Consider the following 72,089-nt stretch of genomic DNA (forward strand, 5'->3'; position numbering starts at 1 on the left):
CTCATCTGATGACCTTGAGGAAGTGTGGCTAAAACTTTCAATCTTTTTAATCTCAAAAGTTTGGCTAAAATGGGCTTAAAAAGTGAAGATATCTTTTATAGATTTTTTTTTTCTCATTTAAAACTAGCATTATGCAGTATATGCCTTTGAAATGGCTGTGAGATGAGCCTCTAGTGTGATGAGACCCCTAACCTCTAAATCATGTGACCACTAGCTTTATTACCTTTATTAACATGTCTGTTTCTCTTAGCCTGTTGTCTCTGTAGATCACTACAGAATTGTTTTTGTGATATATTATATATATTAAAATCAGCCTTAAAATAATAGTTTGACCTTAAAAAAGTAGTCAAATGCAGTCAATATGACAAGACTGAATAATTGATGTCTGGCGTTTGGTTAAAGTGCTATAAAATAATGTTGCTAATATGGAAAAAAATGGTGTATGTGCATAGTATAGTATAAGTGTGGAAACTTCTTGTTTCACTCACGTTGCTTCAGTCTCAAATGATGGTTTTCTGTGCTCGTATGCCATACTGTATTAGTGAAGCCCGACAAGTCAAGAAGCTTTAATTGTCATTTCAACCATATTTAGCTGAGGCAGTTCACAGTGAATTGAGACAACGTTCCTCCAGAACGCTGGTGCTACATTAAACGACAAATGAAATTTAACCAGAAATGATTGTAAAAGACTGTATAAAGAACATTACTCATAATCATACACTACAGTGCTCATGTTAGTTCTCACTCTCCAGTGTTCTGTATTGTTGAAAGATTTATGATCACACTCTTGATGTCACCCAAATGACAATGGGTTCCCCTTTTGAGTCTGGTTCCTCTCAAGGTTTCTTCCTCATAACATCTAAGGGAGTTTTTCCTTGCCACAGTCACCATGGCTGCTCATCAGGGATAAATACACACCATTCACCTTAACTGTTCAATTCTGTAAAGCTGCTTTGAGGCAATGTCTGTTGTGAAAAGCGCTATAGAAATAAACTTGACTTGACAACATAGAGCTACATTACACTACATAGAGCTACATAACAGAACACAGAGCTAAGGACTAAAGTAAGTGTCCTCTCCACATAAAGTGCATCATGTGCAACCTCGTGCAAACAGTGCAGACAAAAGACCATGCAAACAGACAACACAAGACAGTGTGGGACAGATACACAAAAACACACAATAGCGCCGCCAGTAAACCTACTGTATAATGTGTTATACAGTACAATGTGCAGAAGAGAACTGTAAACAGTGTAAGTGTAAATATAAACACAACATGTAAACACAAAAAGCTGTGCAAAACAACAGCAGCAGCGACCAAGTCGATGTACAAAACATCATGTAAACAGTTATATAGGTATAATAAAATAATAATATACAATGGGTGGTGCTGAAGACACGGATGTGTGTGTATTGTGTGTGTGTTAAAAATTATTAAGTGTGTATTAAAGATTCACATCACATATCCTTCCTTGGCACACAAAATTTAAAGTTATGAAGGTTTTGGACATTAAGAATATTCTTGTTCTTACAAGCCTTAAACCTTTATAAATTACTTGTTTGAAATCGAGAATTTAATTCATAGATTTATATATTTCAGTAACATATGTGTGATATAAGTGATTAAAAACAAAAAGTATTCTATTGGCACTTTAATGCAAAATCCAAACATACAAATGTAAATCCAGATGTAAATCCAGATAAAAATCAATAAGCAGGTACATGGGAGATTGCAGTGCAAACAGGGCAGAGGACAATCCAAAGAGCAAACCAAGAAAATGAACAAAAGGTCATTGTCAGGAGAATAACAAGCCTGAAAACATACAGTGCGCAACTATAATGTTTGGCAAGACTTCACAATGAATGGAGATTTTTGCAGGTTTATATATTAATTTGACAGGAAGTTAACTATATTACAGGAAGTAAACTATGTTACATTTAGAATAGATTTTAAAGTATTGTTACTAGTTTATAAATCACTTCATGGCTTAGGACCGAAATACATGACAGATATGCTAATTGAATATAAACCTAACAGATTACTCAGATCATTAGATCAGGTCAGTTAGAAATACCAAGGGTTCATTCAAAACAAGGTGTGTCAGCATTTAGCTATTATGCCACCTGTAGCTGGAATCAGTTTCCAGAAGAGATCAGATGTGCTTCAACAGTAGACACTTTAAAATCTAGATTAAAAACACATCTGTTTAACTCTGCATTTACTGAATGAGCACTGTGCTGACTGCTCTTTTAAATTAAAATCACTTTTACTCCTGTTTTATTCTTTTTAACATATTTTAAACTGTTTTTATTAAAATCACATTTATTTTATTTTAAATTCTCATTTATCTTTGTTTTTATTGTGATTTTATTTCTCGTATTTTTACACAAACACACACACACACACACACACACACACACACACACACACACACACACACATGTATATATATATTGTTTTCTCATTTCTATGTAAAGCACTTTGAATGACCTCTGTGTATGAAATGTGCTATACAAATAAACTTGCCTTGCCTTGCCTTGCCTTGCCTAAACTGGAAGTGAATTAAAAGAATTAGCATTGCAGAGTTTGTGATCAATGCTGAGGAGATGAAGTGTCCTGGGTTGGTGTTTCACAAATTCTGTTTGACAATTAGTCAAATGGCTAGAACAATAAAGATTTTCTTGACATACTCATACAAATTGGTAGCTCTTGTAGGGACTCTTGCTGTAATATTGTTTCATACAGTAGGTTGGTGATGGATAGAACTGGGCATGCAGCTAGAAGTGTATTACAGTAATCTGATCTAGAGGTTATAAACTAACATCTCTGCATCATGTATGGACAGCATGTTCCTTATCTTGGCAATATTCCGAAAGTTGAATAAAGGATGTTTGAACATAGAAACATGGGCAAATTAATTTGGTGTTACAACAAAACAACATATTCTATACAATATGATACTAAAAGTTCCATCATCTGCTTCCAATACTCTAAAGGGGTTTTTACATATGCACTTAAATTTGGTCTCAGATTTAGCTGATTAGTTTTATTTTATTTAGCCAGTAAACAACAAAGAGAACTGGTTTTCTTGAAAATGATGATCTGTGGGCCACTTCTACTAAACTATGGTGCAGATTGCATCTGGTGTGTAAGTTATCAGCACTCTGTAAATTTCTTCCTGCTTTAAAACATTCTTAGTGGGAAAGAGTTGTTATGCTCAGTAGAGTAGATGGAAGTCCTTATTGATATATAAATCATCACTTTCATATGACAAGAGCACCGTAATGCCATGATGATTACAATATGAACAAAAGGAGGTCCATGAAGATATATTTGCCAAGGTTGGAATGGTAGAGCTTAATTGGCTTGCATAGAGTTCTGATCTTAACCCCATTACGATCAGAAGTACAGCTTTGGGATGAGCTGGAGCACCAAACACAGCCCCAGACCTCCTCGACCAACATCAGTGCCTGACCTCACTAATACTCCGAAGTCTAGTAGAAAGCCTTCCCAGTAGAGTAAAAGTTATTACAGCAAAGTGTAAACTAATTTTGGACTGGGATATTCAACACACATAGGTGTGATCTTGTATTGGTCAGCATAACTAAACACTTTTCATATTAGAGAACAGCTCCTTTTTTCTCCACAATGCCATTTCATGAACCTACTGCCTACCATTTTACAAACCATGCACATATGAAATAATGTCATGCAACACTTATTCACACATATTACATATTTTATATCATGATTATGTAATCGGCCCACAATTTCTGAAGAAATTCTAAAAGGAACGTAAGAGCAAACAAGCAGAGAATCAATCTTATGTGTGGTCATGTATTTGGACTAAGTCTGAAACCATTCCAGTATTTTTCTGATCTTAATTATGTTTTTTAGGAGTTTAATTATAGCCATTTAAACAGGTACTTAAGATTATTTTGTTTGCATAGTTATGATTTCATCATTCAAAGTTCTGTTTAAAATAAGTAAGAAGAGCATGGTTTTAAGTTGAATAAATAGAACCAACCAGTAAAACTCCAGCGGACCTGCAGGTGCTTTCCTAACAGCCACCCTCTGATACTTAATATAGGCTTTGTGAAGGTAAGGTTCCCCTGAAAGAAGATAGGTGAGCAAACACACATCAATATTAAGAGAGGGAGATCAGGGAGATCCCATTCTTGCCAGTCAGCTTGATGGGGACTTTTAGAGGAAACTTTACCTTGTGGCTTCTCATGTGGTTGGTATGAGATGTTTTAATTGGTGTTGGCCAAAACAGCAGGGTTCAGGTTAAAACCCTGTGGACCTGAGCAGTCACATGGTCACCAAAGTGGTGGTAAAAAAAAACTAAAAAAACCTACCTGGTGGTTTTATCTACCTGATATAAGGTAGCACATGCTTTGCGCATGGTCCCATGTAGTAGTCATTAAATTGCCAGGAACAAATTTCATAGAAATGGGGTCAGTGGTGCTTTTTAAATGTTTCTTTATTGTTACATAAAGCTAAAGGATTTTTACTGTGACCTTGAACACTGCTGGATATAAATTATATATTTTCCTGATGTGTGGCTCTATTAGCTGGTTAGAAAAATATTGAAAAATATAAAAGGTATTTTCTTTACCTTTATCCTATTATATTTAAACAAAATAATAAAAGATGAACTCAAATAAAATGCAATTATAATGTATAAGCCTGTATGAGCAAGCATGCATAATTTTAGAGCCATGTTATTTATAGCTATTAAATTTCAGCATATAAAATATATCAATTATAACTATAACTATAAAATGTTTAATCTTTTCAATGATTTTAATTAACTGTAGAGCTATGATGATTATTATGAATACATAATGTCTTTTATCTTTGTCCTTAATGTCCTAAGAAAGTTCACACACACACCAAACATGTCATGGCACTTTGATGATTTGTTGTAATATTTTACCTGGAACTCTCTCTGTCTCAATCTCTCTCTCTGTTTCCCTCTCTTTTTTTTCTCTCTTACACACACACACACACACACACACACACACACACACACACACACACACACACACACACACACACAGGCTCAATGAGGTCACGAGAATTACTCAGAGCATTAGGTATCACCTGTGTCCTTTCCACACAGGCCAGACCAGCTCTAGTTGCTGATCCAGTGTTTACCTTTCTGACAGACCTGACACTGACCTCAACACTCCGGTTACATTTTGGCCATAAACACTGATTCAGGGTCAGTGATACACACCATTTGTGGGGTGAAGCTTTAGAAGCTAAAACAGTCTGACAAGCCTCCATTCTGCTGCTATAAGTACGCCTATTATGTGATGAAAACTTAGATCACTTTTGTGTGAGCAAAATCAACAAAACATGTTGGATAAGACATTTGTGTAGCTTATTGTCACTAGTGTAACCCTTTTTTAATCAATTCTTCTTCTTCTATTGTTTTTCCATTTTATTCTATCTTTGCTCCACTTCTCCACTATTTACCTTTCTCATTTATCCTCCTGCCCATTTCCCTCTTACTCAAATTCACTCCCTCTGGTATGTCTAGTGTCTGTTTCACCTCTGTCCCTGCATTTCCTTCTCTATTTTTTCTTCTTCTTGCTGTTTGGGGGGCATGGTTCTGGTCAGTGGATGGGTAATGCCCTCTAAATTCACCTGTTAATGCTCAGGAAACAATGCAAGCCTTTGTTTCATTGGCGTGATCATTAAAATTTATGGCAGACTGACTTCCCCCAGCTTGCAGGGTTCAGGTGGCATAAGTCATAATTACATGATGACAGTCAAGGGAGAGCGGTTGTAGTCATCCCAACCCTCTCAGCCTGGCCACTCTAATGACATAATTACTCAGGAAGAGGGGAGTGTGCCCCAACAACACAACTTATTACCTGTTTGGATGAATCTTACATGTATGCCCTCAAGATTAGTGTCAATATTTTAAAAAAAGAAAAAAAGAAAAACACTATAATACTTACTTTTAAAATCAAACAGGAATCGCTTTTAAAAGAAAATGAAATGCTGCGTGTGTGTGTGTGTGTGTGTGTGTGTGTGTGTGGTGTCTCAGCTGTACTCTGCTCAGGCTCTGCTTGCTGGTGGCACTCAATTTGTCGCTGGTTAAGCTGTAATGGAGTTGGGGGTGAAGTGGGCTTGACATACACACACTCCATTCTCCCTGCCTGTGTTTCACCTCCCGGCCCTTTCATGACATGCCATTGTGTGCACGTGTATGTGTGTGTGTTCACCAGTGAAGTCACAGAGCATGACTGCCAGTGATTTGCACTGAGGACATCCCCTGCTCACTGCCACCCCTCATTCAGGAAGTAAATAAGTCAGAGAGGAGGTAAAGAGGGAAAAGGAGGTGATTGAAAGACAAGATGAAGTGACCATGTGAAGTGAACTGGGGTAGAGGGGAGAGAAAGGCTAGCAAGTGGAGGGGAGAGCTGAAGAGGAGGAGGATTTGCTATAAGAGAGAACAGAAGGAAAACTCAAGAGGATTACAATTTATAGAAAAATGTAAACTAACAAAAAAAATGCAGGCATTTTGTAATCTTTGTGTCTTTTTTCTTTCTTTCTTTCGTTTTTATATTTAGAATAAAAAAATTGAAATGAAAGTGAAATTTTTTTTCCCAAAATGTATCACTTAAATACAGCACAAAAATAAATTACATGTCTAATATTGTATATGTGACATGTCTATTTTTTTAATATTTCACCATATTGACAGTTTTATTCAGAATCACAAGCTTGGATGCTAAAAGGCATCTTATATTCAACATTTTAAAAGGTATATGGAGAAATACAGGTTAAACCACATAATCACACTACTAAGTAGATGGCAGTACTATATATATATATAGTGGAATGATATTTTGCATAGTAAATATATAGTATATATTATTATATATATAGGAAATATATATATTGCTTAAACCTACATAATAATACAGGCCCTATGTATACAGTACTACAAATGCAATCCTGCAAGAGTGTAGACGAAGCACAAGTCCAGTACACTGTATGTAAGTAGTAAACATTAGTTACGCAGAACACCTAAAATAAACCGAATTATAGACCAACGGTGTAAATTGCATGTCACATAGAATATCACAAAAAATACAGATTAAATGGTAGTCTTAATGTGTTTTTACCATTCACATTTTTTCAATGCCCCATTGTAGACATGAGTATTTAAATTCCTCAAATGCACAAGACAAGGGCAAGCAGCAAAAATGCAGTGATGGAGGAAACCTTGGGACAAACCAAGATTCAGCAGGGGGAGCCCATCCTCTTCTGCCTGGCACAGTGTTTCATATATCTGATAGGATTTCTAACAAATTAGGGGAATTTCTTTTGTTTAAACTAAACATAATATATTTTTTTGAAATATTTTACTGATAAATAAACTCCATGTGTGAGCAGTTCATTAAGGAGACAGGTGGATTATAGACAGTCAACTAAAAAAGATGGAGCATGAGAATGTAATGTAGGCCTCACAAATACCAGAGCAAGTAGATTTTAATTAAAAAAAATAAAATAAAAAATGTTTTACTTTTTTGTCCTTGTTTTTAAGTTACATTACGCACTGCTTTTATATTCGTGTTATTAATGCAGATTGGAGCCACTTTTTTAGAGGACATTAAAATGATTTATGTGGGTTGTGTATGGGCTTCGTAGATAAACTATATGGCCAAAAGTTTGTGAACACCCACCAATCACACCCATATGAACCTACAAGAGTTCTATTCTTCTGGAGGCTCTCCACTTCTGGAACATGGCTGTTGGGAGGATTGTTCATTCAGCCACAAGAGCATTAGTGAGGTCTTGCAGTGGTGTTGGGTGAAGAGGTCTGGGGTGGATGCAGTGGTCCGGTTCATCCCAAGGGTGTCCAGTGGGGTTGAGGTCAGGGTTCTGTGCAGGCCACATGAGTCCTTTCACTCCAACCTTGGAAAACCATGGAGCTCGCTTTGTGCACCAGAGCATTTTCATGCTGGAGCAGATTTAGTTGGAATGAAAGAAAGTTGTAATGCTACAGCATTCAAAGACATTATAGACAAGAGTGTGCATCAAGTGTGGCATTAGTATAGAGAAGGCTCTGATATGAATGTGATGAATAGGTGTCCACAAACTTTTGACAATATGTACAAATAAAGTGTTGCCTCATAATAGACTTGAACTCCAATGTTTTAATTGGTAAAAGCACATTCATGTACTATATATTTTAAATTATTATGAAGCAGAATTTAAATAATTCATAGTCAGTATGCTACATAAATGGATGATTGTAATAGTCTGAAACTAAATTAGTAACCAAAGCCGTATTAATACTTTTATAATGTGTTGTGAATATGCTTTTAGTAAACCAAATGAATGACAAGGTAAGGATAAAAAAAATGCAGTACCAACTCATTATAGAACTCAAAACCTCTGTTTATTCCCAAGCAAAGACAAAGCAACATAATTCATAAAAAAAAACTTCATGGGGTTTGACATAAGCTTTATGTCAGTCTTTCAGTAATGAATAATTATATATTTATATACCTCTTTAATGGTGTAATTTCCAGTGTAGATACCCTTTAAACAAAGTGTTCATTCTGATCTTTTTTTTTACAACAATGTATTATGCATATTTATTTGAATTCATCATACTTATGACATTTTAATAACTGATATTTAGTCGACTGGCTCCCCAGATGTTTGTTAAATGTATATATAAACAGCTGGTACAAAGAGCTGAAATTGTTCAAGAGCAATCACTTTCTTTAGCATACATTAGCCAATTTGTCTTTTTTATTAAAAGCAATGACTTGTATTTCATTCAGCAGTACTGTGAGAGCAAATACTGCATGTAGAGTGCATGCATCCAGCCGATGTCAGGCCCTTAGCACTGTGGCAGAGGGCTGCTTGGCCAGGGTGCTGTGTTGTTTGATTTGTTGTGAGGGTTAGAGCAGCAGGATGGAGACGCTTCCAGGCTTTTCCCAGCATGCCCACGGAGAGTGATACTTCCTCTGTCATCTCAGACTTGTGGTGAAGCTGTGCCAGCAAAAGCAGACAACACCCCACCGTTTACCGTGACCAACTCTGCCCACCATGCAGCTCTACAGGAACACACACTACTTGCATCTGCCTCTTTGTGTATGTGTGTCTCTGTGGGTTCTGAGCATGCTCAGTAACGTCTGTGTGGAGGATGTATGGTAACTGGACTGATTCCATGATAATAATAATAATTATCTTAATTTATATGTATACACAGAGAGTTAATCAGTGTTAATACATGACTTTATTTTACAGCCCACATGCAAAGTCAGACAATTATGGACATGTGCATTAACAGTTGCTTGTATAAAATCAATAATGTATAGATTTGTGAGACAGTATTTTGAGCGACATACAGTATATAAGGATGCTGTATAGATTACATATATTTGATTTGTTTTAGTTGTTTTAGTATTTTTTTTTTATTGTAACTTGTAACAGTTGAGGGTTAAAAGCCTGGCCCAGTACAACTTGTTCAATTGCCCACCAGAAGCACCAGCAGCAGCAGCAGCTTGGGGTGCTGGGATTAATAGTCAACTGGGATTAGTACTAGTCATAACCGCTGAATTGCAACTACTGTACTATTATTTAAATACGTTTTTCAGTCATCACATCATAATAAAATGGCACATAAATAGTGCAGTTGTTATACAAAACACTTTTAAAAACAGTTTTGCTAATGCTTCCTTTTTGATTGTACCTTTTTTTTAATTAATAATTTATAATCCATTTTATAATTGGGTTATTTTTCCCGATATTTTTCCTTCTATTCTTCTCAGATTTCCACTTTGAGACTTTTTTATTCTGGCCATAAATGTGTAAAATAATATTATATATATGTAAAAAAAAAAAGGATTATTTCTATTTTTGTTAGATATCTCTAACAATTATAAAAAAAGGTATTATTTCTTTTTTTGTTAGATTCATATTTAAATATAATAAATATTGTACGGTTCACTCATTAGGGTTCATGTGATTTTAAGAGTATTAATAGTATATAAAATATTATTACCTTAATTGTAAAAAGTACTACAAAAGTTAAAAGTTGCCTAATTGCTTTAAATCTGAATATGAGGTGAATACAGGCATTTATAATAAAACAGATTTGGGAACAAAATATTTTAAAATAGCTTTTATCTACAAAAGGTAAAGTGACCTTCAACCAATAGAAGCAGGAAATAAAATGTCTACAAAAAAGCTCTTTACTTGTAAAATACTTCTCATGTCAGTTAATCTATTTTATTATACATATAATTACATTGTATGTATAATATAATAATTATACATAAACTGTATAGACATTTTGTTCTCTAAATCCTTTGGTTGAAGGTCTCTTTACCTCTTGTAGATAAAATCATACCTGAAACATTGGATCTAACTGTCCAGCACTAAAGGCCAGTGATTGGAAAATGACATTTTTTTAGGCACTTTGTCCATCTCTTATAGACGGCCATCTGTAAGAGCTGAAGAGTATTGACAGAGACTGTGGTGTAATATTAAGGACACAGGAACAGCGCAATGATTGTCTTCAATCACTTGAGAGGTTTTGTGGTCATCACACACTGGGAAAACTTCCAGGCAAGAAGATTAGTGCAGATCGTCTCTACTCTCTATGAGGTAAATTTGTAGTTTTGTAAAATGTATACATGCTATAGAAACATAGCTTTATTACATTTCATATTTACATATTTTTTATTACCAAAGTTGGTTCATTTTGGTCTCCTGAGATAGCAGTGCACTCCAGCAGGTCTGTGTCTAAAAATACCTGTTGCTAGTTGGAGTGATGATAATGACTGTGATCTCCTGTAGGCTACTCTCATGAAGGACTGGAGAGCCACAGATTGTGTGTGTGCGTGTGTGTGTGATTGCGATTAGGAGGGTCGAAACAGAGAGACAAGGGCTTCAGCTCCTTAAGCACTGATGACTGATGTCAATTAAGCCTTGATTGGCCTTTTAGATTCTCTCTCCTTCTATCTCTCTCTCTCTGTATTTGATGGTGAGATGGAGCAAAATAGTTAAAAAGGACTTGTTGGGTATGTGTCAGTGGTCATTCTGTAAATATTTTTTTTAACATCTTGTATATGTTGGTGTATTTGTCTCATATGTGTGATGTGTTTATACGTGTGAAAAATGGTTTCCACAGCTGAGTGACTGAAGGTATAATCACAGCTGTGATCATAGACAGGGTACTCCACTCCCAACCTCCCCCCACCACCTCCTCTTTTTCCACATCTTTCCCTTTAGCGCTCTGCCTTTCTCTGCCTTTCTCTGCCTCCCACCCTCTCTCCCACCCATGGCCCTGTGCCCGCTCTTCCGCTAACCCCTATGTTCGCAAATCACTTCTTCTCATGTCAGCAGGTAAATTGTTTTGTCCTCCCATTCCCTGCTTTCATTACTTTGTGTAAATTAAGCGATATGTCGTCCACCGGTGCGAGCCACGGGTCTTGGTGCCGCCACGCCAAAACCATGAGATTTGGCATAATAAATGAAGACAAACTGGCACCAGCACTGCTCCTTCTCTTCGCCGACTCGCTTTCATTATTCGCTTAACTTGCCGGAGAAAATGACTTAACCCTGACCCACACATTACGTCCCACATTCACTCCAGATAAAAGCCTTTTTACAGCAGGCCCCCCACAATTTATATTCCACCAAGGAGGCTGCTTCTCTCTGTCACTTTTCCAATCTCGGGCACCCTCAACACACGTCATTAAACTTGTCGTGCCTTCCTGTATTTGTCCATCAGTCCTTCCTTTTACATAAAAGCTGGCAGCATTATTCTTAGCTTTGATGGCGCCAACTCATTTTTCCCTTACGGAATGTTTGATTGGAAGAAATATAGCCACACTGCAGGCCCTATCTCCTCTTCCCCTCTCCTCTGGTGAAATCATGCTCTTGATGAAATAGTGTTCCCCCAGCAAGAATAATAAAAACAGACTTGTGCATTACGGGCCGCTCTCAATCTGCCAGGCTGGGCCGTGCCGAAGCAAGGGAGAGCTGACCGAGTTTTATAGGTATATGGGCAGATAAATGGAAAGTGGTGAGCAGCTGGGGTGGAGGCCACATCCAAGCTCAGCACAGGGTGAAGGCAGGGCCATCATAGCCCGGGTGAGTGCTCACACATGGAGTTTAAGGAAAATGGGATTCTCCATCATGTCCTTATGAGCTTCCTTTCAGCACCATGCCTATAGACAATGGCAATAAAATTAATCTTGGACATTTAGCAAATCAGAATTTTAGCATTTTGCCTGAATCATAAGCATCATCCTATACAGTGCTCAGTATAAACTTTCTAATAAACTTCCACTTGATTTTTCTATCTTTGATAAAAAGTGCGTAAGAAACGACTTTATAAAAGTATCACTGCCATAACAACATCAACTAACAAAGCCACTTACATTTCATTGCAGGTCAGTCTTGTTTGCTGATAATGTTGCTCAGGCCCACAGGGAGCTGGTGAGCTTTCTGTCTGGAATCGGAATGACAGAACACACTAGGATGCATTTTTTTCCCTCATTGATTCAATTTTTTTATGGTCTCTATCCACCAAAATCTTAGTTATGTAACTAATTAATGTCTAATGAGTTCTAGATTTAAAGCATGGAGTCATAATTTTCTATATTACACAAGGGGACAAGTTCAAATGTAGGGTTCTATATGGATCTGTTTTAATATAGAAGCCCCTTTGGCTCTCTGATTCCTTAGTGGTTTATATGGTGAGGCTTATCTCTTCTTAACCTAGTGCAAAAATAGAATTAAACATTATTAAACAGTTTAACTGCTGCCACACATATCAAAAAATGAGGTGAACCCACCTATTTTTGTATGTTATATAAATACACAGCATATAAATTTCTAATTTATTACACACCCTACACTTGGTCCTACCACATTATTCCACCAGGAGAGATTTTCGAGGTCCAGGACTATAATTTTGGTATCTGTGGTTGGAAATTGGTCCTAAGATTATTTTAAATTCTAATTTTATTATTCACTTAATATGTTAAATGCATTGCTGTTCAGCATGACAAGCATAACTTATACAACTGTAACTTTTAGCTCTGAATTTAGCCTTTAATGACATTTAGATGACATTTAGAGCAAATTTTCGCATCCTAAGCTAAAAATGAGTTATTTCAGTTATCACCTAAGGAAGCAAACTGCAGCTCAGCTTTTTAAAGATACTCTCTAACCAGCTATCATAGGAAGTGTTGTCCTGTGCAAGGGGTGAATAAGAGTTAAGTGGATTTTATCAAACGTTTTTAGTTGAAAAGATGTTTTGTCTGTATCTACAACTGTTTCTGTACCATATGCAAATGATGAAAAAAGCTAGTAAAGTAACAGGAATGAAAAAAATGACAACCATTAAGACGCTGTTCCATTTTTTTACTGTTCAAAAGTTTGGCAAGGTCGTTTATGTCACGTCGCTACCCAACATCTGCATACAAATACGTTCGCTTGTTCGACGAGTCATGACACGGCGCCTCTTAAAATGATCATTATTACCATTCAAATAGACAGATCTATTTAACAACCTGCTTTTTATCGCATAACAGTGTTATAATAGTGTTGTGCGTTTGAAAGGGATTGAAATGCAGCTCCCCCCTTCTTGCTAGGGAATGTCTCGGCTTCGATAAAGGCTTGGAGCAATAGATGGAGCAAGGCTGACATCTTCTTAAGAGATGATAGGAGAGCCAAATCAAATAGGATGGAGCAGTCACTCTGTGTGCAGATAGGTAGTTCATTTCACCGGCTCTATGTTGGCTTCCCCAGTGACTCCCTGCCCGGGGAAGATAGCTTACTTGGACTTCATTTATTATTCCAACCCTAGCCTTTTCAGTGCCTCTAAATGCTCGCCTTTTGTTCTAAGCTGAGATGTATTTCCTCACTCTGATGAGAATCTCGAAATTTAGGTTTCCGAACAAATGCGCATTATCACTGCCTTCTTTTTTATGTAAGAAAGTGGAGTGAAAATCAATTATTTTTTTGTGAGACATAATTGGGTACAAATGAATGAGTTGAGGCTTTTGAAACAATGGATCCCTGGTTATCCTTATTAAATGTTTTTCTTGCCCCCTGAGGTAAGATGTGTGCTGAGGATTTTTAAACAGTTTCATAGCAATAACTTTGTTAACACTTGTAAGTTGGTTCACTTGTGCTGCAGAATTCTCTCAAGAGCTTAATGAATGATTAACTGTTTGTTAGCTTACTGATGCCTATTACCACAGATTAAAGACTATCAACTGCAGATTCATCTGATGTTCAGATCAAGACAGAAATATCTCATGGTATTTCTGTTTTTGAGTGTATCATTACATATCACATAGCTAGAGTGATTAATTTGTGTCTGGGTTCCAAGATTTGAGTTTTGAATTCAAAACTGTATTTTGTTAAATGCCTCTGTCAAACAATATAAATGTGAAATATGATGTAAGCATATTTAATCTTGGGGTTAAATTCAAATGAATTTTAAATAAAACCTTACAGAAGAAGGAGAATATCATATAGTCCCTATCTATTTAGCAACATTTGAAACCTTAAAAACCTTTTATGTAACAGGTTTGGTAAATTTCTGTAAATTTAAAGAAAACTTTTCTTTTTTTTTTCTTTTCTTTTCTTTTCTTTTCTTCTCTTCTCTTCTCTTCTCTTCTTCTCTTCTCTTCTCTTCTCTTCTCTTCTCTTCTCTTCTCTTCTTTTCCCCTGATCATAGATGCTCTGGGAAAGTCCTCCTACAAAACCATTACTTGTATTGTAGAGTGCAATAAGCAGTGGAATTACAAAGAGAATGAATGTAGGAAAAAAAAATGATCACCTGCCCCTGTCTGGTTGATGTAATGACAAGAAATTATTAAGTGGAAAGAGATAATGAATATTAAACACCTTGTGAAGCATGCTCTGTCCTGATGGGTGAAATTGAAAGTGTGTATCCTGGGGAGGCAAGCTTCCTAAATTGCTAATTATTAGTCTTATAGGGGATGTGTTTGTGATCTGTAGGCCTTGTAAAAAGAAAAGAGGAAGGTGTTGAATAAAGCAGCAGTGGAGGCTTCTCTATGTCTTGAGGCTGGCTTCTCCCTAGATGCTCTGGCTCATCTTAAACAATGAGGGCCCATGAGCATGCTGGTCCCGGGGGCCTGGCTGAGCCAAGGCCTGGGGGCTGGGTACTGAGGGAGCCACTCTCCACCACTAAATGTGGACGGGACAGATAAGAGCTTAGCCGCTCACTGAGGCCCTCTCCCAGGAGCCCAGGGGAAAATTTGCAGTTATTAAGAGGAAGATGATAGCGATTAAATGGTCTTTGTGCTCTTGTTCACTGAGTTTCCTTTCCTATTTTTTTTTTTTCATTTTATCCCCTTCTCTTTTTTGGTGGGTGAATATATGAGGGGAGTATGGAGTTTAGCTTCAGCTAAAAACTGAAAGTAGTTATTACTGCTTCAGTACAAATTACTTTTTTTTTGCCACTTTGCTTTTATAGAGGCACTTGCTTTAAAGAAAATCTCATGAGTGTACCGCAGTATGTGTAGACTAATTTTTGTAGTTTCTTATTAATGAGATACACTAGTCCCTATAGACTGTTAAGTAAGAAAGCTTGTCAGTTGCTCTACCCCCTCTCTAGCTTTTTATTCTTTCACATTATCTAATTGAAAATCAGCACTGGATTTGATTACAGGCTGTTGTTTTTTTTTTTTGTAAACAGCAACAATTAATTATATCAGGATTTCTTTCACAGTGGGTTTATTTGACATGAATTAAAATGGATTGGTAAGCAATGATATTTTGATGTAACCTTTGTGGTGCTCATGGATATAGCTTAACAAATCAGCATTAAAAAACGCAATCTCTTACTGAAACTTTGATTAGTTTACTGTAGTTTACGCTATTAATTAGTGAGTTTTGGCAGTTTGGCTAATTTGTAGTTATCAATTAAAGCAATGAAGACAATTCAGTGTGTTCATAAAAAGCTGCTGCAGCAAAGTATCCAGGTGATGTACTTTAGAGGGGATAAATACTCAGAATGTGCTCCATCATGTGTAGGGTAAATGGAATAGGAAACTATCCTGGATACATGGTATGACTGTCCATTTGTGAATGTACCAATGGCAACAATGTTATTCTTGAAGCATTCAAGGATTGATCATTATCAATCTGTTTATCGTTTCAATTCAAGTAAAAACTAACAAATAGAAGTTAATAAATAAAAAAATTAAATAAATAGTAACAAATCTTGGACCAGCATTTGAAATGTATATAAAGGCTTCTAAATGAAATACTCATTATACTTATACGCAATGCCCAAGACTCTACGTTCTCTTCAGTAAGTCAGATATACTCTAAACTATATTATTCTATTCTATATTCCCATTTATAGTCTTGTACGAGGTGGTATCAAAAGGTTTCGAGAATAGATCTGTTTAAAAAATAAGTAGTGCATTTGCACAGTAATACAGAACTTCCACCTTTCCTGCCACTTCTGGATTGCGTCCTGGAAGTCTTATTTTCAAAGCGTGTCAAACAGTACATTTCTGCTAATGCGGATCTCCACAATAATGTCAAAACAGCGAACTTTGAGCTGGAGCTTCACCTTCATAAAGAGTGCCAACGCTGGTGAGTATTGTCAGTGAGGAAGTGAGATCATGTTGTTTCCGGCAAGAAACATGTAAGTAGACATCTGTGAGTGCGCCCATGGTCAGAATAGCAGATGTGGTAACGCACGTGGTCAGAATAGCACTAGTTTTATAGCACCCTAATGTATACAGGGGAATATCTTGGTGGGCCTTGTGACTGTGCGTGCAGCCTTGTGCTACCATCTGTTGGTGTGTTACAAAGCTAGTCTTAAAACTTTTTGATACCACCTCGTACATTACAGAATTACTCTCAACACATATTTTAGTGCTTGCCTTACTGTAAACAATTATAGAAGAGTAATAATATATAACCCAGAATTATGGATTCCTCTAATGTGTCCTTTCTTGTGTCACCTCAGGAAGTTCTTTATTGGCATTACCACCTATGGTTTGGGTTCAAATGTACATGCAGATGTCTGTGCTTTTGTAGACAGTGGTTGCAAAAAATGCATCTTCCTGACACCGTAATAATAAGTCATCGTTGTACGCAATGGCGAGATATAAAGACGGAACATTTTCAGGGAACATTTTTTTCATTGTGAGCATAACACTCACAGATGGAGCCCCTTCTTGTAATGGTGCGAGGGGCGGAAGTGACGTCATCGACGGGGCGGAAGTGCTGTCCGTGCTTTCAGCTGTCAAAACAAAAAAAAAAAAAAAAGAAAAAAAAAGCAGGAACTGCGACGGTGAGTGATAAACAACGCATTTTTTTTACCCTAATAAAACATGCATAGTTTATCATTATTTTTTATTCAGCAGCATTCATATAGTATAATGTAATAACGTATAATAACCTTAACGGATGAAGGTTCACATCTGATGACTTTGTATCCAAGTCAGCTTTTTTGCTCCTCTTAGTGTATAGGACAGTTGATCAAATATAGCCTTTATTATTGTTGTTATTATGAATAATAATATCGCTGATGGTGTGAACCGAAACACTGTCATGCAGCATCGGGGCGACGGAAAGAAGCGAGATGGAAACGCGAGCGAATGAAACGCGTTTTCACGTTTCTCTTTCCGCTAATCTAAAGCGAGATGAATTAGTTTGCGATGCGACGCAAACGTAGAAACTGATGCAGTCTGCATATGTCATGTGTGTGCGTGTTTTTATTTTTTCTGTCGTCTGGCTGAAGGGCATCGTTGTTATGTAATCCATATGCGGCGTGCTTTTGTTGTGCTCGTTCCCTGAGCACGCATGGCGTCATGGCGACACGTCATTGATGCATGGTGCAGCGCAGAGCTCCTCATGCAGCATCTATGGCTGTGTATAACACACTATATGGGCTACAATCATCATCAATCATGCAATCATGTATCATCGATGTCCCAAAATCTGATCCTAAGCTTCTTATCATCATGATGCAAAAAGGGTTAAATGTAATACTTATATACATAAATATGATTGCAGCCATTCATCTGATTTGGTCTACCAATTTATTTATTTGGCTTATTTCCATTTGGATTGGTCTTTATAGGGTTGACAAATATCGTTGATGCAACAAATCACCTGAATCACCTTAGGTGACATTTTGTGAAACTTACATGAGTTCTAGCAACTGGTTGACCACCAGAGACCCTTAAACACTATATATGCAGAAGTATAAGGATAAGAGTTATATTTATATTAAGGTTGTAATCTGGCATACCAGTGTAGATTTATTCATTGCTAGAGACTCGAAGCACTTTTGTTTGTCGCTCTGGATAAGGGCGTCTGCTAAATGCCACAAATGTAAATGTAAATGGATAACTGACTATATAATATGGTGTCTGCGTACAATCCAGTGCACTCTTAGTGCCCAAGCCATGCCCGGTTAAATGGGGTGGAATGCGCTAGGAAGTGCATCCAAAGTAAAACGTGCCAAATCAAATATACGGATCACAAACCTGTATATGCCTCTGAATTTTGTTGCGTTACCAGCTTGTAGTTCTTCCCTTAACTGGAATTAAAGCATCCAAACATGTTTCATCAGGAAGGTTGAAGTGGAAGTGCTCGAGTGGGCCAAACCAACTCATACCTTTTAAGTGAACTGGAATGCAGAACGCACACCAGACCTGTTAATTTGACTTCGCATATACTAAAACTTTCTTTCGGCTTCTCCCGTTAGGGGTCGCCACAGCGGATCCTCCGCACGTTTTGATTTGGCACATGTTTTTACGCTGGATGCCCTTCCTAACGCAACCCTCCCCATTTATCCGGGCTTGGGACCGGCACTGAGAGTGGCTGGGGATGGGTCCCTCTTGTAGCTAAATGATTACAAATGTTTTTGGTGAAAATTAATTGGAAAGCCCAACCTAAAGATTGAAGTTTATTATAACACTAAAAGAGAAGCTATTAGAAGCTATAAAAGGGAATTCTATGTAAATGTCCAATGTTTGGAATGCACACAAGATGGCTTTGTGTCCACATACTTTTGAATAAATATCGTAAGAAAAATATTCTGCATTCATCCACAAAACTCATGGAAGATCCTACTGCGAAAATGTTGCGAATCAAATTATTGTACAGAATTAGGCAACATTTTATTAAGTGGCAAGCTGAAAATAAAACATAGCCCACCCATGAAATCAAAGCTGAGTGTGGCACCTCAGACATTACCAAGTTGCAAAAAATAAATAAATTGTAATTTGGGCCACCAACACTGAAGAAAAAACTAATAGTCACTATTTGAACATTTTTTGTCATTGTAATAAACACTATCTGTGAAATTACTGTAAAAGATTGTTCTAGTAGTGTTCCATTAGTATTCACGTGTTTTAGGTAGAAGGAGCATAGAGCATAATTGATACAAATCCTATCCATGTTACATGTTGTGGAACAATTCCTTCTTGTAAGTATAGTGTTCCTTAGGTGAGGGATGTATACAATGACCACTGCAGTGACGCTGATTTGTTTTGCCAGAAGCATTACTGATATGGAGGAGCTGGTGCAGGACCTGGTGTCTGCATTGGAGCAGACCTCAGAGCAGGCTGAGCTGGATGATCTGTGGCAGGAGATGGTGCTCAGGCCGTTGCAGCATCGGCGCCAGGTTCGCAGACGGAGGGGTCGCAAGCGACGCTGCGATTTCGAGCACAGCCTCTGCCTCAGTGAAGCATCTGAGTCCAGCCTGGACGAATCCTTCACAAGAGAACATAGACATGGTGCTGGCGGAGCTGTGGCCGTTGCAGCAGCTCCTATGCTGGCTGCTAATCACAGTGATTCTGATGACACGTTGATAGTAAAACGCTGGACTCCATCGTCCCTGTCCTTTCGCACCAGACAGCATTCTTGGCCAGAGTCGGACTCGTTCACAGAGAACACACCAGGAAGACTTCCGCGCCGACGCCGCAAAGTCAAACGCATGCCACCAAATGTGAATGTAAACGTGCAGCAGAGGTTTCGAGTGTGTGGACTGGAGAGAGGCGAACAAACCCATCGTCACTGTCATCACCATCCCAACCATTCTCATCAACATCAGAGGTCTTATAAGAAGCAGAGACTGAGCCGGCTGAAAAAGCGCTCTGGGGGCTGGTCAAAGCAGGACGGCGTCTCTGTCGGAACTGGAGTAGGAGGCATGTCTCAAGAATGCTGGAAGGACAAGATCCTGCGCCAGACCAAGGAGAAGAAAGAGGCGTCTGATGAGAACATGTCAGAATGGTATTTCGTAAATCTTTAAAAATTTAAATGTGATTAGTTAGAGAAAAAAAACATCTCTTTATACACTGAAGCACAGAAAGTAAACAAAAGATTCCACAGTACTATGTACAGGATAAAACAGCTACTAAAGATAAATAAATGATTAAATACGGTTGAAAATATCAAATTAAGTGCATTACTATTAAGTGTGATAAACTTAAAAAAAACATAATTGTTTAAACGTAACCATTTATAAATAAAAATTGACTTCTAAGTCTTTTAAAAATAAGTCTTTTTTGCCTTTTAAAAATATATATTTTAACAGCATGCACCCATTCTTAAAGTAGCTTAAAAGCTTTTTACGAAGTCTGTAATCTACACCGGTCACTATAACGCAAAACAAACAAATGAGATCAAATTCATATAAAACCTTATGATGACTTTTGCACAATAGTCTATATAAAATGTTATTTTTATAGATTGAAATACTTTTATAAAATAATTTTATACAGGAACCCCCCCTTTCTTTCCTGTTCATTTTAGTGATTATGCTTGATAAAAAAACTCTGGCAGTGATCATAAAAGTGAAGCCATTTTAAACAATCTAGAAGCTCCCCTAAATCTCACTGTCAAAAGTCCACCTGCCCTCGTTGCACCATAATTCATACAGGCATCAATTCATCAACTGGATAGGTATTAAAAAATGAAGGCCATAAGGCATGTAGTCTTCTGTTGCTGTGGTGATCAGTCGAGGGAAATTTGCTGTTGCTTGTTGCCTCTAAGCTACAATTAGCTTACGATGCCTCTTTTTTAAAATCACGAAGAAGATGTTTGGTATTGTATTGATCAATGAGAAATGAAGTTTTAATAGAATCCTAGTTAATTAAATTTGAGGTGAAGCAGATAGCTGAGTCTCCCACCTCCCACATGCAGTAGAGAGGATGATGTGTATCACACAAATGTCTGACAATTGACTTTGACTCAGTGAATTACTTCGGTGTCAGTGGAGACCCTCAATTTACTTAACTCGTGCTATTAGAAACTTCAGCGGTGGCTGAAGCGCAATCTGTCATAGAAGGATGACGTTCGATATCATGTCTAGGATTGCGATGAGGTGCATTAGTCTTAGAAACCTTTTTAATAATAAATGGAACTTAATGCAGTCATTATTGTATGGAATGTTTTAGGATTATTTTTGTCAAGTATTATTTCATGAATTTTATTTTGTTAGTTGCTGCTTTTTGTTCCATAATCAGGCCAAATTCTAATTTCTCACTACTTCTGCCTCCCCTTCTCCCTACCCGTAGCACCTCCTCAGATCCATGATGATGTAATTATCTGTGGGTTGGTTTAAAGGAGAGATTGAGGCGTCAGCAATAATGGGCTGACAGCCGGCTTTACATCTTCTACTTTAATTTGTGCTGACCCCATGTGGCCTCTCGAAGGGGCTTGTTTTCTTATTTTATGGAAAAATCAATACGCCTCATGACAGAAAACAGCTCCGGAGAAGAAATAAATGGGAACACTGTGTTGCCCTGTCAATCATTTCTCACTTACACTTCTGCACTATGTGCCTGATGGCCGTGTGCTCGGATTGGATGGATTGGAACGCTTTGGTGATGTTGGAATCTTCAAGCTGAGCTTGTCCGAATCACAATCAGAAGTGGAGAAGGATGAGTGTTTTGAAAGTCACAGGCCTTAAGTTTAGCATGATAGCTAATGCATTTTAAAATGCAAATAACCCTTAGGGTCTCACACACACATGCGAACACGCACGCACACACACACTGTGAGACCAGATGTTAGTTTTAAGCATGTGAGTTACAGCTCATCTTCTCTCTTGTCCCTAGCGCACAGACATTGTCCAGACTTTCCTTAAACCAATCCAAGTGTGTGTGAAGCAGCTGTTGGCAGCTCCAGCTGGGTCTTACATCCTTGATTAGACCTGCATTGGGCCCAGTGCATGGTGCACCACCTGGTGTTCATTCTGGCCTGGCCGGAGGGCCTCACCTTTCGGTACAGACACTCTCACCGGGACACATGATCTCTGCTTCAGAACAACCCCTACTTAATTTAGGATGACTAGCTTATTATCCATCAGCTCCTGATCAGCATCAATAGTTACAACTACATTTTAATAAGAGTTGTCTTTATTAAGGTCTTTGTTTGTATGCAATGGATTGGTGTCCTGTGTTGCCAGGATAGACTCCACTGGGGTCTTCCACTGGTGCCTTTGACCAGGATTAAGTGGTTACTAAAGTTTAATTAAAGAATACAATTATATATTGAGTTAACTACATCTAGGGCCAAGACTGTGAGCTTGTTTCCCTTATTTAAGTCAGTTTCAAATTTCCTACTTATTTAAATAAACTTATTTTAAAAAGTAAAGTTATATACTTGATTTTTCATATGGCAGCCATGTGGGTATAAAACATAAGACACATGGGCTCCAATCCTGATCTTTAGGTTGAAGTGAAGTTGTTACTCGAAAGCTTTTACTTTTTTTGGTGGGTTTTTTGCTTAGGCAGGGAAATTATCAATTAAAAATGATTTTGGAAAAAAACAAGTATAATATGTTTACTATTTATTTCTTAATTTCTTAGTTTATTTCTTAGTTTATTTCATAATTTCTCAATTTTTTAATTTCTTTCTTTCTTTCTTTCTTTCTTTCTTTCTTTCTTTCTTTCTTTCTTTCTTTCTTTCTTTCTTTTTATTTATTTATTTATTTATTTATTTATTTATTTATCTATCATTAAATCATTAATTTACTCATTTATTCATTCATGTTCAAAGCCAAAGCGTACTGGTTCAGGAGTAAGTATATGCCGTGTTATTATCTTTCTGTTCTGTAGCTGATTCCACTAGTCATTACTTCAGTAAATTTTGATTTGTGAAAGTAGGCAAGGAGTTTGGAATTGTATTCTAACTTGCCCAAGTTGGTTTTCACAAATCCCTGAGACTAATCCAATTATCCGTGCTGAGGGAGGCTGGAGGACCCTTTTAATCAGACACTTCTAGAAGAGGGCATGGTGTCGGAATGGGTCTCTCTGTTATCAGTGAGACACCCCTCCTAGTTTTCTGTCTTTGTTCTGGAGTGCAGAATAAGCCAGTGCTTAGTGACTTGCCAATGCGTAGTAATCTTACCCCAAACTGGCCTATTGGTCTCTAGAGAGTGGGATTATATCCTATTGATTACACCCTGTCTCAGAAGTGTGTTTTGGGCTCACCTCCCCTGGATGTATGTAGACAATAAGACAAGAAGTGGAAGAGATTAGCTCATTTAAGGCAAGCTGTTGGTGAGACGTCTTCCTAGAGGGCCTGGGCTGTGTGCGGGAATTTTGATGATGAATCAAATGTCAGTACGAGTGTTGTTTGAGCATGTATTATTCATCTTTGTATTTGTTGATGCATAGTTCTACTTAACACAAGGCAAGACAGAGACAGATAAACTCGGTTGAAAAGTTCCCCCACTGAAGGTCATGTCAGAGGGGGAAGGGAGGCTCCTACTCGCTGAAAGAAAAATGTTATTTTCAATAATGCATGGCATTAATTAGCTACTACTTAATGAAACCGTTTCATATTGGCAGCGAGCCTCTCAAGGCAACATCACATTACACCTTTAATAATGTTTAATACTTAATGTGCGGGCCTAATTAATTGTTTATATTGTACCTATCATTCTTCTTCAAAACGAGCACACTTCTTCCTCTTCATTGACATTCAAGCGCATCAATAGAGATTTAATTTCACTTTGATTTCTACAGATACACTTGTCACTTTATGTGCTGGTGTGTCCGAAACGGTTTGATTTCTTGCACATATCAGCTGTTAATCACTCGAGAACCCCTATTAAACATGAAACCGTTAATGATATGAAGCAGACAGTTGAGAAGCTGTTTTACTTTACGTTTTCAAATTCAGTCACTTGACTACTCATTTCCCCATCGCTGGAGCACCGTTATGAATTAATTAAACAGCCTCTGTAATACCATACTTGTATCTGGGTGTGACAAGACCAGCACTCTGCCACGAAAAAAGCAGTTGGTCTTCATGCTGCTGTCTTCACAGGGCGATTAACTCTCATTACAAATCTCGCAATGCCAGGATGAGCAGTAGCCGTCTTTCTCTTGCTGACATGTAAGCAAGTAGTGATGTTCAGCCTCACTTCCAATGGCAAACAGGCAGCTGAGGAGCGTGTGTGTATGTGTGGCCATATACATGTGTGTGTTTATCCAGGAGTTCTGGGCTAAGGCTGTGTTATTCCCTTGAGACCATGACCCCCCTCCCACATCTGCTTCTTGGGTGTGTGAGGGTGCGGCCATGTAGAGGCCATCTGCTTCTAGTGATGCATGGTGTGCCGGTACACTGGGCCGCCCGGCTCCCAATATGGTGAAGTCCTGCATCAGCAAGTGTGTGACCCACACCAACCTCTCTGCTCATGGTCAAGGTTAACTCTGATCAGCACGTGGCAACTGCGGGCAGATGCGTCTGTCAGCTCCTCCCAAGACTCACAGCTCACCCTCCATGTCTTAGATGATATGCAATATTCAACGAAAGTTCTTATATATCAGATAATAAGTTTTCAGCTAAGATTAAAACTTAAAGTTATTCGGACCTTAACATTTTTTATATCTTGATATGTATCAGTGCCTTATATTAAGACTCTACATGTTAATCTTTCATACTTTGATAATCTTATTAATTTATACATTTTGCTAAACAAAATATTTGGATAAAATGCTTATTATCTTTCTTTAATTCAATAGAAACGAGTGAATTTCAGCCAATATTTGTATTATTTGTGTCTAACATAGTACTAGAATTCCTACATTCATGAAATTTCCACGTGTTTCTTCAAAACATTGAAGATTTTTGGATATACTGTATATATATTATTATTTATCTGAAAAAGCTTCAATGCAGTAACTAATTGTAAGAATCTTAATAGTCAACTCTTTTATTTGTATTATTGTATTGATTGTAATTATATTTTTTACGTAAGCCCATTCATCTATAACGTTTCGCCATCATTTCAGATTGCAAGTGTATTAAAAATGATATAATCCAAAGAGTCTGAAAGATTACATTGCTAAATCTGTCTGATAGCTCTGCATCCCATTCAGACTGTGTAGTCCCAGGTTTTACTTCCAGTGTTCCCAGGATAGGCTCAGGATCAGTGATTAAGCTAAAAGAACAGCTAAGGGAATTTTATTTGTTGTTGAACCTTTTAGATGTTCTTCATTATACTACATGACCACAGTGCTATCAGTGTCTGATCATGCATATGAACTGCCATTACTTTGTACTGTTCAGTGTCAGTAGTCTGACTGTGTGAGGAAATGTTTCAGATTTCTGCTGTGAGTCATTGCTCCAGGCCTCAGTGTCGTAAAGAACAGATGTTGTCCAGTTGTTGCATGAGTCAAAGTCCTGAGGCCTGAGGTCCATTCTGTGCATGAGCACTTCGGCAGACGGAGAAAGCGGGAGGGGAAAAAAAAAATCTGGTGCATTGCTGTCATCCTCAGAAAAGGCTGGGCAGATTAGATTGGAGTTGACAGGGAGGGATATTCAATTAGATTGGGCATGTCACTCAAGAGCTTCGATCCGCATCTGTACCTGCCCCTCCCTGGCGTCTTAGCGGTTTTGATCTCCGAAGCAAGGACCTTGTCTGCCATATTTGATCTGATTCCACTTTACATACAGTATTTTTACAGTAATTATTTCAGACACTTTTGAACATATGAACGAATGTCAAACCCTGAAAGATGTTTTGCCACTGTATGTGTACAGTGTAATGGATCTGTTCATTTAGGCAGCAAAAATTATAATACTGTCAGCTTAAGTAACATTTCGATGATAAACTGAAATAATGTTTTACATTTTTCTGTAGTGAGACGAGCAGCGTGTGCAGCAGTGACCCTGGTCTTTTCACCAATGATGAGGGAAGGCAAGGTAGGAACATTAATTTGTGTGTAGTATAAGGTGGAATGGATAATAGAATTTTCAAAACAATATATTGATTTGTATTTACCTGTTATGTTTGCAGTAATAATTTGCAATTCTGAAGTTCTGTATTTTTGTAATTTGGTGGGTTGCATTATTGATGATTGGGAATGACAAATATTGACTTGCAATGTATAGTGCTTTAAATCAGGAAATACCTACACCTTAACCAAACCAGCCCTTTATAAGAAATAGGATTACTACCAAATTGATCATAACAAAATGTTCTGTACCATAACAAGAAACAACAAATCGGTGTCACCATGTAGCCTGATTGCTGTGGGTGGCACTCACTGCGTGCCCATGCGGTTCTAATGAGAGGTTGTCATGTAGTGCTAATGAGCGCTGAAGGCTTCACTAATCTCATTAGGTGTGGAGGTGCTAGGCATCCTCTGATTTAACAGTTGTCACTACACCTTGACTGTGAGAGGCATGGCCTTGCTGTGTAGCTGACTGACAGGCCCATAGAGACCACTGGGTATGTGTGTGTGTGTGTGTGTGTGTGTGTGTGTGTGTGTGTGTGTGTGTGTGTGTGTGTGTGTGTGTAAATGTGAGTGTGTGTGTGTGAGTGTAAGGTGGCGTCCCCTTTGCACCTCAGTTATGAATAGGTTTTCAACTAAGCCCCTGGTTGACCCAGAAGCAGCCCTGAGGTTGCACTTCACTTAACACCATTTGACACAGAGGTTATAAGTAGCTGTAATTGAAATTTTATGATTCTCCTGAAATTATTTGCTGGGTTGAAACATCGAGTCACATAATTAAACTAATTGCAGACAGGCGAGGAATTGAAAAACATGGCAAATTTATATTTAGATTGTTGTTTATATGAAGTAAACATAAAATCTTTTCTCAAAAAATGTATTTAATTATGTATAGTTTTACATTTTATTTTTAAAACTGATGAATCAGATTATCTATAACAGACCTAACATTTGTGGATTATATGTAATGGTTTTGATCTAATATCGTCATTTCTGTAGTGGGAACAGTAGGAACAACAGACTGGTTGAAGGTGGAGGTGGGACTGCATCTAGGATTGGCTCTGAGCCCTTTCCTGTTTGCAGTGGTAATGGATAGGTTGACGTACAAGGTCAGACAGGAGTCTCTATGGTCTATGATGTTTGCGGATGATATTGTGATTAGTGGTGTGAGTAGGGAGCAGGTAGAGAAGAGCCTGGAGAGGTGGAGGTACACACTGGAGAGAAGGGGAATGAAAGTCAGTGGGAGTAAGACAGAGGACATGTGTGTGAATAAGAGGGAGGGCAGTGGAGTGGTGCGGTTGCAGGGAGAAGAGGTGGTGAAGGTGAAGGAGTTCAGGTACCTGGGGTCAACAGTGCAAAGTAATGTAGAGTGTGTTAGAGAAGTGAAGAAAAGAGTGCAGGCAGGGTGGAGTGGGTGGAGAAGAGTGACAGGAGTGATTTGTGATAGATGAGTATCTGCAAGAGTGAAAGGAAAAGTTTATAGGACTGTGGTGAGACCTGTGATGTTGTATGATTTAGAGACATTGACTGAAAGACAGAAGGTGGAGCTGAAAGTGGCAGAGTATTTGAAGATGCTGAGATTTTTATTGGGAGTGACGAGGATGGACAGGATTAGAAACAAGTTTATTAGAGGGACAGCGCATGTAGAATGTTTTTTGGACAAGGTGAGAGAGGCGCAATTGAGATGGTTGGACATGTGCAGAGGAGGGACATGGAGTATATCGGAAGAAGAATGCTGAGGATGGAGCCAACAGGGAGAAGAAAAAGAGGGAGTCCAAGGAGGAGGTTTATGGATGTGGTGAGGGAAGACATGCAGGTAGTTAACTTGAAAGAGGCAGATGTAGAGGACAGAGTAGTATGGAGACGGATGATCCAATCCACTGTTGTGGCAACCCCTAACGGGAGCAGCCGAAAGAAGAAGAAGACTGTAATTTCTGTAGTGACAGCATAAGTCTATTATCAAAATATAGTAAACTTGCAGCTAATAAATATAGAAATTAATATAATAATGATATGGGTAAGATTTCTGTACAGAACATTTATGGAAGGAGTCTCCATTGTAAATTTGTTGCTGGTTCCTCTTCCACTCCTCTATAATGACAATCTGAGCCAGTAATTAATGCTCTTGGACAGGTTGTCTTCAGCAAACTGTTTGTGAGCTTTCTTTTGAGCCAGCTTTAGAAGAGGCTTTCTTCTGGGACCAAGGCCATGCAAATGGACTTGTTGCAGTGTGCAGCATATGGCCTGAGCACTGACAAGCAGACCTTCCACTTCTGCAACCTCTAAAGCATTGCTGGAGCACTCATGTGTCTGCTTTTTTGAAGCCGGCTTTAGCACCTGATGCACACCATGAGTACTCTTTTAACTTTTTAAAAAATTTAATATATATATATATATATATATATATATATATATATATATATATATATATATATAATTAAATAACTATAGTAGCACACAACTAGTTATGATGACCTTTCATTGCTCAAATATATAAAAAAATTACTTCACCACAAAAACATTTTTAATCACTAAACATTTGTTTTACTGACACACCGAATCCCAAATCAAGCACCAAAATCTGCCATGAAGCACCCATCCGGCAATTAAAACCGTCCGTGTGGAAACAGCAAAAGTTCTATTTGGTGTCCTAATTAACATTTACAGGAATATTTTGTCTTCATGCTCTATGTTGATTTTGGTTTTACAAATAATAAACATACATTTGCATAAAGCATCCATATTTTCCATGCCCATGTTGATTAGCGTATTAAATAATTGAAAAGTACTGTATTAATTTAAGGTACATTTAGAGCAGATATAAATCTGTGTATATATATTTATATATATATATATATATATATATATATATATATATATATATATATATATATATATATATATATATATAGAGGTTTTTTATAATTGTTTTTGGGGGTGATCCATAACACCACATGTTATATACTTTATGCATATACTATATAATAGTTACTTAATTACAACCAATTAAATACAATTCAGTTCTGCTCATTATGTTTCTATTATTTTCTTATAACAGCACATGTTTTATTCTTTACATACATATATTTTTGGGATATCCATGACTGTAACTAGTTAACAAATTATTTTTATATATAGAAGACATCATTTAGGTATCACAACATAAGAATATTAGTTATTTGCTAATATTTGTTCCCACAGGTGATGATGAACAGAGCGACTGGTTCTTTGAAGGTGACTGTGCATCAGGTATTGGTGTCCAGGGCCTGATATCCGGCAGAGAGTCTGAAACAGCACCCAGACCTGCTGCACTCGACTCAAAAAGAGAGAAACATCACTCACCTACTTTCCTCCACCCCAGTCAACCCAGTCAGAGAGGTATAGCTGGTGTCTGTTCAGGCTGTGCTGAAACATTCCCAACAAAGTGACTCAAGTGCAGTCCTAATTTGTAAACATTGTGTGAAGTTCAGATACCATGACAAATAATTATACTTGCTTTGCCATATAGCATTTGTTATGCAGTTAAGCACCTTTTACTGAACTGAACAATTATAAAACTATTATGAATAGACATTCGGTGCCACCCAGATAAGGATGGGTTCTTTTTGAGTTTGGTTCCTCTCAAGGGTTCTCGCTTTTACCATCTGAGGGAGTTTTTCCCTGTCTCTGGCTCACTCATTAGGGAGAAATATATAGGCCCTTAACTTATAATTTTAAATAATTTTATAACCTCTTTGTCTCTGTAAAGCTGATTTTGGGACAATGTACATTGCTAAATTGCAAATACAAATAAAAATAAATTGAATTTAATGTAGGTAGCAGATTACATCACTGACACACCTAATCTACTAAACAACAGAGATTGCAATGCCATTTCTAGTTATAAGCAGTATATTAGCATGCTTAAGGCCCCCAAGCCTCCAAGGGGGTTGTAAGATAAGATGCCATGGTTATTACCATGGTTCAGACTTTTGCCTGGGGCTCCCTTGTGGTCTGCAGTATGGGAGGTATGACCAGAGTGAGAGGGTCAGGAAATCAAGTATGATTTCGCAAAAAGTTCCCAAGGCTAATAAACAGCGTGCATAATGTAGTGTAGAATAATATTTTTATATAATATTGTGCGTGTGTTCATGTGCTGTAGGAAATAAGGTAAATATGACTTCCTGATAAATATGAGTTTTGATATTTTCCCTTCTGCATGACAATAGTTCAATATATTGTATATCTATAGAAGTAAAAGTAGAGTAAAATAGTAAGGATGATGATGTTAAGATAATTAGGTGGTATAAACTACCTTCCCAACCACATAGTTCAGTGGTCCCCAACCCCCGGGCACCGGTCCGTGGGACAATTGGTACCGGGCCGCACAGAAAGAATACATAAATTACATTATTCCCGCTTTATTTATTATCTGATTCTGAACAATGTTTATTTTGGAAAATTACCAGATTCTCTCCGCCACATCTGTCTATGACTCACTCTTGATGCATGTCATGATGCCTCGGTCACATGTCTTATCTACATCCGCTACCTGAAGTGTTATCTTGGCTGCTTCAACCGGTAACACATAACACATTACCGCTAAATTCAAACCACTAAGCTAGCAAAATGGACAAAAAAACCAACAAAGTGGATTCACGTTTATTATTATAATATTTAAAAAATTACCAGTTTTTTGCGGGTTGTATAATTTTATTTGTTGTTTTTATCCGCCACACCTTAAAGGCCGGTCCGTGTAAATATTGTCTGACATTAAACCGGTCCATGGCACAAAAAAGTTTGGGGACCACTGACATAGTTTATTGGCATTGATTGGGGACTGTGTTTTTTTTAACCTTTTACCAGCATGCCTTGCCATATTTATTTGTCTTTAAGACCCACAATTAGACAGTATGAGCATTTTATATGTATTAAAAATCACCACATTTTGCTTTTTTTCCCAATGAACATCACTTTTAAGGTCCAATTAAGTCAGAGCCTTAACCTTTATATTATGAAATGCTAGTTTTAGTTTGTAATTCCTTATTTTTTCTAAACATCTTACTTCTATTCATCACCAGTTACGCTGTACACGATTTCATCTCTTATTGCTAAACAGTAGGGCTCGCTTCGAGGAAGAAGCATGTACAGGAAGCAAAGCTATCTATGGTATCGTTCTTTCTCTCAGTCTTTCCTCTCCCATGCCCTCTTCTTGCATCTGAGAATCATAACTGTGTGTTGCAGGTTATCATGCTCGTATAAACCGTTTGCCAGGTGTGACTGCGTGCTGCATTAGGAAAGGCAGAAGGAGATTGCCTGCCAAGGTGAACTGGCATATTATAAACATTATACAAGACCTCCAGTACACATTACTTTTACAGCATGTTAATAAATCCTTACAGTGTCCTGTGGTTCTAAAGTATTTTCATGTTACTATCTTTTTTTCACTTGAGCATGTCTTTTGGTTTGTAGGATAATAATATTGCTGCTTGTGTGGACAAACTGAGGAACTACTCACATGATTCCTATCAGAGAGAGTAAGATTTTTAATTAAATCTAAAATTAGTTTTATTTAAATTCAATTCATAATTTGAATAATGAATATTTACAGGTTGTGGCTGCCCCCGTATGGGAAGCAAGACAGAAGACAGGTAGAAATGAATCGCATTACCCTTTACTGTGGTTGGTTTTTGACTTGTTGTCCATTTATAGTAATAGTTTTTTTCATTATTTCCAGCTAAAACCCTTGTGTTCATTGTCCATGTATCCTCTTGGCATTGGTCCAGACACTTCCCATCCAAGATGCTCCATATCCGAGTGTAAAAACAGGTGAGAGATTGTTTGCTTTTATAGATTTTCTTGAACATCTTAAAATAAAATAATCATATTATTCAATGATCAAATAACAATTTCTTAAAATGATTCTATATTCAGATGGTTTAATTTAACAACCTATGTTGAGCCATGCCGTTATATAAAGAATTATTTTTGTCATTACCCAAAAAAATGTCAGGGTTACTTTTATTAGCACTTTTGTCCTGTCAGAGTAAAATAACTGCACTTTGCTTTCCGCCGTTCTGTTTACACGCACTAAACACTCTTCTAAATTATCATTGAGCCAAGTGACAAGGTGAAACACTATTGTATTTATGCCACTCAGTTCAGCAAAACCTCCCCTCACTGTAGGCAGGATTGAGTTGCTTACAGAATGTATAAAAAGATTTTTTTTGTGTGTCTCCTGGGTGTGCGGGACGCAGCATTGAACAGATCTGCTGTCAAAAGCTCAATATATTGATGGAGCATTTTTAGTTAACTTCTCCAAATGAACCGTTGTATAAAGCAAAGCAGTACAAGGGTTAACCGATTTGACCTGCATGAAAGTTTTGTGCCAGGGTCAGTGTGTTTTTGATGTGTATAAAATCACTACAATGGACAAATCCCTCAGGACCTCTGCTCAAACCATGACCTTTGTGATCCACAGGATTGATGCATGATGGGTGTCTGATTTGACAATGTTTCATGCATTTACTCGAATATAAAATGCACTAACAATTTTATGAATTTTATTTTAGAGATATAAAGAATATGGAACTAGCCAGTGAGTAAAAAAAAAAAAAAATCCAATATATGTACAGTATTTATTTTTGCTCTTATGGTATGGCAAAGGGGAGGCCTGCTTAGAGGAAAATACGGGCTCTGAGGGATCTGCGTATTTATTTAGAGTTTAATTGCCTGAAGAGCTTTCGCCTTTGTTGCATTATGCCTTTGGTGCCTATTTACTGTGCATTCTTAATTCTTTCCCTCACGCGCTCTCTCTCTCTTCCTCTGTCCGTTGCTCTCTCTCTTGGGCCACTCTAGAAAGCTCTTTTTCTATCCTTGATGAGGGGCAGAAACACAACGGCAATAAAGCAGCCACCCATCTTAGCGCTGTCTTTCATACTCATCGCCTTTCTTCTTCACCTGAAAGGTTCCTTCAGATTGGAGTTTGAAGCATGTTGAATACTAATTTCTGTCTATTAAAAGGCCCCTGGTATCTTTGCGATGCTCTCATTTGAATGCTGTCCACAGGGGATGGCTCTTAATTCCTTTATAGACGAATTCCAGATCCCCTTTACTCCAAAAAGTATAAATCATACTCCCAAATGAACGAGGGAGAGAGGAGGTTGATGCCTCGGATCTCTGATGTGTTTCACCACTTAGAGCAGACGCATTGAGCTCCCAAAGCTGCTGGGTTTTGGCCTGTGTGGGGAAGACATGTCTGTCCTCCCGACCCAGGCCTCCAGCAAAGCTTCAGGCCGCTAGGGCGTACCACTGAACTTATCTATATGTAAAATGCATACACAATAAAATATTGTAGAAACTGGGACACAAGCAAATCATGCCCATGCTGCTACTACATAAGAGTAATAGTTTGTAAGTGTAGGGGATAAGTAAAGAATAAATCATGAAGGGGCTTCGTGTTACAGGGAGATAATCACCGGCACTGAGGTGTAATGTGGCCTGATGCAGAGCAGAGTTACTGTCACAAGTGCAAAACTTATTATTTTTATTCAAAAGCATGTGCTTAGTGGGTGGATATTTCTCTTATAACAACAATTTGTGATTTTTGGAAGTATTTATTTACTGAAAACAGCATGCATGTTTTATCTATTCATAGTTAACGTTTATAATGTTAACATTAACACTTTCATTCCTGTATCACTTATTTGAATCTTTCAGCCTTTCCCTTATAGTTTTTCTTTTTCTTTTCTTTTTCTTCTTAAAATAAAAAAAAAAGGAAAAAAACAACAACAAACAAACAACAAAAAATTGCAGCTTGTTATGCTACCAAGCCCTCCTTTTTAAAGAAACTTCTAGAAACCCGATAAAACATGCTGACACTAAAAAAACCTCACAAAAATGTCCTCAAAGGAAATTTGACCATATTAACAATTACACACCATTTCCAAAAATACATAGAAATACATAAAAATAAATAAATATAATAATAATAATAATAATAATTTAAAAACAAGCCATTAGGGAGGCACAAGCCAGTGCACTCTTAGTGCCGGTCCCAAGCCCGGATAAATGAGGACGGTTGCGTTAGGAAGGGCATCCAGCGTAAAACATGTGCCAAATCGAACATGCGGATCACGAATAAGAATTTCATACCGGATCGGTCGAGGCCCGGGTTACCAACGACCACCACAGGTAACGTTAGCCAACAGGGTACCGGTGGAAATTGGGCTACTGTTGGCCGAAGGAGGAGAAGAAGGAGAGGAGGAATAATAATAATAATAATAATAATAATAATAATAAAAATCTGAATGGCTCTTGCTCAGTGTAAGGTTGGTTTATAAGGGAGACAAGAATTTCATTGATTTGTTTGTTTATGTATTTTTTATTTACTCATTTCCCTGAACTGATTCTAAATGATGTGTTATGATTAGTTCTTAATTTTCTCACATCAGTATACTCAGATATTCTATAATATTTCTGTAAACACCACCAGATTGTTTACTACTTGTGAACTCCAGCTTGTACTTGTCTTTGTAACACCTCACACTGTCATGCAAAGTTAAAATGCATAACTGCATCCCACCAGCTTCTGCTTCATGCATGTTTTCTCAATAGAATTTATTTATTCAGAAAATGACATTCGGCGGCTGCAGATAAATCATAGTGCTCCACCACTCCTTTTGCCTGCTTTTCATTTTAATTGTGAGATCTTGATGTCAGCAGTTAGTATATTGGTGTGAGTGGCCTATTGATTATTGATTTGCTACCATTGATTGCAATCCCAGGGGACCCTAATCCTTTCTGATTCATTTGAATACCTCTATTCATCTTGAGATCCTCCTCACACCTGGAGTGGCCTGTAGCCTAATGAAAATAGATGGTGGGCCAGAAGCTCGCTGTAACGTTCATGTCTTTTTGATTTATTATTTTGAATTGATATATCTACTTTGGAGGTGTGAGCATGGGGATGACAATTGACCCTGGTGTCGGTGTGGTTTTTTCGCTGTGAATGAAGGCCTGGTCAGCACGTAAAATGCCAGTGTATTAAAGAAAACGAGGCTAAAAGTAAAAAAAAACAAATACACTTTTATGCGTTCCTCCAGACATTATTAGTTCATCAAATTAAAACTTTCTTCCTCACACTAAAAGCTTGTGATTAAAAGCTGGTGGTTTCATGAGACATATTTATCAGATACATGCACAACCCGTTCATTTTGCAATGAACTTTTATCACAGTGGTGTGCCATAAGTGACTTTATTGAACCTTACTTGGAAGGACTGTGAAGTGTTATAGAGTTTCAAGCTGCACTATGTGTTATAGATCTTGGACGCCTTTATAAAGTTTATATATAAACTCATAAATCAGGATTAAAAGTATTTTTGTTTACTCTCTTGTAGTTGGCGTTATTACAGGGGATCTGCGACCAATGTAGAAGTTTAGTGGAGCTGTGAGAGCTTCTCCAGGGCTGATCTTTCTCTAACTGAGAGAGATCATGACAGACGGAAAGAAGCGAGAGAGAGAGACTGAGGGCCATACCCCTTGTGAATTAGACACAAACGCATCTGGGTATTACGTTTAATACTGGCCATGGCAGCAGCGAGTGAAATAATGTGGTGTTTAAGCGCTCATTGATTTTGGAATTAAAAAGTTAGTTTGCAAAGATTTACTGTGGGGAGTTCAATGGCTGAGCTCTTTATCAGTGCAGCAAATGGCTGGTTATATGCTGTCCGACAGAGCTACGATTGAGGGATCGATAGACGCGTGATTTACTAACTGGGCTACAGCTAATCAATAAGTATAAAAGTAAATGAAATATGCATTACAGAGATTTTATTAGAGGGAGGTAGCAGGCGGAGAATGCCGGTCAAGCCATTTATTTTTATACCTATTGATTATACAACATAGAGACTTCGCTTATGCTCTTGGCCAACAAGCCCCCCCTACTCCACCACCCTCCCCACCTCTGCTCAGGTAGTGTGAGTATCATGTGATTTATGGCTTTTGAGGTCAGAGAATGCACTGGCGGTTAAAAGGTCCCTATCTCAGCACGAGTGAGGTGAGGGGTTTATGCTACTGCCAGAGATGAGCTGCACTCTGGCAGGTATCACACCTCCATTGTTTTACATGTCCCCATGTGTGAAGGGAGAAAAAGGAACCCTGACACTAAAATGTCTATATCTATAACACTGACTGTGAGAATGGAGCAAGTTTACAAACAATAATATATCTTGTGTGTGTCTTATTTTTCTAAACTGTACACACACAGATCAGTTCTCAAAGCATCAGTCCCTTCCCCCTCAACAGTGGAGAGGACCTTGACCTTAACTTCACATCGCAGTAGACACAGGGGGTCTGCAGCCAGGGTAATTTGTTTATCTGTACCCAGCAGCGACAGAGACACACGGCCCGAGCACCTCCTTTCCTTCCACTGATATTTCTGTTAAAACTCCTGCACTACATCTTACTCTTTCCTGCCTTTACCTGCTGCCGTCCCTGGGCTGTTTTTCATGCTAACAGTCTGAGGTTGCTTTCTGAATGAATCATTTGATTATAACTGATCATTTTTTATAATGAATCAATTCTAAGAGTTTTGTTTTGGTTACTCTTAGAGTGTACTATGTATCAGAGCAGATTCTGTCCACATTAAACCTGATTAGTTACTGAAGATTATATTTCTGTGTTTTTTTTTTGATAGACAGCGCAGTGCACATCTGGGGGTGCTGTGTGGAGGGGATATCAAGAGGAGGAGGAAAACTGTAGCAATTTCCAGTGCAACTTCAGGTATGGCCCACTGTTAGGTCTCGGTTATTAGCAAATCCATCTGTAGTAAAATACTACCTCAAAAATGAATACATTTTTTTTCTATTTTTAAAAGCTCCTTGGACACTATATAGACAAAAGTTTTTTGACACCTGACTTTTCCAACCATATATGGTTTCTTTGCCAAAATGTAACTACAAAGTTGGAGGCACAAAATTGTATAGTATGTTTTTTTGGATGCAGTATCAAAAAGAAAAAATTCCCTTCCCTTGAACTAGAAAACGCCATCGTGATAATGCCCTTGTGCACAAAGCGAGTTCCATGAAGCTATGTTTCAAATAAACTGAACGCTCTGAACTCAATCCTATTGAACACCTTTGAGATAAATTGGAATCTTGTTTGCACCCCAGGTCTCTTTACCCTACATCAGTACCTAACTTTACTAATGCACAAATTTTTATTAACACGTGATTAATGCAGTGAACATTTTTGTTTGACCATTTTTATTAAAAATAAATTATATATAAAAGAGGCGAAATTAAAACCTTTCATGGAACACACATTTATTCACATTTTTAATCACTAAACATTGCTTTCCCAGACAATCTGCTTACAGCGAACTGAGCGAAAGCAAGCAGAACTGTAATATAATTCTTATAATTAATACAATAATTTAATAAAAATAAATAACATATAACTATAGAAACATGATATCTCGAAAGAAAATAATATTTAAAGAATAATTTCCAGAGTGTAAAATAATTAAATAAATGTAAAATATTTAATAACAAAGGAAGAGATTTTGAGTAAAAGTAATATTTTTATTACATCTGTTACAATACGTTAGTGTATTAAAAACTTGAAAAGTTGCGATTAATCAAGAGTTAACTCATGACAATCCTGAGATTAAATATTTTGATCAATTGTCAGTTCTAATATATACTGGTAGTCCTCTACTTATAGATACGTTACGATGAGCCCATAGTAAGTCAAAAATATCGTCAAAAAGTCGAACGATGGTGCAATGACTGTGACAGCTTTCCTGCTTCATGCTGATTTATAATTTTCATTTTCTGCTCTAAACCGATGGCTTTCCCTCTCTTTTTTTCACTACCAGCAAGAGACATACTTGGGCGCTTGGAAGACATGCTTTTATCACGCTGCTTGAAACCGTTTGTAACAGAAAAAAAATACTCACTAACACTGAGACAACTTTACTCCGTTGACCACTAGCAAGATTGGGGCATCTCTCAGGGCGAGAGATACGCTCATGCTCATGGTTCGACTTACGGTTTTCCGATCTTACAATGACGGTAGCAATATGACAAAATTGTAAAAATACACATACTCGATATACGATACTGCCTGTGCCTGTTGCACAAAAATATTTATATTTTTACAATTTTGTCGTCATCGCTAAGATCGAAAAATCGTAAGTCGAACCATCGTGACTCGGGGGCCATGTGTGTGTATATATCGTAACAAATGCTAAGAAAGGAGTAAATTATATAACTTAACAGTAAAGAGTGCTCACTCCCTTGCTCCTTGTGCTAAAGTTTCCTTTGGAATATTAATTTTTTCATTTGACAGCCGGCAAGTCAAAACTTGAAGGTTAAAGGTTGAGAAAAACCTTTATATTTAACAGGGAATCAATGTCAAAAAGATTTTTGTAAGTCTGAAAATGATTCTCACAGCTGCCAATTCTGATTATTATTCTGAAGCTATCAAGGACAGTAATAACAATGTAGTCGAATGCAGTATAGGTCACTCACTTTTCCCATTTGGCTGGCTTACATGACAAGGATGTCCTGTGGGTGCAGCTGATATAATTAATGTGATAAATGTCTAGAGCTGCATATGCTGTTTAATAATGTTAATCATTTAAATAGAAATACACCCTGACCCTCAATTTATTTGATTATTTATTTAACTGATGTTATGATTTAATTGCTTTGCTGTGTATCACGCAGTGGAATGGTTCAGGTGGAAGTAATACGTCTGTTTGTTCGACAGTGCTACTCCTTGTTTGAAAGGTGTGGACCTGAATCATCAGTATATAGTTAAAAGTTTAGATTGGTATATTTGAACCAATGTGTACGTTTTAATGATTATTGCACAGTTTCCAAAATATGTTTAGTTTGAATAATTATTGTAAATTATTTTACAATGTTTCATTTAGCCGACAAGTTCTTTCTCCTTACAATGGAGTACTGAGCGCCATATGAATGTTTTTTTTGTAACACTACTTACTTTTCTAAAAAAGATTAATTACCAGTTGATAAAGACCATGCTTTTTGTGTTCTAGCTGTACAATTGAAGGTTTTGCTCACTTAATTAATCTATTTATGTAACTAGTGTGAGACATTAGCAAAGGTGTAAAAGCTTTTTTTCTCTTAATTTTTTTTAGGCATATTAATGTTACAGCCAACACACTAGCCAAATATGATCATGCCTTTACGTTACTTAGAAGTTGGTTTAATGCTTAACTAGTGATTTAATTTTATGTGATGGCCAATGTTTATAAACCTTATAGACCTCAACACTTTTCTCTTTTTTACAACTGTGCTTAAATCTTAAAGTCTAAATAATGGAGGATTGAAATACCCTGCACATTATTATTAATCATTAATATTACGTACTTCATTCACAGCTCTCAGTAGATTTAATCAGTTCCACAGATATTTTTGGAAACTCCAGTATACGGTACATGTGTTCGGAAAATCCCTGACTTTTGCGAATCGTTTTAGAAAAAGGAAGAAGACAAGAAGAAGTACGGATTGGAAATGGCACCATTCATGAGTGTCTCTTTCCTTTGGGCCGACCCACCTGCCTTTTTTCATTAGACTGATGGTTCCTAGGTTCTTGTGTGCTGCTTCACAGGATTGAAATCTGAATTGGTTTGTCCGCCTCTTCCCCAAAATTTCCTCTGCCTGCATCTCTTCCCTGTTGCGCTGTTTGTCATTTAAATAACAAATGCACCCAGTTTTCTGATTTAGTGAGGGGCGCTGGCCTCTGATGTATATTAATATTGCCGCACAGTGCACTGTACCAGAGTCCATCATTCATTTGGATAAAAGAGGTGGAATTTAAAAACAGCCACTGCTGTACAGGGATACAGATTGCATCCATTTATTGCACTGAGTGATGGAATGGCCAGCCATTCTGTCCTTCACCTCCCCACGCTACCATGCCGCTTCCCATAAAACTTAAAAAAGCTTCACCCTTGCCCCTTCATCCTCTCTGTGGGGGGCAGGCAGAAACCGGGTATTCCTCATTGGCCTTACCTAAAAACCTGCAGAAAACGGGATTAACCTCACTCAGGGAGAGTTTCAAAATGGTTAAAGCACCTTCAAGATACTTTATTTATATATTTATTTATTTTACAAAAATCAGCCATACTTTTTAAAAAAATCAAGCAAAAAATGCTTGAAAATCAAGCTAAATATTTTCCAATTTCCATTCTTTTTTTTTGCTAAAAACATTTTGCACTATATTTACATTTAGAGTTTTTAAAATGTCTTATTGTCTCAATGAACACAACAAACTAAAAGTTTAAAACTATTATTATGCTTATTAGTGTATTAACCACAGTGTTAACTACAAACATCACAATTTAAATCTTGATCCATTTTTATCAGTCATTCCATTTTTCCTCTTTCTTTTCATATGCCCTTGTTCTGCAGTGTATGTTTCTGTCCTGAATCTAGAGTCTGAAGTGGGTCTGTTGTGATTTATCATGCAGTGGGTGTCATCCAATGTCAGTGTCTGTGGCTGCATCTGCTCTGTATAAATCTTTACTTTGGTGTCTCACAGGGCCAGCTTTCTCTCTGCGTGTATTAGAGTCAGTGAGTGCAGCGCTCTGAAGGATATTGTCTATTTGATTGTTGAAATGGCAATTACTTTCCTGCTTTTAATTTGTGTTACTCTGCGAATCCTGGTGAGAGATCTAATCAAGCAAGGGCTACAATGTGTAACAGTGTGATTTTCAAACGCGTGCTAAGCAGTGTTCCTGGGTGACAGGATGAGGTGTCTACTAGGGTTCCGCTGGGTATTGTCCTGCTTGTACCCAGCTGTTGCTCAGGCCCCTCTTTTTACCTCTTTAGCACTTAGCAGACATTGTGTTGAAGCTAGCTGTGAGAGAACTCATCAGACTGTTTGGATTGAACGAGCACTTCACTTTGCAGGTCCAAATTGGCTGCCAGAATCACATCTCACTGTCACTAACCTAACCATACAAATACACTTTTCTTCCAAAGTTCTAAACCAGAAAGAGTACACCATTGCTGTGGGATTGTTTATTATACCTTCTACTACAGAAATGCGGAATTCTCATTCCAATTCACCAGATAACAGCTATAACAGCAGCTTTGACAGTAATGATCTAAATAAATGGCAGGCTTATTTATGTTCCTGCCCGGATGTGTTATTTTGTATACAGATTTTTTGTGTTTTTTATGGAAGAAGTCTTCAATTTCAGTGCTTTATAACGTTAAAGAACTTTTGTGATTTCTAACTCACAAGGTGATTTTTCTTTTGTCTTATTAAGTTAAATAAAAAGTTGAACATGTGACTGTTTAAAACTGCTATAACGTAGGTGATAACGGGAACTTGTTTTGTGGATAATTATAAATAGATACAAACTATGACACTATTCTTTAAAAATCAAAAGTGTTTAATCTTTTTGAGAGAAACATGCATATTCAGTATAATTATACGTAACAAATTAGATAATTTAACTGTAGGAAGATTTATTTTGACTAAACAAATATATAAATGTACAACTGTTAGTCTTTATTTTCTTTGAAAAATGTGTCCTTAGCATGAATAACCGCTTTACACACTCTTAGCATCCAGACGATTAGTTTCTTCAAACATTCGGCTGAAAGACAGTTCAATAGGATTTAGGTGTGGTGACTGGGATGGCGATATCATGATATGATAACACTCCAGCTGACTGCCTGCTTGCTAAATAATGCTCACAGAGCTTAAACGTAGGCTTCGGGTCATTGTGTTGTATTGTGAAGTTGGTTCTAATTAGACACAGTCCTGATAGAACTGCTTGGCATTGAAGTATGGAATATTAACCATGTTCGCTCAGTGTTCCTTTCACCCATAAGAATAATAATAATAATAATAATAATAATAATAATAATAATAATAATAATAATAATAATTCTCCAAACGTTCCTGCTGGAAACAACCCCAAACCACTGAGCTTCAGCTTCCATGCGAGTATGAGGCAGTCTGCTAACATTGCCTCTTATGTTTCCCTTTAAACATTATCTTAACTATTAGAGACAAACATGTCAAATTTGGACTCATCTGTCATCACTTAGTTTGCATACAAACAAAAGGAACATGAATCTGTGTCAAAAGAAATAAAGGTTTTTGAGAGGTACTGTCAAAGAAAGAGAGAAAGAAAGAAATATAAAAATATAGATAGATAGATAGATAGATAGATAGATAGATAGATAGATAGATAGATAGATAGATAGATAGATAGATAGATAGATATACATATACATTTACATATACACATACATATACATTGATGTGAAATATTAGGCAGGATGTGCAGTATGGTATATATAGATACACATAAGTAAAATAGTAGTGGAGATGTATGTAAGGCACAATATGTTTAGGGAATGAGAAGTATAAAAAAATACAACATGTAATATGTACATTGTATGCATAATTGTACAAAAGTCATATAGTGTTTATAAAGTGATCTAACAGTGTAGTGTAGAGTTCAGTAGGGTGATGGTGGATAGGAAAAAGCTGTCCCTGAACCTGCTACAATAGTCCAAAGACTATTATATATACACTCTAAAGGTCTAAATAGTCTATATAGGGTAGATAATATAGAATAGAATAAATAAAATTAATGCAATACACTTTTTATTATATTGATTAAATTGAATAATTAAATGAATTGCCACAAATTAAATGGTTTAAATAAAATAAAATAAATGGTAAATGTTATGTAAGAGTGTGTGTGTGTGTGTGTGTGTGTGTGTGTTTTACATTTAATTAAATTTTCTAAAGATACAGTCTACTTAACTGTAGAACACTTATTTCAGCATACTTTAACAAATGCCTTCATTCCTTCTATCCTTCATTCATTCCTTCTATCCTTCATTCATTCCTTCTATCCTTCATTCATTCCTTGATATGTGGAATCGTCAGGATTTTCACCTTTTAAGAAAAATTCTTGAAGCTGGACATAAAACACTAAAGATATATATATATATATATATACACTGTGGAGCATGCTGCATGATATTTAATTTTAAGCTAGTAACTTATGACAACACCCTGCTGCTGATTGTTTTCTAATATAAACCATCATATTTTATATACCAATAAAAAGGTCTTGTAAAATGTCAAATTACAATGATAATATGCACCTGGAATTTAATATTGATTTGTTTACCTTTAAAGGATAAATGTAATTTTTGATTACAGGCATCAGAAGTGCAATACATAGTCTTTTCTTTATTATCATAGTCTAATATAAAAAAATAAATCTGACTATATTCAAGCTATTTTAACTTAAAAAAAAAATTTTGGATTCAAAACAGTAAATTGTGCTCATGTTGATTTGTCTAATTATCTCATTTATTGTATCATTTTAATTTTAAGTACTGTTTAAGAGCCTGATTTAAATCTGTGATCGTACAGTGTAGTGTATGTTTATGTAGTCTAGTGTAGTTTGAAGTGTCATTAGAGCATCAGGTTGATATCTTAAAAACAGTGTGGCTCATTAACCCACTAGCAAGGGCATACCTTTGTGCTGGAATGCAAAGCACCATGCCAGCTTTCATTTCTATTTTTGGGATACCATTAGAGAGTGTCATCCCTCTCTCTCTGTATTTCCTGTGCTGCCCTTTTCTACCTTTCCTCCGTCTGTCTGCCTTTACCCTTCTCTCCCAATCCCCTATCTCCATCTCTTCCTTTTCCCCATCTCTCTTTCTCACACACACCCATAGTGACAGATCACCTGCGTCTGAGGCCCTGGTGTTCTTGCCCGGCGGTCCGGCCCCCTCTCATTAATGCCCACACCAGTGCGAGGGCCATATGGCAGCGCAAGACAAATAACGCCAGCCCTCAGCCATCACTTCTGCTGACAGAAATGCAGCCCACCGCACTATTTCGCCCTCATCTGCTCCACTCTGCATGCCTCCTTCTCCTCCTGCGTCCTTCAAAAGCCCACCACTGAGACACTTAGTGCCTCTCTCCTCTCCTCTCCTCTCCTCTCCTCTCCTCTCCTCTCCTCTCCTCTCCTTTCCTCTCCTCTCCTCTCCTTTCCTCTCCTCTCCTTTCCTCTCCTCCTCTCCTCCTCCTCTCCTCTCCTCTCCTCTTCGCTCCTCTCCTCTCGTCTCCTTTCCTCTCCTCTACTCTCCTGCTTTCCTTTCTACTCTCCTGTTCTGTCTACTCCTCTTCTCCTGTCCTGCCTTGTCCTGTCCTAACTTTTTCCTTTCTCAATGTTCCTTTCTGCCTCGCCTCCTTTTTCTCTTTCTCCTCCTTTTGTTCCATCCTAACCTACTGTCCTCTCCTTTTCTCTCCTTTGTCTTTCCATTCACTTATCTCCTCCTGTCCTATCATATTTCATTCTAACCCTTATTTTCTTTGTTCCTTGCTCATATTTCCCTTCTTTGGCTCTTCTCCATTTCTATTCTTTTCTCTTCCTGTCCTCAATCTCCCCACTCTCCTCTTTCTCTCTTCTCTCTTCTCTTCTCTTCTCTTCTCTTCTCTTCTTCTTCTCTTCTCTTCTCTTCTCTTCTCTTCTCTTCTCTTCTCTTATTTCTTTTCCCCTTTCATGTCCTTTCATGTCCTTTCATGTCCTCTCCTCTCCTTTCCTTTCCTCTCCTCCTCTCTCCTCCTCTCCTCTCCTTTCCTCTCCTCCTCTCCTCTCCTCCTTTCCTCTCCTCTCCTTTCCTCTCCTCTCCTCTCCTCTCCTCTCCTCTCCTCTTCGCCTCCTCTCCTCTCGTCTCCTTTCCTCTCCTCTACTCTCCTGCTTTCCTTTCTACTCTCCTGTTCTGTCTACTCCTCTTCTCCTGTCCTGCCTTGTCCTGTCCTAACTTTTTCCTTTCTCAATGTTCCTTTCTGCCTCGCCTCCTTTTTCTCTTTCTCCTCCTTTTGTTCCATCCTAACCTACTGTCCTCTCCTTTTCTCTCCTTTGTCTTTCCATTCACTTATCTCCTCCTGTCCTATCATATTTCATTCTAACCCTTATTTTCTTTGTTCCTTGCTCATATTTCCTTCTTTGGCTCTTCTCCATTTCTATTCTTTTCTCTTCCTGTCCTCAATCTCCCCACTCTCCTCTTTCTCTCTTCTCTTCTCTTCTCTTCTCTTCTCTTCTCTTCTCTTCTTCTCTTCTCTTCTCTTCTTCTCTTCTCTTCTCTTCTCTTATTTCTTTTTCCCCCTTTCATGTCCTTTCATGTCCTTTCATGTCCTCTCCTCTCCTTTCCTTTCCTCTCCTCTCCTCTCCTCTCCTCTCCTCTCCTCTCCTCTCCTCTTCACAGCAGCTGAAGTCTTCATGAATGGAGCAGCTGGTATGGTTGAGTCTAGTGTAAATCGTGAAAACCACTCTGCTTGTATGTTGGCACACAATCATTCATAAAGCCATTATGAAATCCTGTAATGGTTGACACACATCGAGCCGGTCTGGTGATAAATATCAGCCTTAACACCTGCAGAAGGACATTAGAAAGCCACTCAGTCAGGACTTCTCCAGTTTATACTGATTACTATGCTGGGTAAAGTCTTTTTATTTATTCATTAAGTTAAATTATTTCATTACCATTGTTTAATGACTCGGCTTAATAACTTTTATTGTGCAATGGAAAAGTATTTTCTAACATTTCTAAACTAATTTTTGGAATTTGGATGTAAGTATTATCAAGTATAGGACATGCTTCACAAAACTCACTATTTAATTTCTGTTGGTCAAAAATATAGGCAAATGATGATTTAAGCATTTTAGAGCTAGTCAGTAGTAATGAAACAACACACTTGACTATTTGCTATATTACAGCATGTATTTTATAAATATTTATTGGAATGAGCAGCCAGGGGCTCTAAGAGCCACAGCATCAAGTGGTTTTCCATTTGCCAAATCCGTTGTCCTCTCGTCTTTCTAGTGGATGTTGCTTAGCTATATACAGTAAGTCTCACAAAGGGCTAATCATTAAATAGCCATTCTGTCCTATTCATTTAAGTGCATGAATCAGGAGCCTCATTACTGTCAATGTATAATTAGCTGATTAATAAACATTGGAAGGGCAGGACTGCAGAAAGTGGTTGGGAAATAATTGTTTTTTGAGAGGCTGAACACAAGGAGCCATTAAGACATTCAAATGCTATCATTCCAGCTGAATCATTTGCTGGTTGCAAACCTATAGATAAAAAATATATACATTTTATTAATGTTTGCAAAAATGTGAAACATTCTGTTAGCCATTTTCAAATAATAAAATATCTAAAGCAAGGCCTGGGCTTAAATTGAACAGCCTTGACCTTTGCTTAAATATTTGAGGGTCAGCAGTTTCTCATGGTCACGTGATTAAGTGTTTGGATATTTGTTTAGGTCAAACACAGCTTACGGTTAGCCATTATTCCCTCCAGAAATATTAATCAATGATCCTGCCTTTTCCTTGCCATGCTGGCTCAGTTTGGAGGGGAAGTCATCTGGAAAAAGGCACAGGCAGATATAATGGAAACTAGCTAAAGCACATGTTAGTGACGGCTGTATTACTTAATCCTGCGAGACAGCCCAGAGCCACAATGTCAGTTTTAGTTCCCACTTTAGTCGTCGAACCCAGGAGCTCATCTCAAAATGGCCATGTAACATGAACAAACTTCTGAAGTGACCAACCTCGACAGGACACTCTAAATGATGTTTTTATTTCAGAGTGTGCAGACTCTGAGGGTGGTGTATTTTGTTTGTTTTGCAATGATAAATGTTGCATGTATGTAAAATTAGAATTTTGAGAAAGATAAACTCTACATTATGTCAGAAAAAATTTAATAGAAAAATTTTAGTCCTTGTGTATTAACACTGATTAAATACCGTACGTTTTCATTTTACCTTTTTTTTTTTTTGAGCACACCTAAAATGCATTTTTAATCCAGAATAGTTAACAATACCAAAACTGTACCACAATCTCTGTTAAATTAGTAAAAATATATAATTCTACCCTATGCATTTTATGGGTGTGTTATTATCAATATAACTTTTATAGTTGAACATAATGATTATATTATTTTACTGAGAGTAGAGACTTTATAAGAGAGTATCAGTATATAAGAAATAAGTCTCTACTGCACTGTCTTCATATGTGACACCAAAATAAGCCCGTCATGAAAACTGATCTAAACGAACATAGACGTACCTTTACAAAAGTTAATTATTCTGAATTTAAGCATTCTTCAAGTTTCTTTGCGTTTTGCATCTTATATTTATTATATTAACATGTCATAACACCTAAACGACACATACAGCTAAACCAGACATTTTTCTGACCCTTATGTAAAGCTTGGAGTTTGCTATTTTTAATGTTTGTATGAATATTCATGACAACTTGACCATTATGACACACACACACACACACACACACACACACACACACACACACACACACACACACACACACACACACATATATATATATATATATATATATATATATATATATATATATATATATATATATATATAAAACACTCATTTATCAGCCCTACAATTGTCATTACAGTCAGTAACATTACAAATAGTACAAAAGGGCATATGGTACTAGTGACAATGTCCCAGCGCTACTAAAACTGAGGTCCAGTAAAACATAGTTTGCCAGTTTCAGAGTGGAAGAATCTGTTTCCTGACCTCAACCACACTGAACACCTTTTTAAATGAACTAGTAAACTGCAGACTATTATTGTTGTTGCCAAATAGTCAAATCTCCACAGCCATGCTTCAAAGGTTAGCGGTAGGCGAGTTTGGTAAGAGTGGAGGTTATTATAATAGCAAAAGGGAAGTAAATCTGGAATGGGCTTTGAAATAGCAGAAGCTACAAAGCATTACACAGTCATTCGGCATGACTGTGAACCCAAAACAACCTGGAAATTGTCACAGAAAACCTTTCCTTACTTAGCTTGTGGTATGTTTGATAGATGTTGGTTTTTTCACGAAGGGCTTGTGCAGGTGTTTGAACTCTTCCTTTGAGTTATGTGGTGCAAAAAATGGTAGTCTATGTATCTGTTTATTGGCTAAAATTTGTATTCAATTGTCCATCAACTGACTCCTCATGAACAGGTTATTCAGTTTTCAGTATAGCTAAAGCTAAAAATTTTAAACTAATTCCTGTACTGAGATATCAGTGATGTTTTTTTTATTTTCACAGTCTACCTCCCCTTCAGACGAGAAGATGCTAACCAATGCTGTGAGACGCCGTTCTCTCCTGGAGGAGACGGTGCACTCTCCTTGCCATCCACTTCACACACACCAGACTTCATCAAACCAGGGACTTCATTCAGTAGTCAGCGGGAACACGAGTATGACTGACACACTCTCACATTGGCTGCCCTCTTCATGGGCACAGCTGCTCAGGGTGGATATCCTAGACTAGCACTCAGAGAATACTGGCGTGAACCGAAAGAACTCTCTGGGACAAAACTTTCCGGATTAAGTCTTTCCAACCAAGTAACCATCATGCAGAAAAAAATGCTAATGCATTCATTTGGGGTTAAGATGTAAGCCCAAGGCAGCTAACCCATAAGTCATCACCCCATTCATACTGATTCAGACTGAGACTTGATTTCTCTTTGTGACTATAGAAATGTCCACTTGGTTAAAGTTTAAAAAAGTTTTTTTTTTGGTAGGAATGTTACAGAAGTAGCTCATTGTGTAGCATCACTAAAGCTCGATACATTGTGCATAACAGAAGATCGACCACCGAAAATAGAAGGAAAAAAACAGGTCCCTTATTAACATGGATATGAAACGCTAGAGTGCTCTAAAAAAAACACTCATTAGCACAACAGAGCGAGTGTGTGTTCCTGCACCCTCCGGGGGTCTCCACTCTCGGCTTCACAATCCACATTCAAATGTTCACACATTAAAGTTTAGTGCAGTACAGGGCCTGCTGAAACTTAATTTGAAGTTGTTTCGGTTGTCTTTATATTTATGGCAGTTTGGGGTCACTGTGAATCAGTTGTGTGATAATAGCATCAGCTTGTCTGTTATTATTATTATTATTATTATTATTATTATTATTATTATTATTATTATTATTATTATGAGCATGAATTGCTGTAAATATTTCATGGACCATCTGAGAATCCTTCATCTGCTTGTGCTTTTTATTTTATTTTATTGGAATTTAATACCTGTTGTTTACTGGAACCATTTCGATTTCAGCAATCAGTATAATGAGACTGCTTTTTGCTCCTGTTGACATTTATAAATGGACCAGCATGGCTGTGTAGACAGCTGTGGGAACTGTAGTGTCCCTTTTCCACCGTGCTCTTCATCCATATGACCAGCTGCCTTGAATTGACAGCTTGCTCGCTGTATTTCCTTATCGTGTTTTTGTCAATTGTCAAAGCTATTGCCTCACCTGTCGGTAATTAGTTAGTTACCATGACAATGTTACCTCACGAGCCCCTCCTCCCATTGCGTGAGCGATGCCTGAAATGAGTTTCGTTGGTGGGGCAGAAAGTGGGAGTGAGGAGGGGGACAGCACGATGCGTGCACCCAGTCAATCATCTCAGCTACAGTTAAGGAATCCAGTGGGCTGATGCTCCTCATATTTCATCCATGGTAAAGATTACCTGTCGGCCCCAGAGGAGATGTATTGATCTGTTTTCCTTTTTTTCTGCCAGCAATCACCTGACAAAGGCACCTAGGAGTGCAGTAGTGAGTGATGCCTGTTCATGTCTCCACCCACTGTGGTGTATTTTGGGGTGGGGTGGGGGGATTCAGCGGGGTGTATAGGCGGTGGGGGTGGAGGGGGTTGGTGGTGAGGAGGTTTGCTGCCCACGATAATGTCAGCATAAACCCTGCATGAACTTAAGCATTAAGTCATGAACAACACACTCAGAGCTTCTTTACCTAGAAAAAAAAATCTGCCTCTGTTACTCACTAATACACTGCAGTGGCATAAAGGGAAATTTAATTCAGTAGGATGTGATCATGTTATAACAAAATAAAATCACTGCATGTTTAATGACAATTAGATGAATGTGATGCCCTTTTGCATTTTGGGTGGATGTCAAGCAGTAGCTGGTAGTCTTTAGAATTTGTCATTTTATTGGTAGTCATATAAATAAACAAAATAATTGATGCATTTGGCATCTGGGACAGTTGAAAATGGTCAAAGTCGTTATGATCTTTATCAACATCAATATCATACTAGATATAAAAGAATACAGAAAAGGTTTTGGAACTTTCATGTTTCAAGTGGACAAATAATTATAAAAAGCTGATTGTGCTGGATGGAGTTGAGTTAGGGTGTGTTTAAAGACTCATAATGGATAAAAAATAAATAAATATCTGAGTAGTTATTGCTTCTGGTCCATAAATATTCTGCCTTTCTTTAGAAAAAGATGGTGATAACATTGATTACACACAAATACTAATGCATGTCCTTCTGTGAATGTATAGTATAGCAGTGTATCCAATGCTGTACTGTGATAAATATACACATTTAATGCTTGTTTTGAAGATCTGCAAGGCATTTTCACTATGAACATTCAGGTAAATATTCCACAGAATTGTTAGCAGTATAAGACAGTATCCACTGGACATGTATTATGCATTGGATATAAAATATATACATTTAGGCTGTATTCCGAGTTGAGTTACGCATGCTTACTGAAGATTTAATTTCAAAATTGGTAGACAGACATCAGATGTAATCCAGGCTTGAGCGCTATTCACAAGCTTGAGTAAGAAAGGTGTGTTATGAGTGTAATTTATGTTTGGGCTGTAAATAGATTTTAAAAATGATGGCATGCAATATGACCAAAAAAATCAACTCAAGTAAGTGTATAACTGAGCTGCACAGTTTTCCTTTTGTAAATATTCATTTAACTGTTGGACATGAATTGTCAACTTTGAATACGGCCCATACAGCATCCACATTTCTTTTATTGATGGAATGTTGTATGGCACACTTGAGCGAAACTAGTCAGTGTCATCCGGGCAGCTATTTCTTCGCATATTCAATATTGCACATGTTACTACAGTATATGTGTGTTATTGATGAGAATGCATGCATACAAGTCTTAACTGTCATTGTATATCAATGGAAGCTTATCAGTAGATTTGAAATAAGCTGAACGCTTGTAATGAAAACATTAAAAAACCCGATATGTGATTATCAAATTGTGTCGTGTTGAATCCTTCTACATTCTCTCATATAGTATTTACAGATCTTGTTTGGTTTTGCAGGATCTAAACTGTTAAATGTACCTAAAATCTCAGACCTACAGTACACATGAGCTATAAATCAAACCCCATCTATGTGATGTGAGATTGCTTGGTGGTCTACAGTGCATGCTTCTTTTCTAAGGTAAGAGTACTTTTTCTGTGCCTTCTAAATTGCCCTGACAGACAAATGACTCTAAGCTTTGGCTCTAAGCTCAATCATTAGGTGGAATGTGGTTAAATATTATATCTTGGGCAGCCACTAAAGATGGCTTCCACCCCGTTTACTTTTGCTGGAAGAGACTGGCGATTTTCTGTTTACCATCGGTTCAGAGTAACAAATCACATTTTTGGCTGTATGTCTCTTATTTTGGCTTCTCTCTCTCTACTTTGCTTTTCTCCTTTGAAAGATTGATAGATAGATGGAGAAAAAATCAATGCTTTGCTGCAGTGGCAGTGAGTGAGCTTTGTCATGTTTAAGAGTACCTGATGTGTAGAAACAGCTTTTTCCTGACTCGCCTCAGCTGCTGCTACCTCTTGAACGCTATTGAGTGAAAGTGGCATTGAGAAACAGACATGACAGAGTGGCTAGCTTTGCTTTGCTTTAATCTCTGGATCTATCTCGCTTTCTCTGACACCTGCAGCCTTAGTCTTTAGTCCTGCTTTTTTCTGTCTTTAGTTGTTGCCAGGTTTGAGTGGGCAGGTTTACCACCAAATGGGTAGTATGGTAAATTGGACTAGGTGGGTCTGTTATTGTTTTCAGACTCAATCACATGCTCAGCAATAGACACTGCATTTGGAGGTTTGTGGTCATTCATTCTATTAATTATTTTGCACTTTCTTATGAATTACCTAATTGAGTTGGATTTTCAATTCAATTGATTACTTAAAGGTACTGATCATAGACAATCTACTTGTTTGTCCTCTTGTTTATAAATTTTGTTCTTGTTTTTGCTTTCACCTTTTTCTCTCAGATTTCCATTCCTTTTTATTCTTTCTGCCATTCTATTCAAACCACGGTGTGTGAAAATGAGGTACGCAGGAGGTTTTGCTTTTTGACAGCCAATAAAAACTCCATAATGTCCTCAATCCAAGTGGCCTCATTTAAAATAAACAATAACTAGTGTCATCACTCAGCTCCCACTTCCATGTTTTGTCATTTCCGTCTCTCTCGCTTCTTTCATTAATGCCCTTTTTTATTTAATATATAGCCCATGAAAAATGAGAGACTCCTGTCTTGGCGTGTAGATATTTTGTTGCTGATGATGTGCGACGAATTTCCATCATAGCTTTGTTTCCAGCGGGCAAGCGCATAATCTTTTACAGTGCGGGGAGGGTGAGCTGCATGTCCATCAATCTCCTGCACTTATGGCTGTCGCTGGAGCAGAAGCCAAGCACAACAGCCTACAACACACACACAACCTGGGGACACACCAGGGACATGAGTACATTGTAAGTCCCTTGCAAGGGAAATAAATATAAACCATTTGGCTTCTTTTTTTTTCTGTTTGTTTCTTTTTCTTACACATACAGTTTTTCATGCATGTACATAGAAAGCACAGTATGTACTTTCATATTATCATAATATTATCATAAGCATGATTATATCATTATTATAAAGCCTTAATCATTAAGCACAATGCTTATAATACTAAACTGTTTCGATTAATGCCCCATTGTGACTAATAAACATTCTATTTTTACATACAATGTGTTACTACTTATATTGATGAAAAACATTCCAGAATTATTTCACATACAGTATATATATACATTTGGTGCTTTGAGTACAATCTCTCATACTGACCACTGGATGTTCAAAATGGCACCTCATGGCAAAGAACTCTCTAAAGATTTGAGAAATACAATTGTTGCTCTCCACAAAGATGGCCTGGGCTATTAGAAGATCTGGAACACCCTGAAAATGTGTTACAGTACAGTGGCCAGGGTCATACAGAGGTTTTCCAATAAGGGTTCCACTTAGAACAGGCCTCGCAAGGGTTGCTCAAAGAAGTTGAGTCCCTGTGCTGTGCATCAGGTGCAAATGCTGGCTTAAAAAAACAGACACGAGTGCTGTAAAGCATTGCTTTAGAGGTTGCAGAAGCAAAAGGTCCACTACACCAGACCACTGCACCTCCACAACTCCTTACATCTAAACCACTAACCACACCAACGCACCTCCCCATAGCTTAACTACACCACATCACTGCACCGCCACACCTCCCAATCTCTAAACCACTAACCACTCCACTTCCGAACTTTCCCACATTTTAACCACTACACCAAACCACTGCACCTCCACATCTCCACAGCTAAACCACTACACATCACTGCACCTCCATACCTCTCCACAGCTAAACTACTAACCACAGCACTACACCTCCACACCTCTCCACAGCTAAACCACTACACCAAACCACTGCACCTCCACACCTTCCCACATTTAAACCCCTAACCACACCACTGCACCTCCACACATCTCCACAGCTAAACCACTAACCACTCCACTTCCGAACTTTCCCACATTTTAACCACTACACCAAACCACTGCACCTCCACACATCTCCACAGCTAAACCACTACACATCACTGCACCTCCATACCTCTCCACAGCTAAACTACTAACCACAGCACTACACCTCCACACCTCTCCACAGATAAACCACTAACTACACCACTGCACCTCCACATCTCCCCATCACTAAACCACTACACCACTGCACCTCCACATCTCCCCACGACCACACCACTGCACGTCTACCGATCATGATAACTGAACAACTGAAACTCTCTACCAGTACAATTCCTAAACAAAACACTGTAACAAAGAACCTTTCCAGGTGCCACAATTATTCTCTGTAAAACATCATTACAACACATTACAACACAAGTCACAGTACTTTTACATCCAACATTGACCATATTAGTAGATTTCTACACTGCATCCAAACACATATTTACAGCTTCACAAACCTAAGATACCCACCACATTCTACAATAAAACCATGAGGTTTTTTTTTTGGCGTTTTCCATAGCAGATAGTGGAAATTTTATGCAGAGGCACTTTATTGTTTCATATACAAGTACAGACCAAAAGTTTGGACACACCTTCTCATTCAAAGAGTTTTCTTTATTTTCATGACATCAAGGGCTATTTGACCAAGAAGGAGAGTGATGGGGAGCTGCGCCAGATGACCTGGCCTCCACAGTCACCGGACCTGAACCCAATCGAGATGGTTTGGGGTGAGCTGGACCGCAGAGTGAAGGCAAAAGGGCCAACAAGTGCCAAGCATCTCTCGGGGAACTCCTTCAAGACTGTTGGAAGACCATTTCAGGTGACTACCTCTTGAAGCTCATCAAGAGAATGCCAAGAGTGTGCAAAGCAGTAATCAAAGCAAAAGGTGGCTACTTTGAAGAACCTAGAATATGACATTTTTCAGTTGTTTCACACTTTTTTGTTATGTATATAATTCCATATATAATTCCACATGTGTTAATTCATAGTTTTGATGCCTTCAGTGTGAATCTACAATTTTCATAGTCATGAAAATAAAGAAAACTTTGGTCTGTACTGTATATATATATATGTATATATATATATATATATATATATATATATATATATATATATATATATATATATATATATATATATATATATATATATATATATAATTTGGTGCTTTGAGTAAAATTGTAAACTTTAAAATTGTAAAGTTGAAAGATCTTGGAGATGTAGTGAGTTGTTGAGCTACAGTATATTGGTTTGCTGGTTGTAAAAAGTGATGGTTTGGATATGTAAAAGTGATGTGGTCATGTGAAGGTGCTGTAATTGTAAATTGTGGTGTGAAATTGCTGCTGTGTGATTGTTGGGAGGTGTAAAGCCACAGTGGTCTTGTGGCTGGGAAGTGCGATGGTGCAGTGGTGAGGTTGAAATGTATCTTGTTTACCATTGTGAATAATCTCCTAACTGCTCACTGCTTCTTTGAGTCCAGGCTTGTTTGGCCTCCTTTCCTCTGATGCTCTGGGCTTGATTGACAGTAATGGGTAGTGGCAGGATCAATGTGAGAATATAGAAAGAATGTAATGTGTGTGTGTGTGTGTGTGTGTGTGTGTGTGTGTGTGTGTGTGTTAGTGCTGTTCTCACCAGCGGAACAGCGATTGAAAGGTTGCTTGGCCTGTGAATGAGGTATAAGAGGAAGTCTCTAATGTGTCTGTCACTCAACATAGCCTTTCTTATTTCTTTTTGAGACAGCACAGGTAACAGGGGTCATATGCTAAAAGAAAGGATTTGCCATTTACTATACCTGTTTCCCTCTTTTTTTTGTACAAATTTTATTTAACAAAAACGATGATACAACATTAATCATATCCATTGGAATTAGAATCATTTGATTAGCTTTTGTGTGCAGAAATGTGTGATTTTGTATAAAGCTATGGATATCAATGCATAATATTATTTCTGATATTTAGATTTGAAAATGTGTATTAATGTTTGGGAACATTTATGAATTTAGGATATCAGGCTTGTAAAAATATCTGATTGCATTCCACAGTGATAGCTATGAGAACCACCCATCCTTCTCTGTATGAGCCTTTTAGGGATTAGCTTGTCACAAGTATTTCCATTTTCAAAGCAAGATATGTCAGATGCAGGCTGGATAAAGTCTTTTTTTATCAATGGCTTAGGGGATGTGGGTATGTTTGATGTTATAGCAGTGAAGAAGTGCCCATAGAATCTTGTTCTATTTACGAAAAAATGTGTGTGAGAGCGAGACAGAAATGGCAGGTTGGGTATCATGAAAACAACCCTATTTCATACTTGATCAGTGTAGGATACACATGAAGAAGATGTTAAGAAGAAATGAAGTCATAACAGTGAATGGAGATATTTATTAGGTTGGACGTGGAATCCTCAGAAACATTGAGATTGTTTATTGATTTTTTGGTTTTGGCTGGCTGCTCGTGGGCAATCGCTCATGCCACTTAGATTCATCACTCAGTCCAAGAACACATAAGATACTTCTGCAGCAACCTTTTTGGGACTATAGTAACATCTGTGCCTGACTACCATATATATATATATATATATATATATATATATATATATATATATATATATATATATATATATATATATATATATGTAAATAAACGTTACGTTTTCATATTGGTTTTAATACAATACACACACAATAGATTGTTATAGCTGCTCACACCCTACGAGAAACAATTTTACAGTGGAGGTAAAAACGTGCATTGAGAGTGTATGCAAGTATAAGCTTTGAGTTTCACTTTGGTAAACAGGTAGTTGTTTTATGCTCCATTAAGGACTTACCACTTCTCTCTGCTTGAATGGACAATTATGTTCTCATCTTTCCAATAGGCCACAAAAAAGCACTGTACTGACAGCGTTGCACTCAGGCATCACCTTAGTTGCCCTGTGTGTGTGTGTGTGTGTGTGTGTGTGTGTGTGTGTGTGTGTGTGTGTGTGTGTGGCAGACAGACAGCATTGCAGAGAGCATACAAGGAAATTCTCACTATGGCCTCTGCTTAATTTCTGCCGAGCAGTAATAAAATGTATTGCCCATGTCCATGTTTCATCCCTATTATGTTTTTCTCTATATTCCTCTATTTATATAGTTTTTTTAAATCTGATTTTATAGCCACTGAGGAATCCCTCCAAACATGAGCACCACATTTTAAAACACAGGCCAATGACATTTTAGAAATGAAATCTCTCACCTTTGCTCTCTGCCCCATCCTTAGGTGCACAGTATTACACAGACACACACACACACACACACACACACACACACACACACACACACAGAGTGTGTGATATGAATCTGTCTGTGCTTTATTAGACAGAGCAGTGAGCTGTAACTGACTATTGTCCACAGATGGACTGGAGTCCACACCACTCAAGACCCTGCATAACCCTGCTGACAATACAATCAATAACCACACGTACATTACATGACCCCCCTATCTCTCTTTTTCTCTTTCTCTTGCTCTCTCTCTCTCTCTCTCTCTCTCTCTCTCTCTCTCTCGCGTTTCATACAGTTCTCACTCATTTAGTAACTATTCCTTCTTTTGATTTAATTTGATTTTTCTCTATATATTATCTACATGCATGTCTTATTTTTTTTTATATTTTCTCATATTATAGTCTTCTCTGGTCTTCTCTTCTTTTTTTTCCTAAAGCAATTGAGTGGTTCCTCTCTGTCAGTAAGTAATGGGCCGGATCTTCAGCAAGCTAAGGAGTGGCGTACAACACCATGCTCTCAACGTGGACCCTGGGGCCCATAAATGCTAATGCCCTCCACTTGCCTTCCTCATAAAGTCCAATAAAAGAGAGCCATAAATCCTCTCAATTAGCAGTGTCCATCAGGGCCGTTAATTGGAGAATGGAGACTCGTTGGTAGGTGACCTTGCGTGTCAGAGGTGATGCTAATGGCTGATGGAGATTTGTGAGTGATACGGGTTGGATAGTTGAGGTGTACTGGAAGCATACATAGTCATACACGTACATTTTCCTTAAAAAAATGTTTTCAATGTTAAAAACTCATGTTTAGTATCTTCTTTCTTACTCCCCGAGAGTTTAGACTGCAGCTGAGGCTCAGGATATTGTGTCTCTTGAACAGCTGCTGAGATTGTGATAATCACCTGTCTTTCAGCAGCTAAAATTTCTCTGTTCAAACTAGAGATCAAGCTTTCATTCCTGCCATCCACTCCTAGCTCGCACACCTTTTTTCAAAAACATTCAAGTTCAGAGGAAATAAAAGTGAGGCAGAGATTGAAACAGGAAGACAGTAAGAAATAGATAGAGAAAATGGACCCTGTGATCATGCCTCTGCCACCGGTAGCCTCTGCTCATCCCTTTCTCTCAGCAATCTCTCTTCATGTGGATTATTCATCAAGGCTGGGTTAAGCAGGAGCAGAGGGAGCGCTGAGCTGCCCACTACACTGAGAGGATACCGATATCTGTTTCCTTCCCAGCCCAGCCGGAGATAATTCAGTCATCAGGCTTTGAACCACAGATAAACATGTTATTTGATGGGTCCAGTGATGCTTCTTTGTATGACTGTGTGCTGTGTGGGTATTTTAACAGCAGGTACTGAGCATTAAGATTGCCCTTTTGTGTTATTTGTCTGTGAGGAATTTGGCAAAAAATAAATACCCCTAAACTGTCTAGGTAGGCCTGATTTATCTGCATTAGGCCAGAATAAAACATGGAGCCAAGATGAACTCCTCATAACGGTAGCATTCTGTCATAGTTAATCCTGCACTGATTCACTTTCCGTGATCTGCCTTTCCCCGGCACATTTTATGAATGTGAAAACGATGAGAATTCGGGGAAGCGAGAGAGGAAATTAATTTTCAATAAACGTCCAGTACAGAGTGGCTTTTGTTTCAGGCTCGTGGCACGTGGTGCGGTATACCTGCCAGGTGTTGTGTGCTGTGACCTGCACCCCTGTGCTCCAGGGCAGGCAGAGGGTGATGAAAGACCCCGGGCTAGCCCCATCAAAAGCCCCATTCAGGCAGAGCCATGGGCAGCACACAGGAGAACAGTGTCAGGCTGGAAACGTGACACCGTCTGACAACGGCGCTGCATGGCTTCGCTCCACAGCTGCTGACAGTCGCTAGCGCTGAGAGCATGGACGTTCACATTCTAGCAAAGAGTTAGAAAGGTGGATGGTGCTTGGGGGTGGTGGTTTAACTGCATCTGTATGGCATGGACAGTTACATGGAAAGTAATGTAGTCAAAAAAGAAGAAAAAAAATCTGTAGTAGAAGAGAAAAACGTACAGTTGGAATAAGTATCGGAACTGTACATGGTGTGACTAAGGGGCTACAATGAGATTCAATGGTTATAAATTGCAGTTTATTCTGTTCAGGTCTATTTAGTACAGTGAAGAGGTTACAAAAATAAAGTGCAACTATGCATTTAAAAAGAATATTGGGAATTGAACTTTACATTTTTTACTCTGATTAAAAGTATAAAGGTACAAATGTACATCAAGAAGAATACAGGTTAAAGTTAATGAAATTTAAAATTGTTATCTATAAATAACTATATAATAAAACCACAGTTAGACGGTCCTATAATAAGAGCCAGACCCATACTGAAGAGAGCAGCTGTCTGCTTGTACACCTGCATTCACCACAAGGCAAAATGTATCATAAATTCTGCTCAGTGTGTTAAATCAGTGCTGGAATGTTCTACGTGTCGGAGAAGAGATCCCACAGGGATGCTCACTGTGCCCTGTACCACAGGATAGACTACTATGCAGGGACACTGTGCTTTGATCATGGATACCCCCTGTGTAGCGGATTCTCTCCCTAATCTCCTTAGCACGTGCTTCCCCACACTTCCAGCAGGCTTCCCGAGCCATCCCGTGGCTCTCCATGCCTCCAGCATAGCTATGCCACCTGGCTGTGCATATACAAATCACCAAGCCTTGTTAGCATAGTTTAGTGAAGATGTCAGCTTTATGAGGCCACACAGCTTGCACGCACTGGTGATATGTGTGCGCGCATGTGTGAGTGTGTCTGTGACTGTGTGTGTGTGTGTGTGTGTGTGTGTGTGTGTGTGTGTGTGTGTGTGAGCAGAAGGGCATGACCCATGTTTGGGGGTGTTGAGGCATATCTCTTGGGGGGTTGGTACACACACAAGCTTCTGACACTCACTGTAAATTTGGGGATGCAACACAGGCCCCATGAAATGACAGCCTGCGTCTACATATAGGCTCTTTGCTTTAGTGATTTAATAAACAGGGGAGAGGGGGGCATAACATATGCAGACAGAATGAAAATAGGATAAATGAATCTGCCTCCAAACCAGAAGATTCATTTGACTGAAAGCAGACCTACATTTACCTCTGCATGTACTTTTAGAATAACATGTTTCCATTCTCATAAGCCATATTAGATTTTGCAATAGTATTGGGGAAAACAAAATTGAAACCAAAACGTGAACATAGAGACTTTCTTTGATGGCAGCAGAGCAGCCAGAACGCATTAATAGCCATCACATTGGTTTCTCTCTGTGTCTTGTTGTGATCATTAGCTCGTTAATCCAATTTCCCTTTCTGGTGATTGAAGGCTGCTCGCTGCTCTTACTTTATAACACAGATAAATCTGCAGCCTGTCGTCCGAGAAAATGTAATCTGTCACGCGTCAGCCCCGCACTCACTCACCTGATGGTGGCTAATGATGTCGAAGGGCAGTGGCGCTGCTCGTCTCTCCGCAGCCTTTGTTTGCCTTTACCAACACCTGATGCTGAATTCATTAATCGCTTACAATTAGCTCCCAGCATCGCCGTGCCAGTTGAGCTCCTTAAAGAGAATTATGGGCCATTAAGAAGCAGGGAGGGACTCTATTAGGGCTGACCTTTTCCTTTACATTACTGATATTTGAAATTTCATTCTGAATTCAATGAAAACTTCATTTTTATTCTTATAGCACAGGCTTTTTAGTTGCCACATTAAAATGGGCTGTTCTTCTGCCTGGAGGTCATTAATTATGATCTTTATAAATTAAATTAAGAAGATGTCAGTGCTTTTTTTCCCTCACATGTTAGTGAGTGGGCAGAGAGTTCCAGTCACATGCAGGGGCCATACTGGGATAAGACAGACTCCAACAAATATCAGATATAATCTAGTCTAATCATTTGGAAATACTGATTATACAGGTACACTTCATTTTAAACTACATATAGAAAATGACACTCAGATTATATAAAGATAACTTATAGAACTTGAACAATTTGAAGGCTGAGTTTGAGAATCCGTGATCATTTCTGGTGGAAACCTTTATTGCAGAAGACATTAGACATTTGATCCTCCCACTCACAGATGCTTTCACTTAGTAACTATCACTCTCTCTTGTTTGCACAGACTAACACACATACACACACATGCTCTTTCTCCCGAAGCCTGACTCGCATGCATTTATTTATTCGTTATATTTCCTAATACAGTTTGACGAATGAGTGACAGGTTGACACCTCATTCGGCGAGATTAATAGAACGACACAATATTTACGTCGCCGAGACAGCCAATTATCCCACCATCTATCACCAAGATTATCTTTCTGATTGAAAACTACTCGTCCATGTAATCGGAATTATTTGGAATTAGGAGGGAATTTATGGCTTCTTGTGTCGCTTTTTCTGGCCGGTGTTAAATTAGAAATATTAGATACATAAAAGAAAGTGCAGGAATGGAAGTGTATAACCCACACAAATAAATGTCATTTGCTTTTATTTCATTTTGTACTGGTGAAGATACAGTATTTGCTGTTGTGTGACAGTTTATACACATTAGAGTGTGAGTAATGGGAGTTTAAATTGAGGGCACAGGAAAAAAGCACAACAGATGACTTTAAGCAATAGTCGAAAAGGATCAATGAAAGGTTTCACTACAATGATGAATACCTATATACAGTATAGTGTTTATATTTACACTGACTTACAATTACCTTGTTTATACAACTGAGCAGGTGAGGGTTAAAGGTCTTGCTCAAGGGCCCAGCAGTTGCAGCTTGGTGGTGGTGGTATCTGACATCATGACCTTTTGTTTCAAAGTTTATTGTCTTAACTATTGAGCTACTATACCATTTGTTAAACCTCCCACTGCAAAAATGATTAAAGTATACACTTAGCACATGATTGGACATTTAACAGCCACTTTATTGGGGATAGCAGAAATAAAACAAGGTTTAAATGTGCACATTAAGGGATGCATGTGTTCAGGGACGATATTTAGGTTGTGGAATTCAAACAATCTATAAATCATTCCTCACAGCATTTCACCACCAGCACCAACCTGAACTATTGAAATAAGGCAGGTAGTATCTATAGATTCATGCTGTTCAAACCAACTCATCTGGCACCATCAACCAAGTTATACTGAAAGTCTATATGGTCAGACTACCTTGCCCAAGTCTATGAATAAATTATCCAGGTACATATTGTGCTACTAAGTTTTTCATTTTGGATATTTTGATGATCTTTCAAAAGTTTCTGGATACTGAAAAATCAGGATGTTATGTGCTACCGGTTGGGAGACTCTATAAGGGCAATTTATTGAATAATCTTGCATGACTGATCAATAAGAGCAACAACAAAAACAGAAAACAACTGATGATATAGTTGACTGCAAATAGAGGTGCTGTATTCCACTATTAGGTGAATTGCTTTTTCTTAGCTTGTCTTTTTATAATGAAATTTGAATCATGACGTTTGATCCTCTTATCTACTCTGGCACTGAAAAGCTTTTGGGGGCGAGCAAACCTTGCTTTTAAAAATAGTGAAAATTGTCACATCTAAGAATGTTGGTGTCGTTCAATATCACTGGCAGAGATGCATTCAGACTTGTAAACAGGATTAGTCTGTCCTGATATAGAGCTTTCACAACTGGCTTGTTTATTTTTATCCTCTTATTAGTAGAGTTGTATCCTTAAAGGGTGCCAAAATTATCCAGCAAATTGCTGACAGTGAAAAATGAAAGGTCTCTAACAGTTATTATAAGCAATCTGTCTGCGCTGTGCTACAATGTGACTGCTGTGCTTGCGATACCAGCGGGGGTGACCTGAGAGAGAGAGAGAGAGAGAGAGAGAGAGAGAGACAGAGGGAGAAACAGAGACAAAGACAGAGACATATTCACACCCTCTATATAGTGGAGTTATAGTTGACTAGTATGTTTCGTTCATTCTTATATAACCCAATATTTAAAAAAAAACGTTGAGGTGCTGAGTAAACTGTAAATAAAACACAATGCAATGATTAGCAAATCTCATAAACCAATATTTTTTATTTACAGTAGAACCTAGAAACAAATCAAATGATTAAACTAAGGAAATGTGCCATTTTAATTAAAAGAGGTTGAAGTTGATGACTGTAACATGTCTCAAAAAAGTTTGGTCAGGGCAACAAAAGACTGAAAAAGTAAGTGTTATGTAAAAGAAACATCTTGCTATTTAGTTAATTTGCCAAAGTTCAGTAACATGATTGGGAATAAAAATAATATCTTAAAGAGGCATAGTGTCTCAGAAGAAAAGATAAGCAGCAGTTCGCCAAACTGTGTTGACAAATTTTAGAACTACAGAATAAACATTATGAAGACTTTGACTGTCTCATGATCTACAGTACTAATGTCAAATGATTTTCAGAAAAAGATTCTTGTCCCTGTGCAAGGGACAAGGGCAAAAATCAATATTGGGTCCTCAGGCATCACTGCATTAAAAACAGGTATAGTTCTGCAATGGAAATCACTGCATGGGCTCAGAAACACCTCCGCAATCACTGTCTGTAAACACAGTTCTCCGTGCCATAAAGAAAGTGCAGGTTATAGCTCTATTAAACAAAAAGAAGAAGACATATATGAATATAATCTTGAATTTTTACTTTTCTCTCTTTATTGTAAATAAAATGAGTTCAAAAGATTTGTAAATCATTGCATTGTGTTTTTATTTACATTTTAGAAAAAGTCCAGCCTGAAATTGGGGTTGTAGATGTGTGCTGAAAAAGGTGTCCCACTGAACAGTTAATAAACATCCAATAAATAAAATAAATAATAAAATGTAATAAAAAATGTGGAAAAATCTATAAAACTCTCAAGCTGCATTTAATACAAACATATTACAAAAGCCAGGTCAAATGTTTTTAAAATATAAAAGTTTTTTTTAATATGTTTATTGTATCTTATCTTTTAGCCAAACGCCATTATAATAAGCTAAAGAAATCTTCATTACAGAAATGTAAACACCACCTATTGATTCACTGGAAGTTAATCCATTTAAGTTACCATTTATAAATCATACAGTAAACTGGTCTTCAATTTTGTTATCGGGCATTTAGGGGTGTTTTAATATATATTCACATACATTTTGATTAATTATATTAATATATTAAAACCCTAGTAATCAAAATAAATCAATTATTTTATATATGCCCTTAAAATGATTACACCATCCCTTATAGGTCTTAATATATTGTTTACATTCTGGTAGACATTGTTTATCTGGGCCTAAATATACAGAATAATAGGAAGTTAATTTGGTATGGAATGAAATAACTATACATGGAAATGTAATATACAGTATGTTTTTCACCTCTGGTTGCTTTTGTTAAATAAATGAGCAAAACAAAAATAACAAGGGGTAAGATTACTGACCTTACACTTGAAGAAAAATATGCAGTACTTCAACTAATAGACTGTGATCCTTATGTTCTTCCCCTGAACTGCCACTGATTTGTGGCAGCAGCACACTAAATTATTAGTTTTCTCAAACACAACCGCTCTCTGTGTTTTTTTAGATGATCTAACAGTACAGATGCCTACTAGTTCTTCATGTCAGAGTTTTTTTTTAGAGGAGGAACAACATTTTATTTGTCATTATAGGTAGGATCATTTTATTTCTAACTATATCTATCTATAGCTATCATATGCTGTTGGTAGTCCAGCTGCCAAAATATGTTGTTGTCAAACATACTCCAGCTAACATACTCTAGCTACAATTATTAGTATAAATGAAAATGTGTTCACAGACACAATAATGTACAATAATTGTAAAAAACATACACAGTCTGTCCCCTTTTTAGTCCCCAAAATGGTAGCAATCGGACAGTATGATAGTATAAGAAATGAAAGGATGTAATGATCTTTACAGTATCTACTGAATCTCCTAAAATGAGGATATAACTGAACCCGATTTCTAGACTTCAACTAGCATCATTAGTTGACCAATAATAACTGACTATATCTGTGATCTCTCTGAGATATGTTCACAAAGATCCGGTAATCAACTTTTATCTGTTCATCATTTACTTTGTCAAATCTAAACATGACCAGACTTGTTTAGTTCTGAAGTTTAGGAACAACTGACCTTTGACTTTCCAGAGGTTTTGGAAAGAGTAATAAAATATTCTACTTAAGTAAAAGTACTGTTACGCCAATGAAATTTCAATTTAGTACAATTAAAGATTCTGGTCTTAAAATCTACTCAAGAAAAAGTAACTTATTTAAAATGTACAGAGTTACCTTTTTAACAGCAGCGGGTGGGAGGTTCTAGTGTAGTTATAAAAGTGGATAGAAATGTCAAACTTTAATTGAAGGAACCCAAATTAAAGTGCAATAAGTAACAAACAAACAAATAAATAAATAAACAAAAAAAACACAATGTACAATGTCTGTTATGCACTTTCACAGCAAAAACTAAAAACTCCTGTTATAAAGTCGTTTATGATAATAAGAGAAATCACAAATGAAGATTTTGAAGATTCAAATTAAAGGATTTTTTTTTTTGCAGGACAAGAAAAAATCACGCATCAGAAAACAGCTGCACTCAGCAGTTTCCTGATGCGGATTTTTCTTCTCATGCATTTTCTTTCTTTCCTTTTTTCTTTCTTTGTTTCTTTCTTTCTTTCTTTGTTTCTTTCTTTCTTTGTTTCTTTCTTTCTTTCTCATTTATTTTTTTGTATGTTTTTAACTTAGTATGAGTTAGAAATGATTTTAAATGTAGTTTGAAAAATGACTTTAAACTACTTTAAAAATAAGTACTGAAAAACCTACTTAATTTCAGTAACATGAGTAAATATAATTTGTTACTTTCCACCTCTTTGATTGATTTGGATGTAATGTTGTTTTTGTTGTTGTTATTGTCTTTGTATAGTATAAAATTCTATACAGTTTAATATTGCCTAATGTTAAGCTGCATTAGCACTTCTGGGTCTGATTTTATGTTAGAATTGTGTAGTGGAATTAGTTAGTGGAATTGACCTCTTTATATTTTAAAGGGAAAAAAAAATTACTAAATGGCAAGTCAAAATTGTTTAAAGACATCAAGAGGTTGATACTTGGGTAATTATTTCATTCTTATTTATTTTTTAAAGCCATTGTCAGTAGGTAATTAATAAGCAAATACAGAGTGCAGATTTATCGTTTAGATTCTGTTTGTTTGCTTTATACTTGTGGGTAATTTACATGAATATCCTCATCTCAGTTCATACGTAGCACTAATGGAAATGCACTACATTGTTAGTCCTCTCAGCTCACCGTGGGGACGGCATTAAGAGTTTCCCCACATGTCTTGCTCTGCCCTCTTTGTGCCCTGAGTGACATTTGTATTCTGACCGGCCACGTGGCTGCGTCGGCTGTCAAGCCTGAGAGATGCTGCTAAAGCGATGCATATGTAAATGGTGCGGCTTGTGCGAGGTGGCACAATCTCCCGGCTTGCTGACTGAAGGCATCCTGCAGCGTGTAACTGAGACTTCCTGGTGTGGTTGCCACACTGAGGTCATGACCCCAGAACATGGCACACACTCACGGTCCTGTCTGCCTGTCTGCAGAGAGGATTCGAATAAGACACAAGGAGGGTGGAGGGAGAAATGATGGGAGGAAGAATTGTTTTACTTATTTTCATTTGTTACAGATTAGACAGAAGTAAAGGGGTAAAAGTACTATTAGCAGACGATCCTGCATTATCTTATAAATAGTACTCTGTTCCAAAGCATAATGAAACATAGAAAAAAATATTAGGAAATGGAAACAAATATTAGAAGTTCTAGGATGAGTATGATTTTACAAAACAGTTATATATGTTATATAACTGGATTCCAAAAAAGATTCCGTTCCATCCGATAGATAGATAGATAGATAGATAGATAGATAGATAGATAGATAGATAGATAGATAGATAGATAGATAGACAGACAGACAGACAGACAGACAGACAGACAGACAGACAGACAGACAGACAGAAAATAACAGAAAAACTTTTTAACAACATTGACATTTTTTTCTTCGAGATGATCGAATGCACCTTAATTACCTGAATATAAAATGTTCACAGCAACTCTTTTTTTTTTACCGAGCTCAAAGTGATTTCTCAATTGGTCGATGACTACAATGCATGCTGGCACTACGGAAAAAAAAATTCAATCATCATTTATGTGCACGGGCATCCCTTACTGTGTTGAGTAGGCTCTCTGCATCAGAATGTGGCCCGAACGACTACTTCTAAGTGTTAAGTTGTAGGAATTTTTCTCTTTTTCATCTCGTAGCCTGGGGAATCTCAGTGGGTAGGAGTCTCATTTCCTCATCAAACACTAGGCGAGTGATTTGGAATATTTATGAGGGCTCCAATTTAAGTTAAACATTTAACAAAAAGCATCCGATTAAAATTATTCTCCTGAAAGAGTTAATGTCCCCGTAGGGAAAGGGAGGAGGGTGGCTGGGGTAAAAAGGAAAAAAAAAATGAAGCTGGAGACAGGTTGAATTAAAGCTGGGTTTTAGTAAGAGAGCAGTTACTCAGTGTTATCCTTATCATTACAGATACAGAAGGTGTTAATGAGTCACTATCAGTGTAAATTGCTTGATAAATGTAAACCTTAAAAATGATTCAAATCTTTTTCATTTATTGCTGTTTGGATGGTCAGATAGTATCTTGCCAAAGGGAATGTGACTTCCCGATAACATCAGAGCACAAATTAATCATCATCCTGTTTAGAAATAAGTGGCTTGCTTTAGCTCCAAGAGGACGCATGTCATGGAAAAACTAGGACTTACATTTTTAAACCAACACATAACTCCAGTGAATTCTCTTCATCATTGCTATACTGTATATCAGGCTGCTGTAGCACTTATGACTTATGTTTGCCCCAGTTGAAGCAACCCTGCCTGGGGGAATTCTCTGGATCTATGAACCAGGTAAGAGAAGGTGAAATAGAGCTGTTTTGATCAGTCGGAAGACAGAGGTGCACTTCAGTCAGGGAATGTGATACATAAATAATAACAGCCCGATCTGAGACGTTCTTATGAAAGGAATAAAAGCAAATGAAGCATGTTAGTACAGGGAAATAATCAAGAGCACACCATAAAATGGAATATGTGTTTTACATCCCTTTTTTTATTACTTTCCATACTACTATATTACAGCAAATTGCTAGTGATTAAACTTTTGTAAAAATGAATGAAAAGAAACAATGTAATACATTTAAAATATCAGGTTAAAGTTATATTTAATATTGTGGAAGGCAGAGGAAAAAAGTTTCTATTATTATAACAGCTATGAAACAAGATTTACCCTCTCTCTCTCTATCTATATATATATAATTTACTTGCCATTTGAATTAAAGCTGTCTCTACTGTCTGAGCTGTTGTTATGGAAAAACACTCAAAACTCGTTGACTAATCAGATTTGAGAATTTATTTGGTATAAGAGATAATAATGTGTGAGGGTGGTCAGGGAGATTTCCACAGTTGTCCAGCAAGGAGCCCATTTCTCTTACATTACAAATCAAGCATGGCTCTGTGAAAGTTTAAGTTTTAAGTACACAGAACTATATTCAATCAGAATGTGAAATTAAATCATAAACTGTAAAGGTTTTTAATACTCTTTAGCACTTTCTTTTCAGGAACAGAGCTAAAACTACTGTACTGTCAGTTATAAAAGAGAAATGCAGCGCTGTTATTGGAAGAAAATCAGTGTGCGCCGGTTTCTCCTCAGAGTAGGAGTTCACCTTGTGTATGCGTGTGTTTATGCGTGTGTGTGGGAGCCTTCAGGGCACTGACTGACGCATACTCCACTCTTCTATAGCCTCAGGGCATCATATGCTGCCCGCTATGGCTCTTGACCTGAATTGTGTATGAGTGTGTGCGAGTGTGTGTGTATGTCACAGCATGTTTATCTTCCTTTGCATCAAGTGCAACTCTCCTTTCTTATAACACAGACTTGTCAGCTTCACCAATGCGCCTCCTGAGAGACAACTTACTGCGGATTCTTAGGCTATACACTCACACAAACACAACCACACCGCACAAGTAAACATTGTTAATGCTGTGCTTCCTGCTGGAGAATCACACACCTGCGTAGTGTGAATATGGTTTGCTGGAGGGTCAAGTATTTTGTTGTGTTTCAGTAGGTAAGCGTGCAAGAATATGGCCTAGCATTCCTGAAAAGTGTTTAAAGTCAACTCATTCTCTGAACTGTTTGGCAACTGGATGTTTTTTTTCTTAAATTAAAGACATCCTGATTGACTTTTGAATAGATTTATTTTTTTACATATACACAATACACACCTGAACATAACAGCTTATAGATTTACAAAAGCTTGATTTATGCTGTTTGTTCATCATCGTTAGTCCTGACATAATGATTTATGCCTTATTCTCAGAGTGTCAACAGATGCACATAAATGGTAGGCCATTTTAACAAAGCACTAAATAAAGAGTATTTCCATAGTACTAACAAATTTCTGTAACTGCTTGCTTGATTTTGCAACTGGTTATAATGTAATGAAAGTGTAATGAAAATTTACAAAATTATTATCAATTATAATTTAATATAATTCATCATGATAATAAATCTTATCTTAATGCCATGATGTTTAACTGGACACAGAACATTACACCTGCATAAGAGTGTATGAATTAGGACAGATCAACACAAATTCAGTGATGCTGATTCATCCCAATGATCAACGCATGCTTGGAGCTTACATTTTCATGTGCATTCACATTGAAATCATTTGGTAGATGTTACTATCCATCACGGCTTACACATGTGCTTTAAAGTTATAAAAATTATCAATGTTCATTCTGGTACTAGTTTAGACTAAGAGTACTTTCAGTCTAAAACTAGTCTAAAATAGTGTAAAAATATGTAATATTTTATTTATATAGTAAAACTATCGAGATATACTTTATTTATTTGTTTGTTTATGCCTTTTCTTTCTTTCTTCTATGATAGTGTAGATTTGACTTTAAGACTCTTATATAAAATATGCTTAATGTGAACATCATTTTAACACGACAAAAACTATTTCTTTAGTGTCTGTACTGTGTACATTTGTAAACGTGTGCTAACTGTTTCTCATAATGGGTTTGAACCCATTATTGTTTAACCCTCTCCTATTTTACAAATCTTTACCTCTTGGCTTATTGATTCAAACAAAGCCATATGCTCTAAGCCAATTTGAAGGACATCCTTTAGACCAAAATGGCAAGATGAGTTGATTTTAGACCTCTTAGACCCCTGGTGACCTTTTGGCAAGTCTGCTGGAGTTGGCCTGCATGGCATAGATGTGATTAGCTGACACGGTGTGTGGGTTTTGCAAGCTGTCCTATTCTGGGACAGGGCTGAAATGGGAATGAAGTTATTGATTCTTTGGCCTGGATGAGAATGATGCACTACAAGCTATTTTGGTAGCAGAGGGGAATTCGTTGTCTTTGAGTGCATTATGTGTTATGACGTAGATAAGCTCTTGCACGTACAGTAGCTTTATGATCTTGGCACTGAAATATCATGGCTGCCTTTTCACATGACCTCTGTTCCTGCTGATCCAAAATAACAGGTCCCTTCACCCTGAAGCTGTGAATGAGAGAGCTATATTTTTTAATCTATTTATACAAGCCTTTGCCAGCAATTTAAGCAGTACCCAAAGTCAGCCATTGTTATATTTAGAATATTCATATATACATTCCATTAACTGGAAGCTGTACAAAACCTCATCATCTGTCAGCCATAGTGAACATCTATGCATTTTTTTTATAAATTTACCTGTCATGTTGACTCACGAATTGCTAATTCTAAACTAATGATGTTAAATAAAGAATAAAACCTGGCAGGATAATAAAGAATGACAAGTAAAGGTTATGCTATTAATACTCCAAAGTGGATTATTTTCCAATAACAGGCTTTAGTTCCTCATACGCCACAAAAACTTGCCCACATTTCCAGGCTTTAATTTATCAATGAATGACATCTCATACTTTTCTTACATTAATAGTTACATTTAAAGCTATGATATTCTCTCTATACCACCCTCTATAGCAGGCCACTAAAGATCTTTCACTTCAACTCATGTAAACCATATCTTCTTGGTGCTAGCTTTGTGCACAGGAGCATTGTAATGCTACCACATCCAAAGACATCCTATACAATTACATGCCTCCAATTTTGTGGAACAGGGGAAGAAGACCATATGCCTAAAATACTTTTGTCTATATAGTGTAGATCCTGTTATTCATTTTATCACAGTTATAAATACAGTAGTCATACCGTCTTCAGCAGTGGTGAATGAAGTACACATGCTCTTGAGCTAAAGTAGAGATATATAAAATGTCTAATGTACTATGATTTATTATAATATTCCAATTATAATTTTTGCCACAAGACTCTTCCTTAATCAACTCAGTTTATGTGAAAAGACTCTAATCCATTAATAGAATGATATTAATTTGTCAAACAATGATTGATATTATTATCCAAAACCTTGAAGATAAACAATTTCCTTAAAAACCAAATGAAATAACCTGGCTTGAGAGCAGTCCGTTTTCGATTTAAGATTTATTTGTATTATTCCTCTCAAAATGTTCTGCTTGCTGTTGAACTGATGCTGAACTGTATGCTTATGCTAAGTAGATACCACCACGCAGCAAAAACAAGTTCAAAACAGACCATGCGCTCTACACTGATTGGTGGCTTGCTGCGTGCTTGACCAGTTAAGTTTTTATCCACTTATAAATAAAAAGGAACGACTGATTTAAAAAAAGTAGTTAAGTCAAAAGTAAGATATTTGACTTTGAAATGTAGTGAAGTTAAAGTTTTAACAAATGCCAATACTTCAGTAAAGAAACGATACCGATAGAAAAAGCTACTTGA

The 72,089-nt window shown here is 37.4% G+C and overlaps 1 protein-coding gene across 4 annotated transcripts; it reads left to right on the forward strand.

The window, feature by feature from the left end:
- The first annotated feature begins 17,304 nt into the window (after positions 1-17,304).
- LOC124389971 (G patch domain-containing protein 2-like) lies at positions 17,305-51,372 on the forward strand. Of its 4 annotated transcripts, none has more exons than XM_046855603.1 (10): positions 17,305-17,339; positions 19,556-20,290; positions 26,157-26,218; positions 29,452-29,628; positions 31,474-31,553; positions 31,702-31,766; positions 31,841-31,880; positions 31,967-32,058; positions 36,927-37,012; positions 48,394-51,372. In XM_046855603.1, the coding sequence occupies exons 2-10, from the start codon at positions 19,569-19,571 to the stop codon at positions 48,552-48,554; spliced, it is 1,485 nt and encodes a 494-aa protein (XP_046711559.1). In that variant the 5' UTR covers positions 17,305-17,339; positions 19,556-19,568; the 3' UTR covers positions 48,555-51,372. The 4 variants fall into 4 exon arrangements, with proteins under 4 accessions (XP_046711559.1, XP_046711561.1, XP_046711562.1 ...); XM_046855605.1 differs by having other exon boundaries at positions 19,556-20,281; XM_046855604.1 differs by having other exon boundaries at positions 17,317-17,339; positions 19,559-20,290.
- Positions 51,373-72,089: the final 20,717 nt, after the last annotated feature.

The sequence above is a fragment of the Silurus meridionalis genome, chromosome 8, assembly GCF_014805685.1.
Source record: "Silurus meridionalis isolate SWU-2019-XX chromosome 8, ASM1480568v1, whole genome shotgun sequence".
Classification (NCBI taxonomy): Eukaryota; Metazoa; Chordata; class Actinopteri; order Siluriformes; family Siluridae; genus Silurus; species Silurus meridionalis.

Coding starts and splice junctions, on each gene's coding strand:
- LOC124389971 (XM_046855603.1), top strand. CDS start 19,569: ATGGAGGAGCTGGTGCAGGACCTGGTGTCTGCATTGGAGCAGACCTCA. Junction 20,291..26,156: donor GATGAGAACATGTCAGAATG/GTATTTCGTAAA, acceptor ATTTTTCTGTAG/TGAGACGAGCAGCGTGTGCA. Junction 31,554..31,701: donor GAAGGAGATTGCCTGCCAAG/GTGAACTGGCAT, acceptor TTTGGTTTGTAG/GATAATAATATTGCTGCTTG.